The sequence below is a fragment of the Lepidochelys olivacea genome, assembly GCF_965140295.1.
Source record: "Lepidochelys olivacea isolate rLepOli2 genome assembly, chromosome: 11".
Taxonomy (NCBI): domain Eukaryota; kingdom Metazoa; phylum Chordata; order Testudines; family Cheloniidae; genus Lepidochelys; species Lepidochelys olivacea.
The window spans coordinates 72,712,536-72,784,478 of record NC_140421.1 but is presented as its reverse complement, the minus strand read 5'-3'; the positions used below and the strand labels follow the sequence as shown (position 1 = coordinate 72,784,478).

At 47.7% G+C, this 71,943-nt stretch overlaps 1 protein-coding gene and 1 long non-coding RNA gene across 2 annotated transcripts; both read left to right on the top strand.

Annotated features, from left to right (window-relative positions):
• The first annotated feature begins 32,857 nt into the window (after window positions 1-32,857).
• Window positions 32,858-36,889, top strand: ARL4C (ARF like GTPase 4C). Its single transcript, XM_084642947.1, has one exon. The coding sequence runs from the start codon at window positions 33,409-33,411 to the stop codon at window positions 33,985-33,987; it is 579 nt and encodes a 192-aa protein (XP_084499073.1). The 5' UTR covers window positions 32,858-33,408; the 3' UTR covers window positions 33,988-36,889.
• A 4,158-nt stretch (window positions 36,890-41,047) lies between these two features.
• Window positions 41,048-70,662, top strand: LOC311528645. The gene is made up of 4 exons (XR_014713654.1): window positions 41,048-41,131; window positions 41,844-41,896; window positions 65,059-65,228; window positions 70,513-70,662. It is a non-coding gene; the product is annotated as an uncharacterized lncRNA (long non-coding RNA).
• The last annotated feature ends 1,281 nt before the right edge of the window (window positions 70,663-71,943 follow it).

Genomic DNA, 71,943 nt, shown 5'->3' with positions numbered 1-71,943 from the left:
CCTTTTCTTTTTGCGAATACAGGCTAACACGGCTGTTACTCTGAAACCTGTCATTAATCTCTATGTGGTCACTAGAGGGGGGCAGAGCACCACACCCAAGAGTTCTGTGGGTTACACTAGCACCTGCCTCTTGTTCTCCAGCTTCTCCCCAACAAGGGCTAGTTAAATCGATGACTAAAAGCTCCCTGCAATGTCCCATTGGCCCAGGCAGCCGGCGTTCAGAGCTGGCACTCCCTTTGCAAGCAGGGAGAGTCAGCCATGTAAGATGACAAGCCTGGCTGCCTGAAGAACAGCCCAGCCATGGATCCTACCTATCGCACTAGGTGAAAAATCTACCTACAATCCTTTAGGACAGCGGCCTCACTCCTTGGCATAAACACTGGCATAAATACTGCCAAATTAAATGTAAAAATATAATAAGAAAAGCCAAAAAGGAGTTTGAAGAATAGCTAGCCAAAAACTCAAACGGTAATAACAAAATGTTTTTTAAGTACATCAGGAAGTCTGCTACATAACCAGTGGGGCCCCTGGACGATCGAGATACAAAAGGAGCACTTAAAGAAGATAAAGTCATTGCGGAATAACTAAATGAATTCTTTGTTCAGTCTTCACGGCTGAGGATGTTAGGGAGATTCCCAAACCTGAGCTGTCTTTTGCAGGTGACAAATCTGAGGAATTGTCACAGATTGAACTGTCGCTAGAGGAGGTTCTGGAATTAATTGATAAACTTAACAGTAACAAGTCACGGGGACCAGATGGCATTCACCCAAGAGTTCTGAAAGAACTCAAATGTGAAATTGCAGAACTATTAACTATGGTTTGTAACCTGTCCTTTAAATCAGCTACTGTACCCAATGACTGGAAGGTAGCTAATGTAACGCCAATATTTAAGAAGGGCTCTAGAGGTGATCCTGGAAATTACAGACCGGTAAGTCTAACGTCCGAATCGGGCAAATTAGTTGAGACAATAGTAAATAACAAAATTGTCAGACACATAGAAGAACATAAATTGTTGGGCAAAAGTCACCATGGTTTCTGTAAAGGGAGATCGTGTCTTACTAATCTATTAGAGTTCTTTGAGGGGGTCAACAAACATGTGGACAAGGGGGATCCAGTGGACATAGTGTACTTAGATTTAGCAGAAAGCCTTTGACAAGGTCCCTTACCAAAGGCTCTTAACGTAAATTAAGTTGTCATGGGATAAGAGGGAAGATCCTTTCATGGACTGAGAACTGGTTAAAAGACAGGGAACAAAGGGTAGGAATAAATGGTAAATTTTCAGAATCGAGAGGGGTAACTAGTGGTGTTCCCCAAGGGTCAGTCCTAGGACCAATCCTATTCAACTTATTCATAAATTATCTGGAGAAAGGGGTAAACAGAGAGGTGGCAAAGTTTGCAGATGATACTAAACTGCTCAAGATAGTTAAGACCAAAGCAGACTGTGAAGAACTTCAAAAGATCTCACAAAACTAAGTGATTGAGCAACAAAATGGCAAATGAAATTTAATGTGGATACATGTAAAGTAATGCACATAGGGTTATTTTTTCCAAACTATACATACAATATGATGGGGGCTAATTTAGCTACAACTAATCAGGAGAAAGATCTTGGAGTCATCGTGGATAGTTCTCTGAAGACGTCCACGTAGTGTGCAGCAGCAGTCAAAAAAGCAAATGGGATGTTAGGAATCATTAAAAAAGGGATAGAGAATAAGATGGAGGAATATCTTATTGCCCTTATATAAATCCATGGTACGCCCACATCCTGAATACTGCGTACAGATGTGGTCCCCTCATCTCAACAAAGATATACTGGCATTAGAAAAGGTTCAGAAAAGGGCAACTAAAATGATTAGGGGTTTGGAACGGGTCCCATATGAGGAGAGATTAAAGAGGCTAGGACTTTTCAGCTTGGAAAAGAGGAGACTAAGGGGGGATACGATAGAGGTATATAAAATCATGAGTGGTGTGGAGAAAGTGAATAAGGAAAAGTTATTTACTTGTTCCCATAATATAAGAACTAGGGGCCACCAAATGAAATTAATGGATGGCAGGTTTAAAACAAATAAAAGGAAGTTCTTCACTCAGTGCACAGTCAACCTGTGGAACTCCTTGCCTGACAGGCCTTAAAAGAGAACTGGATAAATTCATGGAGGTTAAGTCCATTAATGGCTATTAGCCAGGATGGGTAAGGAATGGTGTTCCTAGCTTCTGTTTGTCAGAGGGTGGAGATGGATGGAAGGAGAGAGATCATTAGATCATTACCTGTTAGGTTCACTCGCTCTGGGGCACCTGGCATTGGCCATTGTTGGTAGACAGGATACTGGGCTGGATGGACCTTTGGTCTGACCCAGTATGGCCGTTCTTGGGTCCTGGCTATTGTCTTGAAGGTCCAGCTCAGCACTTCCTTCTCTCACATGTGACAGGGAGCAGGGATCTTACAGCCAGCTTCAGTGGCGCCTCTCTCTGGGTCACCCAAGGGATCCCATGCAGCCCAGCTAGCCAGTCACCACTTCTGGCTAGCTCAAGCTAACAATGGAAATGGGCCTCTGGGTATATTTCAGCATTGCCACCTCCAGGCAATCAAAATTCATGAGTCAGAACTCAACAACAACAACAACAATAAAAATAAAAATACAAGATTGGTTTAAAAATAATGAAATTAAAAAATATCAGACATTGGCCTCTTTTTATTTGCCTTCAGGTTTCTAAGCCTTTTGGATTCACTCGCTTCATATTTTCAAGCTTTTCTCCACAACCATGAGAGCAAGAGACTTACTTATTTCTTTAAAAGAAAGCCAAAATTCTCCCCTAATCACCTGACTTCAGAAGCTTGGGCTTTAAGAACACCACCAAATATTGTGAGACTTATGCTAACATTGTGAATATGGGTGCTCTGATTGGTCCGCTGCCCAAATCTTGTATTGAATCCCAGTGCCTTCTGGGAAAAATCAAGGCAGCTACCCCAACCTGCATTGACATGGGATAGAGCATAGAATGGAGGCCAGAATCTGCAGGCATGCTCGGCCTGTACAAGCATAGCCAAGTTTCCAAAGAGCTTAGCTCTTTTAGAGCCTTAATTAACAGGCTAGATTTTCAGAAGAATGCAACTCATTTGGTGTGGAGCCCTCTTTTCTGCTCAGATAGTGAAAGAGTGCTGGGCACTTGAAAATCTAGCCCTGAGCTCTTTTGAAGATCTGCCCCCATGTGTTTATGGGATATCTTTGATAGGTCTTTTAACCTGTTCTAACCCTTACACCTTCTTGACTATCATCAAACAAGGTACTCTCCTTGGAAGTGTTGCTCCTGGGAGTGACAGCTCACTGTAACATAATCCTCTGTGGTACCATCTGATATAACACAGAGAGGCCACATGACCCAGCAAAGAGAGTGCTACCTCAGCTTGTGGGAGATGTAGGATCAATGCCCTCCTCTATGAGAATTCCTGTGTCACCTTGGGCAAGTCACTTAACCTCTCCGTGCTTCAGCCCATCTGTAAAATGGGACTAATCACAATGCCCTGCCTCCGATGGGTGTTATGGTGGTAAATACGTTAAAGATTATCAGGTGCTCAGATACTACAGGAATAGCACCAGACAAGTGCCATAGAAAGCTGATTTTGTGACCTTTCTGCCCACACACCCTGCTGTCAATGACAGACTGGCATGCACAAAGATTTGCAGATTGCTCCATATCCTTTGAAAAACTGTCCCTAAGCGACCAGAGTTAGGGCACTGTGAAAATTCCTCCCTTAAACGCTAAGAGTTTCACGAGGGAGAATTCCTAGAACTTTTTACCTTAAGCTTGTACACATAGGTTTTAATTTCTGAAGCCCAGGCACTGAGGCCGGCAGTTGGGACACTCACGTTGGCAGCTGGCTGCTAGTTATTCCAGTTTGACGAAGGTGAGTACTAATTTGACATATCATATGTGGCACTGGGCATCTAACATAGGTGCCCCAATTTGCACATCTGGCTCCTCATCATTGTGCAGTCAACTCCGGCAGTAGGTTGCAGCAAGACTCATTGCAGAATGACAACTTTCACTTTGGTAAATTACGTGAACAAAGGCAGAGCTTTGTTCTTTTGTCTGTGCCTGCTCAAGTCAAGCAAATGCTTTGTTCTTCCCATGGAATTTCATGAGCTGAGGAGAAAAAAAAAAAAAAAAAGTGTCAGACCCAGTGAGAGCAGCAATGGAAACAGAATACCAAAAAATGAAGCTCTTCTGAACAACCCAACCTAGCACATCAAAAATCTTGTGTCCTCTTGCCTTTCAGTGTTATCTGTGATGGGCTTCTGGGTTTTGCTTTGCCTCAATGTCTTGGCAAAGCCAAATTATTTCACAGCGTTTGCCAACATTTTTCTTCCGCAAAATATCTCCTTTTGCCACTGAATCTCTGTATTTTTGGAGGAATTTTTCATTTCCACACAGCTGCAGCTCTGACTCAGTCTTTGGATCAACTGAAAGGTGGCCTGACCAATGGAAGGCCTTGATTTGGTTTCAAGGCATCGGAAATTATTAAATAGGGCTGAGATGTGAGATGAGCAAAGTATACGTCTGGCATCTATATACTGCAGTGAGGCGTGCATTAGGAAGGCCATAACTTAGATATCTGCTTCTCATTATATGAGCAGGGTTTGGGATATCCTGAGGTTCCAGGTGGATTAATAATATTTATATCATGGTAGAAAGGCCCCAGCCGAGATAATGGCTCCATTGTGCTAGGTGCTATGCATACATATAGCTAAGAGATAGTCCCTACCCCAAAGCTATGGAGAGAACAGAATGTCATTATCTTCTGATGACAGATGGGGTATAAAGGCACAGATTTTTAAAGGGATATAGGTGTTGCTGCACTCAGCATCGCAAGGCCTAAGTGAACCTAAGTTAGGTCAAGGGCCAGCGACCATAGTATTTAATAAGGTTTTTCATGTCCACCCTTCCCTCCTTCTGCCAATGGTGCATGTCCTCACCAGAAGCACTTGCACTGACTTAAGTGGGGCAGTATGGTGGAAAGACCCACACCAGGGTCACAGCCAGAGCTGTCAGCCCTGTACTGGGCTCTCAACTGGTGCCCCCGCCCTGGGGCTGTCAGCCAACAGGTGCAGTAAGTAATGTAGCGTTGTCACAGACACCGCATCGTGCTAACTACATCGACCTAGGCACTACATTGACCAGGGCTTTGTTATTGTGAGCACTAGAGCTCCTCTTTCCCCATGGTTTGTGAGTGCAGGCATTGCTTAAAAAGCTCCACAGGCATATTGTGTGGCTGCTTTTTCCAGGCTCTTTAATGAGCTCATTGATATGGGGCTCCTATTTAAAGTATTCCAAAAAGCGAGAAAACAAAGCACAAACATCAATTTTTTTGTTTGTTTTGAGGAGATAATGGATATTACTCTGCTTTTTGTGTGTGTGAGAAAATGTCAAAGCTCTTGGGTTTGTTCTGTGAAACTTTTCCCACACAGCTCTGTTAAATGTCCAGTGGCTGTCATGGACAAAGGGCTCCTAGAAGGCACCGTCAGCACCATAATTTCTTATGGAGAAGAAGAGGTGACTGGGGGCTGTGGATATGGCTTAGACAAAGGGAACTCTTTGGTGACACAGGCCCACATTCTGGCCTGCAGTGGGGAAAAGGTGGGAAAGGGCCCTGGAAACACTCATATTGAGAGAAAGTGAAAAGAGTGAGACATTTGTATTAGAGAAGATGAAGAGGGGCCATGAGGAAAAAGTACAGATTAATGAGTAGGATAGAGAAGGGAGATGGAGCACTCCTGTTTTCCCTCTATCCTAATTCAAGAACAAACAAAAAGGGGGGGAATTTCTTTACGGGATTTCTTTGCTCCACCAAGAATGTGGCTCTTAGAACTGCAACTGCCAATGCTGGGGGATGCTGCTAAGGTGGATCCACTGGAAGCTAAAGGAAGATTGTGAAAAGAGAGAGGGAACAACGAGATTACTGACAGCAGGTTGCTTTTCCATTGCACAAAAATCACATGTTTTACAAGGACCTTGTCTCCTTACCTGTCTGTAAACGGTCTTTCTCACTCTGGCACTGCCTAAACTAGCCTCCTGCATTAATGGAAACCCTTAACCATAGTTATAGCAGAAGGGCCAAGTGACAGAGACCCTGATTTACTAAAGCACTTAGAGTCAGACTTTCAAAAGGCATTTAGGTGCAACAGGCTGGATTCTGGTTCAAGAAAGCCTGTGTAGATCAGATATTCACACTAAGGACCATCACCAAAGAAAGTATAGAATGGCAAGCACCACTCTTCATTAATGTCATTGATTTTCAAGAGACATTTGACAGCCTGCACAGACATACATCGTGGAATATTCTTCAGTGCTATGGAATCCCAGCTAGAGTAATCAACATCATTAAGGTGATGTAAAGTGCTTTGTAAGGATGAAAAACCAGACAATAGAGTGGTGCACTGTGGACATTAGTACAAAATGGGGCTAAATTTTATCTCCACTGTTTGGCATCCCCATGGACTGGATAATTTATTAGCAACACAAACAATGAGCTTGGATAGAGGGGCAATACCTATGAAATCTAGACTTTGCTGATGATATTTCACCACTGAGCGACACCCACAAAAAAGTTACAAACAAAAGGCAGACAATATGGCAAAAATAGGAGGCCAAGTAGGACTCAAAATTAGTTATGCTAAAACAAACGTCCTTGAAACCCAGAGATCAAGCAGCAACATCACATTAGAAGGCAAAAATCTCAAGCAAGCAGAACTGTTCATCCACTGGGGCAGCACCATTTTGGCCAATGGAGACCACAAGAAGGAAATGAGCTCTATGATTGGCAAGGCATCCTCAGCATTTACTAAATTCAGCACCATATGGAAATCAAAACACCAGAACAAAACTGAGAATTTTCAATTTAAATGTAATCTTGGTGCTAACATACAATGGCAAGCACTGGAGATCTACTAAAATGTTAGACAGAAAACTGGGTGCCTTAAAAAAAAGAAGTGCCTAAAAAGGATTCTGGGCATCAGTTGGAAAGGCTTCATCATCAACGAAGAGATCTGAGAAATCACCAACTAACGCAGGGGTCAGCAACGTTTCAGAAGTGGTGTGCTGAGTCTTCATTTATTCACTTTAATTTAAGGGTTCACGTGCCAGTAATATATTTTAACGTTTTTTAGAAGGTCTGGCTCTATAAGTCTATATATTATATAACTAAACTATTGTCGTATGTAAAGTAAACAAGGTTTTCAAAATGTTTAAGAAGCTTTATTTAAAATTAAATTAAAATGCTGACCTTACGCCACCGGCCTGCTCAGCCCGCTGCTAGTCTGGGGTTCCATTCACCTAGCCCGGCAGCAGGCTGAGAGGGGCCTGCAGCCAGAACCCCAGCTGGCAATGGGCTGGCAGCCAGAACCCCAGACCAGCAGTGGGCTGAGTGGGGCTGGCGGCCGGGACCCCAGACCGGCAGTGGGCTGAGCGGCTCAGCCCGCTACTGCTCAGCGGTTCCGTCCGCCGGCTCCTGCCAGCCAGGGTCCCGGCTGCTGGCCCTGCTCAGCCCACTGCCGGTCTGGGATCCCGGCCCTGCCCACATAGAGTGGGTACCTACCTTCTCCCTGGTTCTAGCCCATTCTCTTCCTCTCTCTCTCTGCACTGAGCTGAGGGTGGGAGTGCACTGAGCACAGGGCTGGGGGTGAAGGAGCAGGCTGGGGGTTGGGGTGTAGGTTCTGGCCAGGAGCTAAAATGAGGGAGGGGGCTCAGGGTTGGGGCAGGAGGTTTGGGTGTGGAGTGCTTACCTGGGTAGCTCCCGTTTGGTGCTCAGGGTGGGGGTGAGAATGTGGGGGGTGCAAGAGTCAGGCATGGGGTGTGGGGGGGCTGGGTATGTGTGGGGGTGCAGGAGTGAGGGCAGGGGGCTGGGGGTGTATGAGGAGGGTGCAGGAGTCAGGGCATGGGGTGTGGCAGGGCTGGGTATGTTTGGGGGTGCTGGAGTCAAGGCTGGGGTCATGGGGGGTGCTAGGGTCAGGGCAAAGGGCTGGGAGTGTGTGTGTGGGGGGGGGGCGGGGGGTGGTGTAGGGGTCAGGGCACAGGGTGTGGGCTAGGGTCAAGAGGGTGCCCCCAGCCCCGAGCGGTTCATGGCAGGGGGTTGGAGGGGATATGCCCTGATTCCATACGCATTCCCCAAGGCCCCGTCCCCACCTCATCTCTGCCTCCTCCCCAGAGCAGCAAGCTCGCTGTGGCTCCACTTCTCCCCCTCCCTCGCAAGGGCCATCAGCTGATCGGCAGCAGGGAGGGAGAGGAGGAGGGGCAGGATCCCAGCATGGTGGGGGAAGGGGAACTTGCCTGCCCTGCTGCAGCAGCCGGCAGGACCAAGCTTCTTCACCCTGCCCCCATGGGGGGCGGAGAAGAGCAGGCCGGGGTAGGCAGGATTTTTAATGGCTTGCTGCTGCCTGTTGGGGTCCCGGCCTGGGTTCGGCAGCGGGCTGAGTGGGGCCGGCGGCTGGGACCCAGCTGGCAGCAGCGTGCCATTAAAAATCGGCTTGCGTGCCGTCTTTGGCATGTGTGCCATAGGTTGCCAACCCCTGAACTAATAGCTTTTTTCTACCACAATGAGAAGGAAGCGCTGGTGCTTTGGATATTTTGGACATGTGCTCTGGATGACAACACACAAACTTCCCAAATGAAGCTGTCAAGTGGAAACCAACTGATGTGAGGAAACAAGGGCACCCAAGAGAAATCTTAAGAACCCTTAGCAGGAAAGGCAGAATAGTTGATCTCAACTCCATAGAGCAAATGGAAGCAGCAGCAAATGAGAGGAATGGAAGAGACTGCTCTCCACCTTGCGCACCAACATGGGAAAGATGTTTAAAAAAAATGCAGAGGTGCCTAGCGGGCTTTTCAAATGCTAGGTTAGGTAAACACAGGTTAGGTGCCTAACTCCAATGGGAGTTGAAATCAATGGAAGTTCGGTGTGCAACCTGCCAGGCACTCTTGGAAATTTCACTAGGTGACTAACTCTATTTTTAGGCACCTAAATACCTTTGAAAAACTGTCCCTTAAGCACATGCTTAACTTGAAGCATGTAAATAATCCTATTGGCTACACTGAAAATGAAGTATTGTGCTCAGACACTATGCAGAGAAAGGATGCAATTGTTGATGAGCTTAATGTGAAGTATATTCTTAATTGCTTTGCTGAATCGGGACCTGAATGGACATGGAGCACAAAATCTCCTCTTTCACGGGACCCCACCAAGCCAAGTTTAAAGCACTTTGGCCAGGCGATGTGTTAAGGAGTCTCACCATGGCCTAGGGAAATAGGTCAAGTTTGAAAACATCTTAGCTGATTGTGACTAATGGCCAGACACAGAACTTGGGTAAGTCTTTCTGACGTAGGGTCACAACTGAGGTGACAGAGAGGTGGCAGTCTCCTAGGATAGCTTCAAGTGTGATGGCTTCTTTTTCAAAGAGCTTGGCCAGTACACAATGTTTAGGAAAGGGCCCAGGCCTGGATTACATCCATATAGAGTTCTTACTTCACATAGGCCCAAAAGCTGGGAGTTTTTGGTTCCTCAACCAATGTTTCCAGGACAACTGCATCTCAAAAATCTGGTGCATGGCAAAGGTTGTATCATTCCAAAACCAGGAAAGCTACTGGAAGATCCTAAGAGCTACTGCCTCATCTCTTTCATTTGTGTCACATACACAATTCTGATGCGCATCAATGAGGTTCTTGAACTACAAATGGCCTTTGTTCAGGCTGGCTTCAGATGAGGACAGCTTACCCAAGATTAAGTCATCCACCTAACACAAGACATTGAAGATACCATAGAGAAGGGCAAGAAAGTTGGTGCTATTCTGGTGGGTTTGTCAGCTGCATATGACAACCGTCTGGCATGTGGGGCTGAGCATCAAGTTGTTGCAGGTGATTCTTTGGAAATCCATGGTGCTGTTCATTATGGAAATGATAGAAAATCAGATCTTCACCTTGCAAGCCGAAGACAAAGTCAGCCAATTTAGGTGTCTGTGTAATCCCACAAGGATTCAGTCTAGAGCCTCTTCTTTTCAACCTATATACTTATGACTTAAATACTAAGGCCAATAGGTTCTTATTGTGACAAACTGGGAATTGTATTAATGTTTTGTATGAATAATGCGTGTGCCTTGGTTTCCCCTATGTGTTGCACAAGTATCTAGGTGGTGGGACAAGGGTGTGTGATCATTAAAGAGACCCCTATAGGGAGGTGTGACTACTGTCTTGCTGCCTGGGCCCAGACAATGGCTGGACACTCTGTATCCTGGCAAGAGCCAGCCAAAGGAGTCAGAGGACAAAGAGAGAGGTGGAGGCAAGCTGACCAGTTTGCCCATGAAAGAGACAAAGGATGGAGGAGGGCAACTGCGCGTGGGCTACTGGAAGCTGGTCAGTCTCCTGTTTTGGGACTCGGAGCGGGGGAGGGGGTCAGGGCTCTGGATCCCTCCCAAGATGGGCTTTGCTGAATGTTCCTACTGTCTGTGCTCAGAACTGTTCTATGTTGTGTTCCAGATGACTAATAAACCCTTCTGTTTTACAATGCTGGTTGAGAGTCACTGCTGACTTCAAAGTTGGGGGTGCATGGCCTTCTGGCTATGCCAACTCTTCTGCCAATACAAGCTGCATGTACACGAGGAGGGTTAGTGGGTATAGCTGTCCTGCCAACCTTTTCTAGTGTTGACATGTCCAAGAGATCAGACTTCCAAGACATATTAGCACCTATTAAATTCATTCAGAATGTCATTTGGCAGGATATTATCAATTCGATTCAGAGGAGCAAGCCACAAGATATAGGGCAGTCACGATTACAGCTCTTTCTTGTTAATGTTGTGATGTTTCTCTTTTTAATTTGGAAAGAAAAGCAAGCAGAAGAGTGAGGCGAGTAAGAAACAAAGGAAAACGGGGTGCCTGTGAAAGAGAGTGAGAGATCATGTAGCTACTGACAAACCTATTTATGTCAAAGGCACATAACTCACCACACACTGATACAGGGTCTGAAAGCTGCTTCTCCAACACTTATTTCCTGCATGACAAAATGCTAAGCGAATGCAGATTAAGTGTCACCATTAAGGATAATTTGTGACCACATGGGGCTGGAAATAAAAATCCTTTGTATGGCTTCATCCACTGCTATTGGGTGTGTGTTTTCCGTTCATCTGCGTTCCCCTAGGAAAATGAAAAATACTTTTAAGCACAAGACTAGTTGGGGGGAGAAAATAATTGCTATGTCTGAAAACAGTTACTATGGTAGCAGTGCTCTTCTCGCTTCTCTAGTGAAGAGTTGGGGACCAGTGTTCCTTTTGTCAGACGGACACCGGCACACATTTAAATGCTAATGTTTGTGTTAACTGTGTCTGCCTAACCTTGAAGCATCGGTGGCTGGGAGGGGGGAAGAAATAGCTTCCGAAAAAATTGGGCTCTCTCCTTAAATTTCCATCTGGACAGGTTTGGTGAACTCTGTATCTCAGCTGAGTTTAAAGGTTACTCCTGTGCTTGCTAGTCAGTGTGGTCTTAAGGACTTGTTTATGGATCACTGACCATTTGTGCTGTGTAACTGACAAGCAGAACATTTTTTAATATCTGTTCCTTCCAGCTCATCTGATGTAGTGCCGTTTCTTAGAACAGCCCCTGAAATCTCTCTTATCAAATCAATTTAAACAATGGGAAAGATTCTGCCTTCAGTTATTTAGCTGTTAAAATATTTCTCTTACCTACTTACCAAATGAAGTCTTCTTCTCCAAGTTTTAAAGCAGAGCAAAGCTGTTTGGGCATTTTAGTGTGAAAGAAGAGGGTGTGAACAAGATGAGCATATTATTATGATCCATATTTCAGTAGTGGTTTAGGAGATAGAGCACTGCATTATGACTCAGAAGATTTCTATTTCCATGTCTACCACTGGCCTGCTAGGTGATCTTGGGCAAATCCCTTCTTCCGGTACCTCAGTTTCCCCCATATGCAATATGGGGATAATGATAAAGACCTCCATTGTAAAGTGCTTTGAGATCTACTGATGAAAAGAGCTAGGTAAGTGGATATCAGGGCCCCATTGTTCTTGGCACCGCTGTGTTGATGTGGGTTACACTTGCTATGTGCTGGAGAATAGCAGAGTACCAGTCAGGAGTTAAAGTGGGGGAGAATGCCCCTGCCCCATCTCTGCTAAAAGCATAGAAAGCTCCTTGACTTGATTAAGCAATGCTCCCCATCCCCTCAGCTGCTGCAGTGAGACCTCCCGCTCCTGTCTCTGCCATCCTTTCTTTAACCACTGCTCCTACCTTTGTGTTTTTCTCAGTTCACCAGAGGGTAGAAGAGGCCACTACAAGGTAATGGAAACTCCGGGCGCCTCTCAGGAACAAGCCTGGGATGTACTGTCTCTGTGAGCACGGAAGGGCAGAGAGGGATTGAAAGAGGAGAGACACTGCAGCATTGAGCACCTCTACTAACCTCCAGCACAGGCGGCATCTGCTCCCAGCTCTTCCCACCTCCATAAACACACACAACTACCATTAGCAGTAATGAGATTTATGAGTTGTTTCCATTGCGGAGGGCTAGTCTGTCATGGTCCATCCCTCCTGCTGCCATTCTAACATCACACCTGACCCTCAGCCTTTGCCTCGCAGGTGGTAAGCCCAAGAGACAGGTCCACATCACCTTTTTGGGCTGGGCCCAGCCAGGTTACATGGGGGGCCCAACCACCAGATGCTCGCCTGACACCACCCACAGGGGTAGGTCCCAGTACCGCTAGTCCAGGTGAGAAAGGAGACCAAAGGGTGTGTTCCAACTGTAGGGGGATCACACTCCTCAGCCTCCCCAGCAAAGCCTATGTCAGGATGCTGGAAAGGAGATTATGTCCGTTAGCTGAACCTCAGATTCAGGAGGAACAATGCCGATTCTGTCCCAGCTGTGGAACAACAGAACAGCTCTTTGCTCTCTCGCACATACTTGAGGGGTCATGAGAGTTTGCTAATCTGGTCCACCTTTGTTTTGTAGACCTGGAGAAGGCACATGACCACGTTTCCCAAGACTTGTGGGAAGTGCTGCGGGAGTATGAGATGCCGGTGCCGCTAGTGTGTGCTATCTGGTCCCCGTATTCTCAGAGTGAGAGTTGCATTCGGATTCTTGGCATTAAGTCGAGTTTGTTCAAGGTGGGCCTTGTGTGTCTTGTCCCCACTCCTGTTTGTGATTTTCATGGACAAGGATACCAAGGTGCAGCCGAGCTGTGGAGTGTATCCAGTATATCCAGTGACTTGGAGGTGGCATCTCTGCTGTTTGCAGATGAGGAGGTCCGTCTTGCTTCTTCAGACTGCAATCTCTGACATGCACTCGAACGTTTCACTGTTGAATGTGAAGCGGCTTGTATGAGAATCAGCACCTCCAAATCAGAGTTCATGATCCTCTCCTGGAAGGAAGGTGACTGCTCTCTACAGGTGAGGGGGAGCAGCTGCCCTTAGTGGACAAGTTCAAGTATCTAGGGGTCTTGTTCATGAGTGATGGCAAGCAGGAGCGTGAGATCAATCAGTGGATTGGTGTGATGGTGGCAGTGATCTAGGCACTGTACCAATCCATGGTGGTGAAGCGGGAGCGGAGTTCTTGGGCAAAGTTCTCAGTTTACAGGTCACTCTACGTCCCCATCCTCACCTATGGTCATGAACTTTGGGTAATGACTGAAAGGACAAGACAACAGGTACAAGCAGTGGAAATGAGGTTTCTCTGCAGGGTGGCTGGGCTTACTCACTGAGATAGGGTGAGGAGCTTGGCTTTTTGGGAGGGCCTCAGAGTAGAACCACTACTCCTCCAGATTGAGAGGCGCCAGATGAGGTGATTTGAGCACCTGATAAGGATGCCCCCTTGGAACTCTACTGTGTACGTCCCACTGTGTGTAGGCCCTGAGGCTGACCCAGAACATGCTGGAGGGATTATATCTCCCAGCTGGTGTGGGAGCACTGGAGAATCCCCCAGGAGGAGCTGGAACCTGTTGCAGCGGAAAAGAAGGTCTGGTCTACTCTCCATGCTGCCACTGCAACCCTCACCAGGAAAAGTAGCATAAAGGAAAAGAAAAAAGAAAGAAGAGATTTATGACCATGGAACGAGGGAAAAATAAACCCTCAAGACATCATAAAACAAAAACAGCAATGGATATGCAGCTCTCATTCAAGCCACTGGGCCGTGTCCTCACTTGGAACCCTGCGAGTACATTAACTCCAGCCACCCAAAGTGGGAGAGTGCTATGGTAACACTGAAAAGGGTGGCCAAAAAGAAACACCAAGGCCCCTTAGCACTGCTAGGATAATAATAGAAATGTAGGATTGGAAGGGACCTCAACAGGTCATCTAGCCCAGCCCCCTGCACTGAGGCAGGATTAAGTATTGTTTAGACAATCCCTGACAGGTGTTTGTCTAAATTTATCATCATCCTCTTTATACCAACCTTTTATGTACCTGAAGACTTCTCTCTCCCCACTCCCTGCCCTCAGTCTCTTCTTCTCCAGACTAAACAAGCCCAATTTTTTCAGTCTTTTCTTATAGGTCATGTTTTCTAGACCTTTAATCATTTTTGTTGATCCCCTCTGAACTTTTTGCAGTTTATCCACATCTTTCCTCAAAGTGTGGTGCCCAGAACTGGACACAGTACTCCAGTTGATGCCTTATTGGTGCTGAGTAGAGCGGAAAAATTACTTCTTGTGTCTTGCTTACAACACTCCTGCTAATACATCCCAGAATGATCTTCACTTTTTTGCAACAGTACTACTTTGTTGGCTCATGTTTAGTCTGTTATTCACTATGACCCCCAGATCCTTTTCTTCAGTACTTTTCCTTAGGCAATCATTTCCCATTTTGTTTTTGTACAATTTATTATTCCTTCCTAAGAGTAGGACAAATGCAAAATACTTATTGAAGTTCATCCTATTGTTTTGAGACCATTTCTCCATTTTGTCAAAATCATTTTGAATTCTAATCCTGTCCTGTCAAGGGGCCATGGTGTCAATGAGAATAATATCCAGCTCTTATATAATATGTCTTATCAGTATCTCTCAAAGCAGCACAGGGGCTTTAATGTATTTCTCTTCACAATACCCCGGTGAGTCAGGGGTATCATATCCATTTTACAGATGAGAAGGTAACACACCGAGAGGCTAAGTTCAGTAGAAATTAGGAGCCTAAATATCTTTTAAGATTGGGACCAAGTAACCTGCTCAAGTTCACATGGGAAGTTTGTGGTGGATCAGGGAATTGAACCTGGCTGTCTTGGGTCCTAGGCTAGTGCCCTGGCCTTCCCTCTCTATCAGGCCTTTTGTATGTCAGCAAGGGAAAAGAAACTACAAGTGCCAGTCAGGAAAGTGAGCAAAAGAGAGTTTAGAGGCAAGAAACTATCAGCTGAAATTCAAGTCACTAGACCTGATAAAGACAAAAAGCCAGATTGTTTTCTCTCTCTCGGGCTCTGAGAACTAGTTCTAATTAAATAGAAACAACCACTGCTGCCCTAGGGACCCAAAAGCAATCAGAGCTGCTTTGGAATAATTTTGTCCACATGGTGACATCTAATTATCTTTCCTCTCTCTGCACACATTCCTTCTCTTCTGCAGATCAGCAGCAACTAAACAAGGCATCTGAGAACATGCATTTTCCCCCAGTCTCTTTCTCCCCACCAAGAGATATGGGCAAGCTGGAATAGGGAAATCCGCACTACTTTGTAGCGTATGCCTTCCAGTCCCGGGTTTCTTGAGTTCATGATGACCCAAATGAGATTAAATTAAAGGGTCACAAATAAAACAGGGGATGGGAGAATTTTTAAACAGACACTTTCACTATGAAAAAAACCAAGGAGTACTTCTCCACTTAGTCTCTAAGGTGCCACAAGTACTCCCCGTTTTTTTTGCTGATACAGACTAACACAGCTACCACTCTAAAACTTTCACTATGAGTATGTCTACACATGGAAGTGCCAGCAGAGTAACCCAAATTGATTAGCAATAAACCAATGCATCCTCCCTCCAATTATGCATGTTCACACCATTGTGTTCTGCTGTAAGAGGCGCCATACTTGAGCCATGCATCCGCTCCGCATGGCTAGAAGTTGCACTGATGTTAGTTAATTGCATTAGGTGGTAATGCCCCAGGCAAACTGCATTCAGGGAAATGTTGCTATTGTATCGTGGGATATCTCCTGGAGGCCAGAAAAATGATAGGACCAGGGGTCAAACTCCCACCATTTCTTGCAGTGTATCCCAAAATTCCCTTGATCCCAAACTGCTCCATGAACCCAGAAACAACAACAAACAGGAGTACAGTATAAGATAGTCCAGGATCCACTTTTCTATTTGAGAGCCCCTGGGATGGGACCCACTGCAGCAGCCTGGAAGAGGTTTGGAGCTATTCAAGTATCTTGGAAAGGAGACCCTGGAGATGGAATCTGGGTGACCTGAAGAACAGAAATTCTTACAAGTTCACAGTAAAAAAGAGACATTAACAGAAACCCCTTCTCTCATGGGTGCATTTATAGAGCAGAGATATTCAAGATAGTAACTGAAGTGAGACACACCAGATTACTGCCGGGCCGGGCAGGGGAGAGAAAAAAATTGAGCCAATGGGAGTTTCCATCAAATTCAGTGGGCTTTGGATCAGGCTGCTAGGTGCCATCAGCTGAGATGGGTGAACAGTGCAGCAGTTTGTAAGCTCCAGGGAAGGCACTACATGTTTGCTGTTTGTACAGCCCCCAGAAAAATGGGCTCTTGATTTACAGCTGGTGCCCCCGATGCAATTGTAATTTAAATAAATCATCATAATGCTGGGAATAGTGGTTTGAATTTGTAAATGAGCTGACTTCAGCCTGAGCACTCAGCACTTCAGGGTAGGTCTACATAGCGTTCAGAAAATTCTGGTGGTCAGGACTAGAATTCAAAACGATCTTGACAAATTAGAGAATTGATGTGAAATCAACAAGAGGAAATTCAATAAAGACAAGTGCAAAACACTTCATGTAGGAAGTAAAGAAATCAAATGAACAACTACAAAAGGGGGATGCATGGCTAGGCTGTAATATGGCTGAAAAGGATCTGGGGGTTATAATGGATCACAAATTTAATGTGTGTCAACAATGTGATGCAGTTGTGACAAAGGCAAATATTGTTCTGGGGTGTATTGTCTGGAATGTTGGATGTAAGACACGGGAGGATACTGTCCTGCTCTATTCAGCACCGGGTGAGGCCTCAGCTGGAGAACTGTGTCCAATTCTAGGCACCAGACGTTAGGAAAGATGTGGATAAATTGGAGAGAGTCCAGAGGAGAGCAACAAAACTGGTAGAGATTTACAAAAATCTGACCTCTGAGGAAAGGTTTAAAAAAAAAAATTGAGCATGTTTAGTCTTGAGACAACTGAGGGAAGGACATAATAACAGCCATTATAACAGTTTTCACCTATGTTAGAGAGGATTGTGATCAACTGTTCTCCATGCCCACTGCAGGTAGGACAAGATGTACTAAGCCTAATTTGCAGAAAGGAAGATTTAGAGTAGGTAGAAAGATTTTCCTAATAACTCTAAGGGTAGTTAAGCTCTGTAGTAGGGAGGCTGTGGAATCTCCTTCACTGGAGGTTTTTAAGAACTAATTAGACAAACACCTGTTAAGGATGGTCTAGGTTTACGGAGGAGTCCTTCCTCAGTGAAGGTGGCTGGACTTGACTTCTGGAGATTCCTTCCAGCCCTACATGTCTATCAATGAATTTTGGTGTGAATTATAAACATTGAAGAATAAATGTGAGGGAATCACATTCTTTGTGATTCTTCCACAAGCTGAAAACAAGGCTAAGTTAAATCAGAAAAGTGATTCACAGACCTGAGGAAGAGCTCTGTGTTAGCTTGTCTAACACCAACACAAGTTGGTCCAGTAAGAGATATTACCTCACTCACCTTGTCTCTCTAATATCCTAGGACCAACATGACTACAACACTGCACAAATAAATACTCAGTTATTCGATTAGATCTGAGCACCAGCAGTTTTGAAATTTAGGGAGATAAGGCGTATGAAACCAAGGAATGTTTTCACACCATGTAACATTTAGTTTGCTTATGAAATTACCTTTGGGTGCATTGTATGGAGGGATTGAACTGAGATCGTTAGATCTAAATACATGGATTTTTCAGCTGTGCTGAAGCTTAATAGACACAAACCTCTTTACATGGGCTGGCCACTACAGGGGGTCCCTGAGTAACATGAATGACACTTGCTTGGGTATGATCTTTAGGCAGCGGCTACATCTAAGAATAATTTTTGATCAGAGCGTAAAACAAAATAGATTTTACTGATAATACTCTGTTGCCAATACATTATATTTGGTGTTTTTCCTCAAAGCTCCAGCCCCTGGAGTCAAGTGATTAAACATGAAACTCTCCACTTTTCATTTAGACAAGAAAATACACTTCTAACTTTCAAAGTTGCAGAAAAAAGCTTGAAACAGGACACCAGTGCACTCTAATAATGGTCCAAAAACTAGAAGGCAAATTCAAACCCCTCCACAAATGTATTATATTTTTAGATCTAATTATTTCCTAAACAATCTTGTGTTATTTTGAACTTATATCATGATTTTTGAATGCTTGGGGTTAGTTATAATACAGTGCTCAGCACCTAAAGAATATTGCATCACAGTGGACAACAAGTATTTCTTCAAGATCTTGCTCCTACACAAATCAGATACACAGAACTCAGGACTATTTGGAATAGCATCAGCTGGTGAATTCCATCAGTGTTACACCAGTGTCACTTCCAATAGCCTAAACGCAAGTTTTGTTGAGCTAAGGCTGCTTTTCTTTTTCATGATGGCATGTGTTAGCAGGTAATCCTATCTCCAAGCAAACCAGCAACACATACTCCGTATGAAATATGAATATGAGAAATGATAAAGGTCTAAGCTTAGTAACAGTCTGCAGTGAGGGTTGTTAACAGGTCTCAGTTTAAAAACAGTAGCTGTGTTCAGCAGCAAAATTATTTCTCCAGGGCTTTATATTCTTGCTGTCACGGACAGTTGATATGTATTTAGCAAATGCAGGAAAGAAGAGCTATAAAATCAGATTAAGACTAACCATTGCACTGTTTTTGGCTCAGGAATTATACCAGAAACAAACACAGGGTCAAACATAACAAGGCTTTCCCCATAGCATACAGTGCAACTCACTTCATTCTGTCCCCATTTTGGGATCAAAGACAAGATGCATACGCTGAGCACCTTTGACTGAGGGGCACATTGGGAATCCCAGAGGATCTTCAGTGCAAATAAATATGAAAATCATGAGCTTTTGTTTTCCAGCTTCATAAGTGCTGCTGCTGTCAGGCAGCCATCTTGTCAGTGTGGAACAGCAATGAACTCCTACAAGAATCAATGGTGTTAAAAATAGTGATCATTGACCATGGAAAGAGGAGTTCAGTTCAGATAAGATGGCTCCAACATCTTCCCAATTGTTATCCAAACTCAGAGAACAGATTAAAGCCGCACAGGTTCTGCTTTCTTCCCCCAGATCCATTTCTACCCTTTGCAGATCCACTCAGGCCTAGTCTACATTAGAGAAGGTTTGCCAATGAAGCTAATCCCTCCACATATAGGCACAACTTATACTGGCAAAAACCAACCAACCCCTACATCCGTAGATTAGCATTTATCAGTTCCCTGAATAAAATAAGCTATGTCAAGAGAAGCACTTAATGCTAGTGTAACTTAGGCTATGCTGGGGTTTTCACCAGTATAGAAATTGTGTGTGTGTGTGTGTGGGGGGGGGTTGAGAAGAGGGGAAAAAAAATCACTCCTCCACTCAACAATACTACACTGGCTAAGGCTTTCAATGTAGACCTTAACACTCCCTCTCTCCCCTTCTGAGACCTGACCTCAAACAGGAACTCCCAGACCACTTGGCAAACTCCAGTGGTCCTTGTTACCCCATCTCTAAACCCACTCCACAACTACCCTTCCAGGCTCCCTTATTTCCCACAATCCTTGCTGTTCCCAGTATTGCCAAGCCCTCGCTTTCAAAAAGTGACTAGTCAGGACTTCAAACATCACAAAATCGGTTTAAAAAGCATGAGATTTTTTGTAATATATAAGTTGAAGTGTTTTTATGTTGGGGCGGGGGTGTCTTTCTCATATTTGAGTCGATAGAGATCACATTTTCCACCTTTTCTCTGCAACCAAGAAGGATAGAAAGTTCCTTTTTTTTTTATTAGTGACAGCTGAGAGGCACATGTAATCATGTGACACCAGGAGCTGAGCCTTTAAGAAAAGCCTCCAAGTGTCACAAGACTTGTGATAACATCACGAGCCACAATGGGAAGTCAGATGTCTGCAAATGTTAGTGCTTGGGAAGAGGACTGGACTGGCAGCCCTGGACAATGACACTTTCTTGCCAGTCAGACCACTGGTAATGTCTTTCAGCCCTGACTAGGTAGGACCTCCCCTCAGGAGGGATTTTCCTCCTGTCTGCTGAGGGTGTCCACAGAGGTGTCAGCTGCTAGGGTGGTGGTTTGATTACATGGAACCTGCTTGCTAGGTACTAGACTGATGGCTTAGGCTAGTCCATTTCCACTAACATTTCCAGCAACTACTCTTCCACTGCCTACTGTCAGGTGGCAATCACATCTCTCAGGCTTTCATGCATTACCTCTCCATTTGATCTTCTCATCCTTGTGGTAAAAGCTGTCTTCTCTATAGCCACTTTGCTCCCAGTTTTGATACAAGCAGGCCAGTAAATGAAGTTACTTACTGCCACTATGAACACTCTGCCTTAGTGTTGGCTTCTGGTCAGTGAGGGGACTGATCCAAAAACCTCCATTCAGCCTCCCCGAACTACTGGGACATGTGGAGCCAGATCACGAGGTCTCTTCTCTTTCCCAGGAGTAATGAGGACATTGAGGTAATCCATCACTGGCTCAGGCCCAAAGGCCAATGGGGCCCATGCCCAGGGGCCCCGACCAATTTGAGGGTCTCCCCGCAGGATCGCCAGAACTCCGCCTCTGCCCTCTCTCCTCCTCTCCCCGCCGCCGCCTCTCAACGGCCTACTGCCCTGCTCCTCCTCTTCCCTCTGAGGCCCTGCCTCCAGGCCAGGCAAGAAGCTGGAGCTCAGCCATAGTAGGGTGAGTATATCCCCCTGCCACCCGGAGCTGGCTGAGCTGCTCACCCAAACCCCTCTCCTCACCCACCCGCTAAGCATGGACCTGGCCCTCCCCCCTCCCCAGGGCCAGCCTAAGGGAGAACAGTGCCCTGGGCAAACTTGTATTTTGTTGCCCCCTACACCACCACCCCCATGGGCAGGGCACCCCTGCATTTCCCCTGGTCCCCAGCCTCCCCATTCCCTCTTCACCCCTAATCCCTGCACTGTGTCCCCTCCTCCTGCACTGTACCACCTTCATCCCTAATCCCTGCACCCCCTGCTGTGCACACATGGGGAGACTGACCGGGGTGCACGGAGCAGCTGGCATTGCCGCTCGCTCTCCCCTCAAACACTGCTCCTCCTCACGCACCCCAGGGAGTGGTGAGGGGCGGAGCAAAGAGTGATGTCAGGCTCCCTGCATCCAGGTCACTTTCCCCACCTGGACTACATAAGGGGAGGGAAGAGAGCAGCAGCTCCTGATGCTTGCCTCACAGTCCAGCCCAGATGGGAAAGTGACCTAGATGCACAGAGCGCTTGGTGTTGCTCCTCCCCCTCACAGCCCTAGGGGGGCCCAGAGGAATGTGCGGGGGAGGGAGGAGGGAGTGTGCCACAGCTTGCTCCTGCCGTGTTCCTCCACGGGAGGAATCTGCCTCACCAGCGCTCCCCTGCCAGTCAGGAGCGGTTTCTCACTCTACACCAGCAGCCCACACCTCTGCACTGCCACATGGCATCTCTGGGAAGTCACCCAGGCGGCCCACCCATCACACTGGGCCTGCCTCCATCCCCACCCCTGCAATGACCTGGCCCAAGCCGCTCCTCCTGAGCCCCATGGCTCACCTCCCAGCCCCTTTATCACAGAAGTGGGCATTTGTCCCGTTTGCTCTTGCCAGCGGATGATCGACCGGCAAGAGCAAACAGGACAAATGTCCCAACTTCTTTTGCGAAATTGGGCGCCAGGGGCAGGGTTTAAAAAGGGGGCTGTCCTGGCCAAATGGGACAGATGGTCACCCCTAGCAGCTGTGGGGAGCCCTAGACCCTCCGCCTGCCCTGGGCGAGGTGCCGGGGTGCCCATGTGCCCGGGGTGCCCAGGTGGAGGGTCCAGGGCTCCCCACAGCAGTCCAGGTTCATTGGGAAGCTCTTACCACCACCCAGCTTCTGGCCAGGCGGGGGTGGGGGGGCATGGGGGAAGGGGAGGAACAGGGAGTGGGGCCCTGTGGCAGGGTGTGTGGGGGCCCCCCAAATGTTTTGTGTGCAGGGCCCCCATATAGTAAGTCTTAATCTGCCTCTGGTCAGAGCTGCCTCATTAGCCAGGCCTGCTATCCCAAACTACTTTGGGACTACTTTGGGACTTCCTGCTTTCTGTGACAGTGTCTCCTGCAGAAATCAGGGATTTAGCTGCTTAACGAGTGTGTCTTCTGCCTATATCTGGGTTTCAACCCCTGCGTAGAAGGTGCAACTGCCTCCTGTCAGGAGGATTTTAAATTCAGATAATCACCTTTCTGTGATGCATCTTGTCACCAATGAACATCCAGGAGCGCGGGTTTCCTCGTCTCTACGAATACTGCAAACGGAAGGGCTGGTAGCAACCCTCTGTGGTTACACCTTCAGGCCCTTCCAAACCGGTCCTATCCAGTACTCCAAGGACCTGGATTAAATCACAACTGGGAAATGCAGTCTCAGAAGAGTCTATGCATGGGGCCCACTGAAAAAAGCAGCTGACACATACTGTATTAGCTCTGGCCTGCTGGTGCAGAGAGGCCTTCAGCAAGTATCCTGACTGCATCACTGCCCCTGAGAGTCTTGGGTCCTGCAAGGGGTGAAAAGAAACTGGACTCCATTCCCCCAGGTATAAAGTCAGATTGCCTTGGGGGCAGGTTGTACCTTTGGGCACAGGCCTGAGCAAAGGGTAGTGTGAGAGCCACACCATATCCCAGGAATAGCCCCAGCAGACACGTCCCTGATGCACAAGTCCCTCCCCTTGGTCCGGAAGGAGAGTAGATTTGATGCTGGTCCATAGCTGGCTAAGCAAAACTGCTCCACCCATTTCCCACCTACCTTGTCTGGGGGGAGAGGGGCAGTTTCTGCTCACTTTGTGCCCAGACCCTAAGGCTTGGTCTACACTAGAGCTTACTTTGGCATAACTTAGGTCACTCAGGGGTGTGAATAATCTACACCCCGAGCGATATAAATTACACCAGCCTAAGTGCTGGGGTGAACAAGCTAGGTCAGTGGGAGATCTTGCATGAGAACTGTCTCTGGACAGATTAGTAATGGATCAAAATCACATTTGTTGATCTCTTGGGGCCAAATCTGGTTCCCATTGAGATCAAAAGAAGTTTTGCTATTCAGTTCAATGGGAACAGACTTTGACATTTGGAGAGGAAAGAACAAAAACCACTCAAGCAAGGGCTATGTTGCTTATACTACAGGTATCAAATGCTGCTGATGCATGTGAGAAAGTCAGCAGACATCTGATCTTTGTCCATTGCAAGGGAGAAATCAGCAATCAATGAGGCTAGAACAGTCTCTGTACCATATCCAACTCATAAGTCCATCTGCAAAGCATCAAGGAAATATGAAGGCTCCAGATTACCTTCAAGTCCTCAGTCCCTTGGTTAGAATGCTCCCATTAGTATATGTTCATAATCAGGAGCAAACTTGTAATAAACATAACTAATCTTCATCACTTCAGATACCAAGATGAATATACATTCACAGAAATAGCATAATCATAAGTGCCAGCTATTTCACCTACATGACTGTTCCCAACAGAAATTCTGAAAAAACAAACAATACATCACATACCTGAGACCCTCTGCGCCCCACTGGAGTTTTGTTATCTGTGATCATAGAATCTCAGGAGGTCATCTAGTTCAACCCCCTGCTCAAAGCAGGGCCAATTCCCAACTAAATCATGCCAGCTAGGGCTGTCAAGCCTGACCTTAAAAACCTCTAAGGAAGGAGATTCCACCACCTCCCTAGGTAACACATTCCAATGCTTCACCACCCTCCTAGCAAAAACGTTTTTCCTAATACCCAACCTAAGCCTCCCCCACTGCAACTTGAGACCATTCCTTCTTGTTCTGTCATCTGGTACCACTGAGAACAGTCTAGATCCATCCTCTTTGGAACCCCCTTTCAGGATAGCTGCTTTCAACTACAAATCCCCCCTCAGTCTTCTCTTCCGCAGACTAAACAATCCCAATTCCCTCAGCCTCTCCTCATAAGTCATGTATCCCAGTTCCCTAATCACTTTTGTTGCCCTCCACTGGACGCTTTCCAATTTTTCCACATCTTTCTTGTGGTGTGGGGCCCAAAACAGGACACAGTACTCCAGATGAAGCCTCAATGTCAAATAGAGGGGAACGATCACGTCCCTCGATCTGCTGACAATACTCCTACTTATACAGCCCAAAATGCCATTAGCCTTCTTGGCAACAAGGGCACACTGTTGACTCATATCCAGCTTCTCATCCACTAACCCCTAGGTCCTTTTCTGCAGAACTGCTGCCGAGCCATTCGGCCCTTAGTCTGTAGTCGTGCATGGGATTCTTCCATCCTAAGAGCAGGACTCTGCACTTGTCCTTGTTGAACCGCATCAGATTTCTTTTGGCCCAATCCTCTAATTTGTCTAGGTCCCTCTGTATCCTATCCCTACCCTCCAGCATATCTACAACTCCTCCATGTTTAGTGTCATCTGCAAACTTGCTGAGGGTGCAGTCCACACCATCCTCCAGATCATTTATGAAGATATTGAACAAAACTGGCCCCAGGACCAACCTTGGGGCACTCCGCTTGATACTGGCTGCCAACTAGACATGGATCACTACCCATAGAATCTGATGATCTAGCCAGCTTTCTATCCACCTTATAGTCCATTCATCTAGCCCATACTACTTTAACTTGCTGGCAAGCATACTGTGGGAGACTGTATCAAAAGCTTTGCTAAAGTCAAGGAATAACACATTCACTGCTTTCCCCTCATCCACAGAGCCAGTTATCTCATCATAAAAGGAAATTAGATTAGTCAGGCATGACTTGCCCTTGGTGAATTCATGCTGACTGTTCCTGATCACTTTCCTCTCCTCTAAGAGCTTCAGAATTGATTCCTTGAGGCCCTGCTCCATGATTTTTCCAGGGACTGAGGTGAGGCTGACTGGCCTATAGTTCCACAGATCCTCCTTCTTCCCTTTTTTAAAGATGGGCACTACTTTTAGCCTTTTTCCAGCCGTCCGGGACCTCCCCTGATCGCCATGATTTTTCAAAGATAATGGCCAAAGGCTCTGCAATCACATCTGCCAACTCCTTTAGGACTCTCGGCTGCAGCACATCCGGCCCCATGGACTTGTGCTCGTCCAGCTTCTCTAAATAGTCTCGAACCAGGTCTTTCTCCAGCAGGCTGGTCGCCTCCTCCCCATGCTGTGCTGCCCAGTGCAGTAGTCTGGGAGCTGACCTTGTTCGTGAAGAGAGAGGCAAAAAAAGCAGTGAGTAAGTACATTAGCTTTTTCCACATCCTCTGTCACTCGGTTGCCTCCCTCATTCACACTTTCCTTGACTTTCTTCTTGTTGCTAACATACCTGAAGAAACCCTTGTTACTTTTAACATCTCTTGCTAGCTGCAACTCCATGTGTTATTTGGCCTTCCTGATTTCACTCCTGCATGCCCAAGCAATATTTTTTATACTCTTCCCTGGTCATTTGTCCAATCTTCCACTTCTTGTAAGCTTCTTTTTCGTGTTTAAGATCAGCAAGGATTTCACTGTTAAGCCAAGCTGGTCGCCTGCCATATTTACTATTCTTTCTACACTTCGGGATGGTTTGTCCCTGTAACCTCCATAAGGATTCTTTAAAATACAGCCAGCTCTCCTGGACTCCTTTCCCCCTCATGTTATTTTCCCAGGGGATCTTGCCCATCAGTTCCCTGAGGGAGTCAAAGTCTGTTTTTCTGAAGTCCAGGGTCCGTATTCTGCTGCTCTCCTTTCTTCCTTGTGTCAGGATCCATCTTCAGGCAACTCATACCTTTGAGAGCCTAAGTCCAACTAACTTTTAATAAAACGTAGGAGCCTAAGTCATGTAGCTGCTTTTGAAAATCTTGCCTGAACTACTTTGGGAGTTAGGCGCTGAAATGCCTCGGAGGATCTGGACCCTTGAGTCTGAAATGGTGCGCAGCCGAATACTTTCCCTTTGTGTGCTGCAGTATCACTTTGAAATAAAGCAAAAATCACCCCAAAATAAGTGTCCTTTTCCTAGCCATCGTGCACGGTGCATCACAGCAGCTTTCAAATCCACTCTTGTGCAGAACCAACCCTTCTTAGTTCCTCGTCACAGTCCTCTGCAAAAGACACACGACAAGAGGCCTCTGGGGCCCATGTGTCAGCTCTGGTTTATTCCACCCAGGCACAGCAGAGGGCGCTCTGGTGTAACAATGACAGCTATTGGGGGGGTGACTGGAAGGTAATTGAGCCGTTTGGGTTTGCAAGAATAAATGAATAACCCTCTGACTAGCCAAACAGATGTTGGGTCTTCCAAAACCTGCTTTTAAACAATAATAGAGATAGCACCTCTTCAATAAGACCAATAGTTACACTTGCTACCCCCATTACTGGAGTGCTGGGATCTTGCTACAGCTCTTTAGCATTTATTTTAGTTGGTGGTGCATTTCCTTTTGCAAAGCTTTTCAGTGAGAGGAGAAAAGTAAATACTAAGTGGGATGTCTTCCATGAGCCCCTACAGCAGGAATTCAAAATCAGTCTCTTGTTTATGTGAGCTAATTGAACACTGATCGGGTGTAGGATTTTAATAATCATTCAACCATTTGATAGAAGAAACACTACCAAAAGTCCTCTGCGAGGGTAAGTTGCCACAGTGCCTTCTTGTGAAGGAAGAGAATACAATAATCAGCAGTAATATTACAATAGCACATTGTAACAGGGTTCCCACTCGCTATGAGGGTACCTCCTTGTGTCTAGATCTGGGAAAGTAACCCTTGCAACATGGGGTGCCTCCTTCTGCACTCTGCAAGAATCTCTTCTTCTGGGAACTTATCCCTCTGGCCAGGTCCCCATTTAGTCCACCCCTTCCAGGACTAGGAAGTCTGACATGACCACTCTCCAAATGCCTTCCCCAGAGAGTGCTCAGCCCCAGCTCAGGCTCTGTGCCATTATACCAGGAGCTGGCAGGGGAACCCAGGTCCACCTGCTATACACTGGGTTCCTTCCCAGGGACCCTATAGCCTTCAGTCCAGGTCTGCTCAGTCCCCATTCCCTATTGCTCTGTCTCTGGGCTGGGTTCCTTCCTGCCCAGCCTCTCTCTTCCCTTGCCTTTTTCTGGGTTTACCACAGGATCAAATTCTGTTCCCTGTAGCTAGTTCACCCCCCTCTTTGCCTCTTACCAGACTCCTTACTCCAGGGCAGGATCCCAGGACTTACGAATCCCTTGGACTTAGTCCCTCCTTGTCCCTGACAGCCTTCTACAGAATGACCGTGACCCTCATTCCCCCCACAGCTTCCTGGCTTTATACTGCTGTCCCAGTCCTTCCCCAGCTGCGCTTCACTCTCAGTTAATCCTCCCTCTCACAGGTGAGCCAGGTAAGCTAACTGGCCTCTCAGGCTGCTGTTAGCTCTATCAGGGCTGGTGTGAGGTGGCCACTCCATCACATACACAAAGGCCCCAAATGAGAGAGGAGCTCCATTGTGCTAGGTGCTGTCCTGAAGAGCTTGCAATCTAAGCAGGAAAAGGGTGTGAGAGGAAATGGGGGGGTGCGTGACTTGCCCAGTGGGTTAGTGGAAGAACTGGGACCAGAACTGAGTGCTCCTGAGTCCCAGTCCAGTGCCCCCACCCACAAGAGCACACTGCCTGTCCATGATACAGCTCTGCCACTGATAATCAGTTCTGTAGTTATTTTATTTCCCAACCAAAAATGGTAGCATCTTCATAACTTCTATTAGCTACTGTTACTTTTTTTTAAACAGCTGTTTCTTTTAATGATATCTTTATTACAACCTGGTAAACGACATGTGCTGAACTAAAAATCGGGGTCAAGTTCCCAGTCTGGATCACAGTGGATCAAAACTGTGTGGCTAGGAGACAACATAGTTTGAGCTGCTCTACATGTCAGGGTAGGATTGCAAATGCATGATGTGGCACCCTTTCTTCTGGGAGCTGAGCGTTTCTTCTCTCCAATGGCTTGGTGAGGAGGGGCTGGACAAGAGCGTTAGTGCCTCCTTTTATGTCATTGCACTATTGTCCAAAGAGCATGTCCCCTGTACATGAGATATGCTTTTTTATTGACTTTAAGAAATCAGATTTATTTTGTTAATAGAGTTGTGTGGAGCAGCCAGACATACAACAGCAGCTAGTTGTTTTGATGATTCCTGGTTTTTTTTAATGGTGTTTTACTTAGTGGATAGAAAACAATCCCTACAATTACTTTTGTCTGGCATGAATCTGTGTGTCATTTGCATATGATCATAGAAAGAAGGGATTTTTATATGTCCACTTAACTCCACTGATTTTAGTCAAGGTACATCAGTTTACAGCAGCTGAGGGATTGGCCCAGGGTTTCTAATGAACTAAGGTCTCATCTATCACTCAAGTGCTGGAAAATAATATTTAGCAGCTACCCTCTCATGAAACCATGAATGCAATAGCCATCAGGTCTATGAGCTGATAACCAAGGGGCTTCTGTCTATACATTTACCACCATCTCTAAACCTGCTGTGGTATCTGTCACCCATACTCCCAAATCAGAGCTAGGCCAGACTCTGATCTCAGCTGCATGAGTATGGTAAGGAACTGACATGTTAATTCCTGGCCTCAGTCACATGAGTTGTCTCAAGGTTCTGAAAGCAGACTGGGGTGATTATCCCAGAGAAGGGATTTGGGGCCAAGGAGGTGGCGGAACACTGCATTATGCCCTAGGGGTCAAAGAGGGAAAGCCCCTGATTCTTCAGGCACTCTGCTCCACACAGCTCCTAGCCAGTACCAAACTGCTTGGACTCCCCAGCACACGGCCATGAAGTGTGAACAGTAAAGATCATGCCAACATAGCCTGTGCCTGGTAATATCCCCCATGGCTGCAGGCTGTGCAGCATTGGCTGAGCTCTCCCTGCTCTCCTCTGATTCAGCTCTTGCATGGGACATGGTGACTCACAAAGACTCAGATTCTTAGCCACGGCTTGCTGTGCCTGTGCGTAAGGCTAGTCCTGGAGCCAGTTATAGGCACTAATTCAACAAGGTTCTCGAGGCATGTGACTTGCTCAGTAATCCCCAAGCTTTTGAAAGTCATGCTCCCTTACCCCTGTCTGTGACCCCCCTGAGCTGGGAGCAGGATGGAGGTGGGAGTGGAGCTGCAACCAGGCTCTGGTGGAGGCCGGCAGCTGGGCCTGTGGGCAGGCATGGCTCTGCTCCCGGCCTTGCCTTCAGCCTTGCCCTTGGGCTGGGAACAGAGCTGCGACCAGCGGCCGAGGTTGGGGGTTGTTGCGGAGCTAGGAGCAGAGCTGCACCAAGGCTGGGGACGGGGCCAGGCAGGGGGCTGGGAGCCAGGTGCGGGGCTGGGAGCCAGGGACATGGCTGGAGGTGGGACCTGAGCAGAGCTGGGGGTGGGGAAGGCCTGGCTGGCGCTTCCTCCCTGCCCCACCAGATGGTCCTCCATGCCCCCCTAGGGGGGCCCACCCCACACTTTGAGGACCTCTGGATTAGCCCCACTGACTTCACTATGTTAAGGACCCTGCTGAATGGGGACCATAGTGATAGAAAACGCTTTGCAGGCTGCTGGGGCTTGCTTGCCATCTGACAGGCCTGAGTATAAAAGAGATTCCTCTGGCTGGTGGTGGCTGGATCTGATATATTCAGCCCCTGGGGTGCTACAAATTCCTCAGCAATGGCCCTTGAGTCACTCTGGAAGGAGCCCTGACCAAGCCTACTCAGCCAACAGAAAGGTGGAGTTTAAAAGCATCAAAACGAAGGTCACACTTCTGCTCCCATTCATGTCAAAGGTGAAATTCCAGCTGACTCCAGTGAGAACAGGGACAAAGGGATGATCAAGCCTCCAAAATGTGTGTGCAAACAAATCCCAGGAAGACAGAACTCTTCAGGAACTACACATCTCATAGCCTAGTGAGAAATACTAATGTAACCCTTCTGCCCGTCAGAGTTGGCAGCAACAAGGGCCGGGTTCAGTATCTAGGGGATCCATTCCAATAACACAATGCAAACCGGCTCGAGCCCCCACGCAGTGACCTGGGACAAATATATACCACCCCCGCTGGGCGCCTCCAAGAGGCAATACTTCCCCTCTCGCAAGCACATAGTCTGAGTGTAGCAAAAAGCCTTTTAATAACAGAGAGAAACAATGTGGCATTATGTTGGGGAAACACCACCAACAGGATTCATAACACAACCCATGAGCAAAAAAACCCACCATGCAAATTGGGGCATGCCCCTTTCCCTTTGGTTCTTGAGTCCAGCAACCCCAAATCACCCAATGACCCAAAAGGCTCTGTCCCTGGTCAGGGCAGCCCCAGAGTTCGAAAGTTTATCTGCGGAGCTTTACCTCCCAATCTGGGTGGAGATGGGACGGGGGTAAGAGGCACCTTACATGATCTGAAGCTGACCGCCCCACAGCCCCATAGGCCTTCGCTTCGCTCCGCTCCGCCAGCCGCCCCACGAACTCCTTCGCTCAGCTCCACGGTCCACAAGCAGCTTCCACCATCCCACAAACTGCTCCGCATCCCACCAGCAGCTCCCGCCATCCTATGAACTGCTCCACCAGCCTGTCCACAAGGCACTCCAGCCGCCCCACAAACTGCTCCACACTATATCTTCAGGCTCCCCCACTACTTAACACAACGCTCAGTGATTTCAGCTCTTAGTCAGTTCAGCTCTTTGGTGAATTCAGCTTGTAGTAGGGGAGCCTCAGTGCTGGTGCACCATTAGCCCAAAGTGAGCTCAGCAGCCTGTAACTAGACTCCTAATAAAATCAAAATTAGCTCTGATATTCCACAGTGGAGACAGGAGGAAACACAATTAGCATGTAAGGCCCATACCACCAACTATTAACACTTATCCCCAGCCTCTCTCAATTCACAGAGTTTTGGAACCCATGACCCTTGCCTAGCGAGTGCCACTTAGTTGATGGTGAATCCCTCCATCATAACAAAAGGCCACGTACAGTTCCAAGCACAGTTTCCATAATCAGGGTAATAACAATTTATTCTTCCTGCCCCAATAACAGAGACACTGGGGATCCCACAGCAGCCAAAGTGACCATTTGGGCAGCTATGGCCTTATTCTAGGCGGGGTGGGTGTGCCTATGCAAATGAGATCAGCCCCTGAAGTTCTTTTCCACAACTTGCCACACCTCACCACCAGATGTCAGGGTGGAGCTCATCCTGACACTGCTTACACTAAGGAAAAGGGAACCTCCTTGTAATGCCTTTTGTTTAACTAACAAGCAAGGAGTTATAGGGGTTTTCCCAAGAAAAACTCCTATTGATTTTCTTCGGAGTTTGCCTGCATTGGGATGAATGTGTAAGACACCACTATGCAGCATTTTATAGGGCTTTATCGGGCCCTGCACAGATATTGACTAATTATTATTGTTCCCCTTTACAGACAGGGAAACTGAGGCAGAACAGTAAAGCAACTCAGCCAATGTCACAGGTCAGTTGCAGAGGCAGGATTAGAATTTGGGACCTCCAACCCTGCAGTAATTCCACCAGACCAGGCTGCCTTCCAGTTAAAGGTGAAGGGGCATGAACATCACACAGGGACAGGAATCTGGTGAATAAAAGCAATTCAGAAATAATTCAGAAGTAGGACAGTCTTAAGGGAGAGCTCAGATTGCACAGACATAGTGGCCATTAAGTGACAAGCCAATCAAAACACAGCAGAAAGCATCTGTGGCTATAAAAGATTGTTGTTTTTTTTTAGTAAAGAGCAGATGGGTTGAAAATGTATTTTAGAAAGGCAACAATCTAGGTTAATATCTTCTCCGGAGCAGTCCTGGAGTCTTTTTTTGTATTGGTCTTGCCTGTCTTCAGCAAAACCCTGTAACGTAAAACAGCCCCTTAGTGTGCTATATTATAAAGCAGCAGCACACTGGATAATCCGCATTCAGCCATGCTCAGACACACATGGTTAAAACAGAGCAAAGAAAGGACTGAAAGAAGTTGTAGAGGGGACACAGTTTGCTACAAGAAGGGGACAGGGCTCTCTGCTCACAGGGGGCTGGACTGTTGTCCCTATGGCAGATAGTTTGAACACGATGGTATTGACTGATAAGTCCCGATATTTGGGGCTTTTTCTTATATAGGCGCCTATTCCCCCGATATTTCATCCTTGCTGTCACAGAATCAGAGAATACCAGGGTTGGAAGGGACCTCAGGAGGTCATCTAGTCCAACCCCCTGCTCAAAGCAGGACCAATCGGCAACTAAATCAACTGTCTGGTCACTCTGGGCTCAATAGCTCCTCGCCGCGAGCGGCTTAGGGGGAAGGGTTTCCCGTTTCCCTGAGCAGCTTGTCGGTCGCCCGGATCCAGCCCCAGTGAGCCTGGGCGAGGAGGCGGGCCCCAGACATTCACGCCGAGGAGAAAGGGAGGAGCGATGGAGGCGGTGGCGGAGGAGGGGTGTGCCATTGCCCTTTAAAGGCGCCTCCCTCCCTGGCGCCGGGGTGTGCCGGAGGGGCGGGGTTTGATGGATTGAACTGCGGCTGCTTTTCCCAGCAGGCGCCGGCGCCTCAGAGCCCGGGGGGCAGCTGGAGCGAGCGGAGCGGATCGGCGCGGCGCTCTCGGGGGTCAGCGCCTCCTCAGGGACCGGGACCCCGGAATGAGCGGGGCGGGCGCCGCTCGGAGGACTTGATCTGGGGCTGCGGGTCTCCCAGCCGCCCCCACGGAGTGGGGGAAGGAGGGGACCCGACATCCTCGTCCAGCACAGCCCGGCCGGACCCAGCCCAGAGGCGGTTGCCGAGTGTTTGATGGCCCCGTCAGCTCCCAGCCGTGCAAGCGCGGACCCCGGGCTGATCGCGCCCTGGCTGCGCTGATTGCAGCTCCGGCCCCTTGGCTTCCCCTGTGCGGGACGCCGCGCCGCGCGGGGCGGCTGCTGAGAGCGTGCCCTGGGGGATTGCTGCAGCGCTAGAGCCCCGACGCGACGGGTATGGGCGCGCTGTAAAAAAAAAAAAAAAAAAAAAAAAAGCCGCCCCCGTTTTCGAAACCCCTCCCATAGCTTCGCCTAATTCTAGCTGCGCCGGCGGCGGAGGTGGTGGGGGCCATGGGGAACATCTCCTCCAACATCTCCGCTTTCCAGTCGCTGCACATCGTCATGCTGGGCTTGGACTCGGCCGGCAAGACCACCGTCCTCTACCGGCTCAAGTTCAACGAGTTCGTCAACACGGTGCCTACCATCGGCTTCAACACCGAGAAGATCCGGCTGAGCAACGGCACGGCCAAGGGCATCAGCTGCCACTTCTGGGACGTGGGCGGCCAGGAGAAGCTGCGGCCGCTCTGGAAGTCCTACAGCCGCTGCACCGACGGCATCATCTACGTGGTGGACTCGGTGGACGTGGACCGGCTGGAGGAGGCCAAGACCGAGCTGCACAAGGTGACCAAGTTTGCCGAGAACCAGGGCACTCCCTTGCTGGTCATCGCCAACAAGCAGGACCTGCCCAAGTCCCTGCCCGTGGCCGAGCTGGAGAAGCAGCTGGCGCTGCATGAGCTCGCCCCCTCCACCACCTACCACGTCCAGCCCGCCTGCGCCATCATCGGCGAGGGTCTCACCGAGGGCATGGACAAGCTCTATGAGATGATCCTCAAGCGCAGGAAGTCCCTCAAGCAGAGGAAGAAACGATAATCGCCAGGCCAAAACCCTGCTAGCCTGAAACATTGCCGGGCACGCCGGCCTCCCTAGGTGCCCCCAATGGGCGCCTGTGTCTAGATGAGCGCTCGGCTCCCCGTTGCCTTTCATTGGGTCGCCACTGCTGTTAACTTGCTGGCAGGACTAGGAGGTGGATGAGGCTGGCGTCAGGGTGAAGAGGCTGCTGTAACCCCTCCCAGGACGACCAGATCAGCTGGCATCTGAGCTTGGGAGGGAATTGCCTTTTCCTTTGAAATCAGAGGATTTGCGGTGGAGCTGGATGCAACAGGGCTGGCCCCTGTGAAACTGAGCTTGGATTTGCTCCTGCCTGTGGATCTTAAGGGGTGTGTATTTCGGGGGGGGATAAAGTTTCAGGAGGCATTGGGTGCTGAGGCATCTGTTTGTGGTTAGAAAGCTGCGGTAGGAAATCACAGGCAGATACATCTTGCTGAATGGCGGGTAGGTAAGGTGAGCCTCTTGGGAGAGCTGCTTTTCAGGTTGCACCAGACCCCCCCCCTCCCCCTCCCCCTTTGGATTCCGCCCATGTGCGGGTCATTATCACACACAAAATCAGACCAACAAAACTATGAAGCCCCGGAATGAAGGAATGATACACTACTGCTTGCAGTAGCTGTGTGCTTAATGGGAGTGCCCAGTTGTTTCAGCTGAGGGTGCCCATCCTCTTTTAAAAACAAAGTCTACCCAAGGACAGACCTGTATTGATCCACAGGAGATTTAAAGCTGTATGGCCAGCTCCATGGCTTGTAACCACCTGTTGACTGGTGCTGAGTTCTAAATTGTTTGCGAAAAGGGGTTCTGTGTGAATGTTGCCATGAAGGGTTCTCAAGCATCTTTTCATTTTCAAAGGTGTGTTTTGTTTTTTTTAACAGACTCTATCCTGTAGCAATGGTAAGCAGTAGGTCTTGCTACTTTATTGCTGTAGTCTACAGGTGAAGACCTGTTTGGATTATCTAATTTGGTTCAATCTGGTTGGTTGATTCAATTTGTGCACTCCATTTAAAAAAAAAGTCTCCTGACACTACTGGATGATAAGCCCCAACAGTTCACCTCAGCTGCAAATGGAAAAGCACAAGAGTTGCTAATTAAACTCTGGTATAAACATGGACTGTAAATCAAGCCAGTACTTTGACCAACAGACTACAAACATTAGGTAGCTAAACTAAACTTGCTCTGCCCAAAATGGCAAGAGTGCAAAATCTCTTAATGCAAAGGGATATTGGAATGCAGAGCACCTATTGAGTGGGAAGTGAAGTTTTAAGAACTTTTTGATACAACCAAAGGTTTTAAACAAATTCAAGGGTGAGAGTCCTAGCTGTAAAGCATGCAAGGGGAGATCCTGCTAGTGTAGTAAATGTATTACAACAGGCTCAGACATGTTTCCAGTCACTTCACTAGTGCAGGATCAAGCCCAGTGTTTTAGCAAGATCCTAGCTGGCCCTTCCCCATCAGTTGGTGTTTTAACATTAACTTCACTGAGCACAGGATTGGACCCTAAATATACATAAGCTGGCTGCTTCTTGGTCTCTCTCTCTCTCATAGAAACCCACCTCACAATGAGAAAATTCTGACTCCTAGAATTTCATAACAAGAAGAGAGTTTGGAAATCAGCTGCAATCAGTTTTTGGCATACTAATGTCCCACACCTGTGGTTCACTGGTCTTAACATGGTCATGTGGGAATTTCGGATGAGTGAAGTATTTTGGCTTTCTGCTTGAGTGCATTTCCCAAACCAAGAAAAAACCAGGGTGAATTTCAGGCAGCTGATTCTCCTTTTTCAGCAATGAACTTGGTACTTTCCCAGTAGCATTTTGTAGAATCCAATATTGAAACCAAATGGTATTTATATGCCTGCAAGAGTCCAGTTTACAGGAGTAGTGACTGCTTCACTAATCTAAGAAGTGGGCTGGTCCCATCATTTCAGGAGGGTCTGTACAGTTTTTCATTGGATTTTTTTGTTTTTTCTTTGCCGTCACATGAAACACTTTCTGAAGCACTTTGACACTTGGTAGTTCCACACTATTGAGAGAGAATATATTTATTTTGTGACACTGCAAAAGCCAAATGCTCCAACCTTTGTTTTGAATATTAAGTGTTTAGGGGTTAAATAAAAACGTTCTGATCAAAACCTGTCATGCTTTAAAAATAATGAACATATTAATTACAGGGTCTCCCCCGCCAAGACTTGATTCTTGATCCTGCAGACAACTTTACTGAGGCAAATAGTTCCATTGACTTAAATGGGACTTTTTGTGGAAGTAAGACCTGCAGTTGCAGGATTGACCCCTTACTGGACATTCAGTTAAACTGGCCCTAATTAAGCAAATTATTTAAGCATTGCCTAATTTGATCCCTATCCAGCAAAAGCACTGAAGCATGTGCTTAACTTTAGGCATGTGTTTAGGTACTGACCAGGGTCATGGTCACTAGTTGTACATGTATGCAGTAAGTTAAAATACTTCTCCAATTAGTAGGTAACAGGGTCACTGGTATTTCTATAGAATTTCAGGACTGTAATGACTACTCCTCAGTGCCATGGCAGAGTTGAGCTATGTTGTCTGCAACTGACCAGATAATGAGTCCTCTGAAACAATTATTACAGAAAAGCTTTACGCAGTCTGCTGTTCTAAAATCAGGTTGGATTTTCTCCAGGTTGTGTCTTCTCAACAATGTTTTTGGGGAAAAAAATTTTTTTTTTTTTCAGCAGATGTCATGAGATGCCAGTCACATTTCAGACTGTCTTCACAGTGTACCTAGAACTCAAGAAAAATGCCATGCTACCTAGTGTAACTTTTCCTTTTATCTCGTCATCCATCCTCTGTTCCTTCCATCTTTGCATTTTTTTTTTAAGAGGAAACATAATGCTGTGAACTGAAATAAATTATTTATACAATGAAGAATTTGACATAGTCTTTTTGTTCCTTCTATTAATAATTCAGTGTGTTTTCATCCATAGCTCTCAAAGCACTTTACAAAGGAGGTCAGTATTGTTATTCTCATTTTACAGATGAGGAAATAGAGTCACATAGAAGGGAAGTGACTTGCTTAAGGTCAACCAGTGGCAGAGCCAGGGAAAGAATTCAGGGCTCCGGAGTCCTAATGCAATGCACTAGCCACCAGGCTACACTGCCTCCAAGAGAAAGATAATCTTGTGGATAATCACAGGACTGGGATTCAGGACATCTAAGTTCAATTCCCAGTGCTGCTAAAAACTCCTTGTGCAAATTGGGCAAATAATATAATCTTTCTGCACCGCAAGTCCCCATAGGTAAAATGAAGATAACACCACTGTCTGTCCTGTCTACTTAGATTGTAAATTCGGCAGACAAGGGCCTGTCCTTCGCTATGCATTTGTACAGCATCTAGTGCAGGAGGACCTCTAGTCATGACTCATATAAATAATATTAAGGAAAAAATAATAGTTCTGACCTACAACACCACCTGAGGTCGGAGAGATCTGCGGTTGTTTGGCTCCTCTGAACATTGGCCAGGTGGTCTTGCTAACGATGATGAATTTAGAAACATAAGTACTTTTCAGAGTAACAGCCATGTTAGTCTGTATTTGCAAAAAGAAAAGGAGTACTTGTGGCACCTTAGAGACTAACCAATTTATTTGAGCATAAGCTTTCGTGAGCTACAGCATCCGATGAAGTGAGCTATAGCTCACGAAAGCTTATGCTCAAATAAATTGGTTAGTCTCTAAGGTGCCACAAGTACTCCTTTTCTTTTGTCAGTACTTTTGTTGCTGTTCACCTGTAAAATCAAGGGTGGCTCAGGGTGGGAGCTGTTGGTAAGTGAGACATGTGTAACATGATGTGAAGTCAGGGGACATGTTCCTGAAGGTGCAACTTGACATGCTGCGTGTCACATGTGGGGCTTTCCAAACATGATGTACTCCCCCCCACATGTGCCAAGATTTACACATGTGCTTAGCTTTACATAGCATGAGTAGCCCTGTTGAGTTAAAAGAGATTGTATGCACAGTGCATAAAGATAAGCACAGGCATAAGTCTTTGCAGGAGCAAGGCTATAGTCCTGTATGGTGGATAACACATGAATGTAAAGTACACTGGAGATGCTGTTAGTTACATATAGAGTCATGGAGGCAGGTCTGCCCTGCTAAAGACTTAGCTCTACACTATGCCAAGCCCTTTTAAAGTCAGTGTGGGGACTTCCTGCTATGAGGCAAATCCAGGTGCTGTAGGGGAGGTGGTTTTTGGCAGCATGGCCTGGGTGTTAAGTGCATTCTGGCACTTCCTAGCTGCCACAACAGCCCTTAGGGGCACTTCACAGCAGCCCTGAGGTTGGTCTAACTGCCTCATCTCATCAACCAGGTTCCAGATCAGTGCTTCAGGTAAATTATTTCAGCTGAACTATGGCACTTGTAGAGACTTCAGCTGAGATCAGGGCCCAGTCATGCTAGCCCGGCACAGACATCCTTTCTCCCAAACAGTTTAAGTCCAGATCTCAAAAGCATTTAGGTGCCTAATTCCCATTGATTTCAATACCGAGGAGGATTTGGGCTTTACATGCTAAATAGACAAAGAGGGGAAGGGGCAACAGGTGTACAGCAGTGAGCCCATGCACCTAAGGTCAAATAGCCAGTGACTGTATCCTGAGTCCCCTGACACCCAGGCCAGTGCTCTAGCTACTAAACCATGTTTCCTCTAGCCGCATCTCACAACTTAACAAAGACATCCCATTCACACAACTGTGCCTCAAGAAGCATGTTTTACTGCAGCATGTAACCGTGGTGGATTTCCTAACATAGATGAGGCTAGCTTGTGTTCTGATTCCCATGGGCAGGGCTGCAACTGTTACGAGTTTCACTGGGATATGGGGGAAGTTGGCTTTAAGCCATTGATTGAAAGGAGAAGAGATACTGAGCTGTGATTAAGTGGTTGTCCAGTCTAATTGCTATACTTGGTCCTGTTTGCCACAGCTAGCCCTTTAGAACAAAGGGGACTCCAAGCCATTCCCAGCCCCACCCTCTGGGACCTAAATATGCACTGACTATAAAATGTAAGCAAACTTAAAACTAAATGCGTAGACTGAAAATGCCATAAACAAACTAGTGAGCAGAGCTCAAGGGACAGGGCCTCAGCTGGTGTACATGGGCATTGTCTTCTGGGCAGCTCTGCCCATATACACCAGTGGCGGATCTGTAAAGAGTTGATGGGCCAGATTCCTTCCTGTTGTGGCTCCTGCACAGATTTTCATTGTGCCTTAGGAGTGGAGTTGCTGAACTTTAGGTGATGTTTTAGCTACCCTGGTCCCAGGCCATTGACCACTATAAAGATAAGGACCAAGACCGTGAATATGGCTTGCTATTCTATGGGAAGCCAGTGTGGAGAGCAGAGGCCAGGTTCTGTCTGTTGGGTGAGACACTTTCATTCCCTCTCCCTTTCTATCTTGTCTGTTTAGATTGGGAGCTCTTCAGGGCAGGGTCCATTTGTACAGCTCTTAGCATGATGGGACCCTTACTTCACTTGGGCCCTCTGAGTGCCACAGTAATACAAGCACAAAATGTTTGCTATTTTCTTTGCTGCACTGTTAGGTGTAGGGGAAAAAATCAAATAAGTGCAGGGTCAAAAAAGCACAAGAGTTGCGCTGTTGCTACCTGTGTGACCAGTGCTGACCAGTGCTAAGAATTGCCAGCTCTGGCCGGAGTATGTTTGTTGATGGAGTCTTTGATGGTCAGTCAAGTATGTTTCCTGTGTTTGACATTCCACATTCCAGGGGAGCAGCGGAGTGGTTTCTTACCAGAACACATGAAGACTCCATTTATAGTGTATAGGACTGTAGCTGAGCTCCAAACACACCTAGAGTTTGGAGGTGCCGTTTGACAAGGGTCTGAACTTTGGGAATGTTCTGATCTGGGGTTTTGGTTTGGTGCGTTATACAGCAATATGGGCAGGGCCACCCCTAGCTATTTTGGTGCCCTACGCAGCCCCCCCCTCCCCCGAGGGGGGCTGTGTGGGGCCCCAGGCCTCCACGGGGAGGAACGGGGGGGAGCTGGCCCCACGCCTCCCCGGGGGATCTGTGTGGGGCCCCAGGCCTCCGCGGGAGGGGTAGGGGGGCTGGCCACTTCCTGCGAGAAGTGGAGCGACCCAGCCCCAGCCGCGCAGCCGGCGAGTGCTGGGGGGCGGTTCCCCCCTCCCCCCAAGCCTGGGAGCCAGGGGAGCGGAGCAGGGGCAGGGTCACTGAGTGGCCAGCCACTGTCCCCCACGGAGGCCTGGGGCCAGCTCCCCCTGGACCCGGCTGCTCCACTCCCCTGGCTCCCAGGCTTGGGGGGAGGGGGGAACCGCCCCCCAGCACTCGCCGGCCGCGTGGCTGGGAGCCAGGGGAGCGGGGCCGGCTGGGGCCGCTCCAGAAACTTACCACGCGGTGAGTGCAGGGTCGGGCCTGGCTGCAATCTTCGGGGGAGTGGGGCTGGGCTGGGGAGGAGTAGGGTCGGGGATCTGCGGAAGAGCCGGAGCAGGGGCTGGAGCAGCTGCCTGCTTTACATACGGGTAAGGACGGCACTGAATATGGGTCAGCCACAAAAGCTTGCTCAGTGTCTGGATCCAGGCATCCCCTATGTTTGATGGTGCACAGGTCCCAGATCTGGGTTTGGGTTGATCTCTACTCCTAACTTTTCAGTCAGACCCAGATTCTCAACAGATATTTTGGTGCCTAAATCCTTCTGTGGATCTAGGCCTTACTGCCTTAAAAGCTACACTTTCCTAACTTATCATGTATCTTATCCTGGTGCTGATAGCAAATGTATTTTATTCTGCACAGCTCCGACAACATGCTAGGTGCTTTCTAATGCAAAATATGGGATGGTACCTGCCCTGAAAAGCTCAGATCTAAAAAAAATACATGTGCCTTTTTAAATCATGTTCCTCCTCCTCTCTCCCCCCCACCCCAAATGTTTGATGGGCAAAAGTTCTGAGGCACACAAATGAAGTAAGAAAGGAGGTTGGTGTAGGGCAGAGGTGAGGGAGCAGCTGTGCCTTTCCATTTCCTGAAATAGTTTGTTCCCATTATTTTTAAAGTCTGACAGATGCTGAGAGGGAGTTTCAAAGGCACCCATCACTGGCTGTGATGCCAGTGACATTGGTCTACAATGGAAGCAGAGGTAGGCCACTAGTAATACAAATAATATTAATCCCCAGCTCTTATACAGCATTTTTCATCTGTAGATCACACAGCATTTTACAAAGGAAGTTGGTATCATTGTCCCCATTTTACAGATGGGGAAACTGAGGCACGGGAAGGGAAGTGACTTGGCCAAGGTCACCCAGCAAGCCAGTGGCAGAGCTGGGAATAGAACCCATGTGTCCCAAGTCACATTCCATGCTCTAGCCCCTGTTTTTGCAAATCCAATTTACAATTTGATATAGACTATGGTTTCATGCACAAAATTGTGGCAGCTGAGTTGGTCTCCTTGTGCCAAGAGGCCCCCTTCCAGCTCTCCAAGAGACAGACCCTTGTCTGCCTTGTATATGCATTCAGCAGAGGTGTCTCTGGAGCAAACAGAATGCCCTCGTTCATCCCGCTTTCTTGGTAAGCTAAATCTCTCTGCATTATTTCAAATGGGATTTGTTCCCAAGAAAGTAGCCCACTTAAATGGATTATCCCAACTAATACTGTGCCCATGAATCCAAACCCTCGATGTGAAGTAAGTGGCTGCAGAGAGGGCTTTATCTTCACATGGCAAGGTGTCCAGTGATGCATTGGCTGTAAACTCACACCTGTAGGAAAATCTGTCTCTAAATGATGGTCCTTAAATTGCAAAATCTCCTGATGACTTGAATTTGGACCCTATTTATTCTGTTTTTTACTGACAGATGGATGAGTTGGATTCTGGATATTTTTCACTATGGATTACATCATAATTACAGTGAGCATTATTTATTTATTTATTTATTTCCGTAGCACCCAAAATCCTTAATCGTGGATCAAAGCCCCATTACACGAGGCACTTTACACACATAACAAAAGGGAGAGTCTTTGGCCCCTCACAGCAAAGTCAAGTACCTGCTCTTTTAAGGCTGTGAGTCGTCACTAGAGAACACCACATAAAGAGATTCCCACACCTGAGCCGTTCTTTTTAGGGGACAAATCTGAGGAACTGACCCAGACTGAGGTGTCAATAGAGGAGGTTTTGGAGCAAATTGATAAACAGTAATAAGTCACCAGGACCAGATGGGATTCACCCATGAGTTCTACTGGCACTCAAATATGCCACTGCAGAACTACTAACTGTGGTATGTAACCTATCACTTAAATCAGCTCTATCTGCACCAGATAACTGTGAACTTGGAACAATTGACCCGAGGTACTGAGAGACTTATGCAGGCACTACTTTAACAGCTGTAAAACGTGACAATAACACACCACTGAGGCAATGAGACCACTGCCTATCATGCTAACCGGCATTGCCCCATTGTTTTCTTGTGCTCCCCAGTCTGTGTGTATCCCTCTGTTGGTTCTTGTCTTATATTTAGAAAGTAAGCTCCATGGGGCAGGCACCGCCTTTTTGTTCTGTATTTGTACAGTGTCACGGAGTCCCCGGGGCGATGCTCTGGAACTGCTCCCTACAAAGCCAGTCAGGACTCTGGGGAAGTCTCCTTTCTGTGAGCAGACTGTCTTCAGGACACACAGCTCACACGGCTTCCACCTTCCTGGGTCTGACCTCGGAGCATTCAGCATCCTCTGCCCCTCCGTGCACTTCCCACAGCGAGTCCATCCAGGCGGGGTCCTGGGGAAGCCAGAGGGTCCTGCACCCCAACTTCGCAGACAGACGTGACTCTCAGCCAGCCAGTAAAACAGAAGTTTATTAGACGACAGGAACATGGTCTAAAACAGAGTTTGCAGGTGCAGAGAACAGGACCCTTCAGCTGGGTCCATTTCGGGGGGCAGTGAGCCAGACAACCACGTCTGCACTTCACTCCATGTCCCAGGCAGCCCCAAACTGAAACTCCCTCCAGTCCCTCCTCCTCTGGGCTTTCCCCTTTCCTGGGCCAGGAGGTCACCTGATTCCTTTGTTCTCCAACCCTTTAGCTCTCACCTTGCAGGGGGGAAGGGCCCAGGCCATCAGTTGCCAGGAAACAGGGTGTTGGCCATTCTCTGTGTCTAGACCCCTGCACACACCTGCCCTCTAGGGCTCTGCAGTGATCATACACCCTTACCCCACCACCTAGATACTTAAGAACTGCATAGGGGAAACTGAGGCACCCCCACACTATTCAGAGGAAACATTAAAACAGTCCCACTTCGTCACATCCAGCGCTTAGCACACAAGGAAACTGGGCCATGACCAGTTCTTCTAGGCTCTACCATAGTACACATAATTAATAATGAGAGAATATCGAGAGATTATCACAGTGAATGACCCCAGGCAGTTCTGCCTTCTGGTCATGGGACATGGCTCCTTAGCTGCGTTCTGTGGGGGAGGACTGCAGCAGTGAAGTTAATCAGTAACTTTTTTAAAATAAAAAGACTCCATAGGTCCCTCCCGCTACAGCCCACTCTTACAAAGGGGCGTGTTTACTTTACTCTGGTCAGCACTCATGAGTAAACTTTCCCTGAAAGCACCAAGAACTGTGTTTAAATAAAGCCAGGTCTGGCCTAGACCTGCAAATGCCCAGGGATTCTGAGTCAAGGCTGAGACTGTTCTTATTCCACCCTATTGTGTGTCAATAGCAACATGTCTATGCCTGGAGAACCCTGTAGTGCCCAGCAAGGAGTACGTGTCCACATTCTCCCTCAAGCCAGGGCCCAGGAACCCACACCGAGTTCCCTTTGTGGAACTGCCTGGTAATGCCCCCCTCAGGGGGAAGGGCTGGGGTCTGAGTCAGAAGAAGGGGCAAGGATGTGGCCTCCAAACCCACAGCTCTTGGGCAGCTGAGGGAGGAGAGAGGTCCAGTTGTGTGTATACAGCAGAGCCCACACCCAGGGCCTGATCTGCAAAGCTCCATGGGTCCCATACTTTTGGTGACATGGTTCCTCTGGAGCCATCCTACTATGCAAGCCCCAGCCAACCTGCCCTACTCCTCCAGTCAGTTCACAGTACTGCCAAACCTGCCCTGCCATACCATCTCGCCCCAGGGCAGGCTCCAGCTACTGCCAAATCTGGCAGCATTCCCCCAGGTTAGGTAGCGGCGTGTGCAGTGTAGACTGACACCATCGTGACCCTTGTTCCTATGACCAACCCCATGTGCTCTCCCCTCAGGTGGTGGAGTCCCAATGCTGTGAAATGGGGCTTCCATGAACTCCTATGGATGGGGGGAGAAAGTTGCACAGGTGCCACTCCGCTCGTATTTGCTGCCCCCCCCATGAAACTTGGGAGCCAAGGACTCTAAATGTGGGGAAGCAACAAACTAACCTCATCGTAGAGTCTGGCTGGTTATCTGAGTCACCTCTTGGGTCAGCATGGAGTTGGGAGTCTCCCTGGAACACTCCTTCCCTTCCCACGATACTTCCTTCCAATCAGGCCAGACATACAGCTGTTGCTGTCCCAGAGGTCACCCGGCCCTGAAACATCACAGGCAACCAACAAGCTAAACTGTCTGTTTACCTTATTTGTCTAAATAAGATAAGTAAATAGGTCTGTCGGCTAAGGGGACAGAATGTCTGAGCCAGCACAGATAAGAGAGAGACCATCCAGGGAACCATTGAACTAGCATAACAATGGGTAAGATAAGTTAGGACTGTACAGATGAGGTAAGGAGTAGGTCGAGCTTGGACAATGCATGGACAGAGCAGGCTGCACAGGGATTGGTTCCTGCAAAGTAACCAAGCCAATCCAAAAATGTGTGATGTAATTTATAGGAAATGCAATGAGATATGTAAATATACATAAAGGGAGAGGGTTTCTGTGGGACTTTGGAGCTGCAATGTACACTGTTGTGTGCCAAATAAAGGAACTTGAGTGACAGTCTGGAGGCAAACTGAGTTTTTTGGATCCCAGAGAACTGAATGAAATGTCCTTCCAGAATTGGACAAGGTGTTCTAGATACGCTGAGCGAAAAAGGTCTTGGAGGTGATTCCAACATAAATAACTGTCTGCAGCTCGAAACATGGTTTGGTTCAGTTTCAAGTCCAGCCCTGTGCAGAGATGCATGAGTGGCTCTTATCTTATCCAAACTGGTTTGACCATCTCAAAACTAAATCTGCCAGTTTCCGTTTCTGAGAGACACAATACATGCAGGTCAACATGGTTAATTATAAATCCAATGGAGACGCTCCACCATCCACATTTGCATGAGAGGATCATAGTCTTTTTAAAAAGCAGAACGTTATCAGTGAGCCAATGAGAACTCCACTGCTCAGATGAACCTGTATGGTTGGATTTCATGGGAGACCCATGTTATTGTGACTAGTACATTGCTATTGTAGAAGGTGTTATTGACTGCCATTGAAGCATGTCTTTGATCTTTAGGCAGTCTCGGACCTCATTAAACCTGATGGGTAGGCTACCCACCCTTCATTCAGACTAAATGGAAGAAGCAATTAAGCTCCTTTATGGAGTAAGAAAGCTGAAGACAGTGGAAGCCAATACCCAAGGCATTAAACCATATTGCAAGGTCTGGAGAGAGGCTAGGTCATCAGGGCTGAGGGGTTCCCTGGGGATTGGATGCAAGCACAGGGGCTGGGCATGGATTGGTTACAGTTGTGCATGTGTAACTCTGTGTGCCAGAGAAGAAAGGCAAGTGAAAGGAACCAGAAATCAGGGAGAAAGCGAGCAGGCATAGGAGCAGCAGTGTGAATAGGGCCCTGGGAGGAAGCCAAGAGACAACTGCTTTTGGGCAGAGAACCTGCTGAGAAGGCAAGGTTGGATTTTTGAACAAGGAACCTGCTAGCTGTTTGTTCCTCCTGAGTTCAGGGAAACAGGACTGTGTGTACAGTCTGTCAATAAACAGGATTGAACCAAAGAAACACCTAACTCCATTGTCAATTTCTCCTCCTAACGGAAACAACCCAACAAGGCCCCAGATATTGGCTCATTGCTGGGGCCAAAGGGCAACACCACCATGGAAATCAGAGCTGGATGCCTGACCACGTCGGAGAAGTACCCACAAACATCTGCAAAGATACCTCATTGTCTTTCCAAATCCCTGGTTAAAATCCTATTTCTGCCACAATGCCTACACAAATCTTGGTAACAACTCGGCAGCTGGTGTGCTGAGACCACAGCCTATCATGCTGACCAGCATTGTTTCCTAGTGCTCTCCCATCTGTGATCTCCTGTAAACTCTGGGACAGGGACTGTCTCTGTGTAAGTACAGCATTAGAACAATGGTGCGACCACAATACAGATAAGCTGGTCATTAGCTCTACTGTTTGCCAAGACAAAAGCCAGGATCAGGAAACCTGCTGAAACCATGGGGAAGTTCAGGCTCAGAGATGACTCTAGTGTCTCCTGATCTTCAGAACCAAGTCCCCCTCCCCATCTCCCAAAGAGGAAACAAATGCTCTGCCTTTCTCAAAACCTAAGACAGGCAAAACCAAAGTGTGGCCCTTCCAGGGTTCATAAACGTGACTCTCCCATGCTGCTAATGTGTCCTGGCATAGTACCCAGGGCTGCTGCTGAATGCCGGTTGTGCTCCTCATAGCAGGTAGCTAATAGAGTAATAGCCGAGGCTGCTGTGTCATCACCTGCTTCCATGGTGCCTCTTATTGTCGGAGGTGAAAAGGATCCACAGAGAATCCCACCACTAAACTGTGATGTCTCATCCAGTGCAGGCTAAGAACCACAGCAAGAGGCACAGCTGAGGATAAACGGTGCACAGCAAGAGAAGTGGCTGGGGCATAGCTGCAGCCTGCATCTCCAGTCTGAAAAAGCAGTAGGGCTGATATGTCAGAGGAGTTTGTGCCCACCCCCTCCCTACGAAGACACAAGGAGTTGTTCCTAAGCAGCCAGGGCATGCAGGGAGCCCTGCCAAGTGTCTGTATCGAACCAATGGGTATTTGTTTTTAAGCCAGAAGTATAAATCTAATCATAAAGAAAAAGAAGCATCTGTCCTTTCCTGCTCAGAGAATTTCAGCCCCTCCCTCCAAGATTTCCAAGACACCACCTGCACTATGGGGTTGAAGTCTCATGGCAGAAGACCAAGGTCCAGAACTTTGGAGTGGGGCATCAGAAACCTCAGTACAGGTGGGGTTGAGTTCTGTAAGCACTGACAGTTCATCCACCTACGCGGCAGGCAGAGTTCAAAGGGCCAGAGCAAACCGGATGTTCTTCAGCGAACAGGTCTTGCAGCCTCCTGCATGAAGTCCACATCTCACTTACGGACACAAAACATCTTTGCACTAAGACAAAGTTCAGGGTTGGGGGAACGGATAGCTCAGTGGTTTGAGCATTGGCCTGCTAAACCCAGGGTTGTGAATTCAATCCTTGAGGGGGCCATTTAGGGAGCTGGGGCAAAAATTGGAGATTGGTCCGGCCTTCAGCAGGGGGTTGGACTAGATGACCTCCTGAGGTCCCTTCCAACCCTGATATTCTATGATTCTATCCATCAGACCTTTTTGCAACGTGTATTGCTACGTGGTTCAGAAACTTGGCTCCTCTTACAGCCAGATCTGGAACAGCAGGAGGCATTCCGTATGCACTGTCAGCACCAAATCCTGGGCATAAAGTGGTTTGTCTTTGTGCAAAATGTCACAATCTCACAGAGATCTAGCCTCCCTTCCATTGCTTGTTACGTTGAAAAGTGGTGTTGCATGCTCTTTGGCTATGTTGCCAGGATGGACAAAAACACCCCTGCAGACCATGCTCTCAAATGCTCCATCAACGCGTGAAGGGCTGTGTGACGTTGCACTCTATATGATTTTATAAAAATATGCTAATGAGTGTGAATATAATGACAGGTTTCAGAGTAGCAGCCGTGTTAGTCTGTATCCACAAAAAGAACAGGAGTACTTGTGGCACCTTAGAGACTAACAAATTTATTAGAGCATAAGCTTTCATGGGCTACAGCCCACTTCATCGCATGCATAGAATGGAACATATATATATACATATATACGTACATACAGATAAGTTGGAAATTACCATACAAACTGTGAGAGGCTAATTAGTTAAGATGCGTTATTATCAGCAGGAGAAAAAAACTTTTGTAGTGATAATCAAGATGGCCCATTTAGACAGTTGACAAGAAGGTGTGAGGATATTTAAGGAAATAGATTCAATATGTGTAATGACCCAGCCACTCCCAGTCTCTCTTCAAACCCAAGTTAATGGTATCTAGTTTGCATATTAATTCAAGCTCAGCAGTTTCTCCTTGGAGTCTGTTTTTGAAGCTTTTCTGTTGCAAAATTGCCACCCTTAAATCTTTTACTGAGTGACCACAGAGGTTGAAGTGTTCTCCTACCAGTTTTTGAATGTTATGATTCCTGATGTCAGATTTGTGTCCATTTATTCTTTTGCATAGAGACTGTCTGGTTTGGCCAATGTACATGGCAGAGGGGCATTGCTGGCACATGATGGAATATATCACATTGGTGGATGTGCAGGTGAACGAGCCCCTGATGGCGTGGCTAATGTGATTAGGTCCTATGATAGTGTCACCTGAATAAATATGTGGACAGAGTTGGCATTGGGCTTTGTTGCAAGGTTAGGTTCCTGAGTAGTGTTTTTGTTGTGTGGTGTGTGGTTGCTGGTGAGTATTTGCTTCAGGTTGGGGGGCTGTCTGTAAGCAAGGACTCGTCTGTGTCCCAAGATCTGTGAGAGTGAGGGATCATTTTTCAGGATAGGTTTTAAATCTCTGATGATGCACTGGAGAGGTTTTAGTTGGGGGCTGAAGGTGACAGCTAGTGGCATTCTGTTATTTTCTTTGTTGGGCCTGTCCTGTAGTAGGTGACTTCTCGGTACTCTTCCGGCTCTGTCAGTCTGTTTTTTCACTTCAGCAGGTGGGTATTGTAGTTTTAAGAATGCTTGACAGAGATCTTGTAGGTTTTTGTCTCTGTCTGAGGGATTAGAGCAAATGCGGTTGTATCTTAGAGCTTGGCTGTAGACAATGGATTGTGTGGTGTGTCCTGGATGGAAGCTGGAGGCAAGTAGGTAAGAATAGCGGTCAGTAGGTTTCTGGTATAGGGTGGTGTTTATGTGACCATCGCTTATTAGCACCGCAGTGTCTAGGAAATGGACCACTTTTGAGGATTGGTCTAGGCTGAGGTTGATGATGGGATGGAAATTGTGGAAATCATGGTGGAATTCCTCAAGGGCTTCTTTTCCATGGGTCCAGATGATGAGGATGTCATCAATGTAGCGCAAGTAGAGAAGGGGTGTTAGGGGACAAGAGCTAAGGAAGTGTTGTTCTAAGTCAGCCATAAAAATGTTAGTAAACTGAAATATGCTTCATGCAAAAGGTCTCTTTAAGGTACCATCACAAAGCTTATAATCTACTGAGTATGGTCATCCTATTTGTATAACTGTATCACTCATGTATCTGAAACTAGAAATACGAAATATAACTCTGAGGTCCTATTGTAGTTATGCAAAGTGTGGGCCATTAGTGGTGGCTTGGAATCTTAATGGTTTCCATTAACTAGGACAATTACCTGTAGATGGCTTTTTTACTTGTAAGGGCTTGGCTACATTTGCGAGTTAGAGCGTATTAAAGGAGCCCCGGGCACACAAGCTCACCACCCATCCACACTGGCAAGGCATGTAGAGTGCTCTGACTCTGCGGCTAGAGCGCTCCTGGTACTCCACCTCAGCGAGTGGAATAATGTTTGCTACGCCCCCGCTGGAGCGCTGCCTGTCTGTTAATGCGCTCTGATCTGCCTCCAGAAGTGTCCCACAATGCCGGTCCAAGCCACTCTGGTCATCATTTTCAACGCTACTGCCCTGCCCTCAGGTGACCAACCATCACACCCGCCCTTTAAATTCTCTGGGAATTTTGGGAATCCCCTTCTTGTTTGCTCTTCCAGGCGTGGAGTGCTCTCAGCGAATCTTTCTAGGTGACCATTCTTCCACGTGCCAGGCGATCCCCAATATGGAGCAGTGGTGAGGTGCTGGACCTCATCAGTGTTTGTGGGGAGGAAGCTGTCCAGTCCCAGCTGCGCTCCAGCTGTAGGAATTACGATACCTTAGGGCAGATACCAAGGGACATGATGGAAAGGGGCCATGACCGGGACGCACTGCAGTGCAGGGCTAAAGTGAAGGAGCTGCGGAATGCCTACTGCAAAGCCCGCGAGGCAAACTGCCACTCCGGTGCTGCCCTTGCGACCTGCCGTTTCTACAAAGAGCTGGACGCGATACTTGGGGGCAACCCCACTTCCACTCCGAGTACCATCATGGATACTTCAGAGCCCAGTGCAACAAGTCAGGAGGAGGAGGAAAGTGGCAGTAAGGGTGCTGAGGAGGAGGGAGATGCCCCGGCATCCCTAGATGCATGCAGCCAGGAGCTGTTCTCAAGCCAGGAGGAAGGCAGCCAGTCGCGGCAGCCTGTGCTTGGGGAAGGACAAACACCGGAGGAGGTTCCTGGTAAGCAGCTTTTATTTTGGGAAGGAAGTTATTCAGTGTGGGCTCTTGGGGCGAGGAGGGTTAGGGCTGTATGCATGCCTAGATGTGGAATAGGGCATTGATTGTACTCTCTCACATCGTAGTAATTGGCCTCAGTGATCTCTTCAAAGGTCTCATCCAGAACTTGGGCAATCCGCTTGCACAGGTTTCCTGGGAGAGCCACTGTGGTCCTTGTCCCAGTCAGGCTAACTTGTCCGCGCCACTGTGCCATGAGGGGCGGGGGGACCATTGCTCCACACAGGCAAGCTGCATATGGGCCAGGGCAGAAGCTGCATTGCAGTAAAAGACCCTCCCTTGCTTCCAGGTCACCCTCAGCAGCGAGATATCTTCCAGGATGAACTCCTGTAGAAAATGTGGGGAGACTGTTCAGTATAGGGGCCCTCTGCCACTGTTGGCTCTCCCCAAGGCACAGAAACCCAGAGGACAGTACAGCTGTGAAACAATCAGTCACGCTTGACTCTGTGCTTACTCACTATTTTGGGGCTCCTGTGGGTTATGGGCGCTCGCTTTGGGACGGGCAAATTATGCTATTGTGTAGACTGTGCTTGCCCTTAAGTATGGGGGAATCACTGCTCTGTCTGGTGTGACCAATGCTGTCTCTGTTAAGTGTTGCATTTTGCCTTTACAGATGCAACCTAGAGATCTCAGCCGTCTGTGTTATCACCGGCCGAAAGACTCCAAGGAATCATAAAGAGGCCACGTAGAAGCAAAGAAGACATGTTGCATGAAGTAATGCAGCATTCCAGTAATGAAAATGGAAAAGTGCAGGAGTGGCGGGACAGGGAAAGGAGGATCCACCAGCAGAATGAGGAGCGCCGGCACAAAAGCATGGTGCTTCGGCAGCAACGCACGGATCGGCTGATAAGCATAATGGAGCACCAAGCGGACTCGATCCAGGCGCTCGTAGCCATGCAGGCGGAGCGCTACCGCGCCCAACCCGCCGCCCTTGTCCCAAAACTCTTTCCCTTGTGCCCCCATGTCACCTCCAACCCACTTTCCCCAACATCCGAGTTCTTACCACCACCAGCTGACTTCAACACCTGTAGCTTCACCAACCAGCCCTGAAAACTACGACCCTTACCCTCTGCACTCAACCCCCATCACCATGCAGTATAGCCATCCTGAAGTGTAGCACTCATTGCACAGCACACCAGACAGGAAGGCTGAGTATGATAACAGGACATATGCAAATCTGTGATTATACTGTTTCCCACCCCATACCCTTTCCCTTTCTGTTTCCCAAGCAGTTGTGTTTCTTTTCAATAAATGAATTTTATTTTCAATAAATGGATTTTTTGGCTTTGAAAACATTCTTTATTATTTATTGCATAAAGTAAAAGATACCTTAGCCCAGGAAAGAAACAGGCACTGCAAGTCAGTATATCACACGTAATAAACACAGATTCCTACTAACATTGGAACCACTTTACTTCACTCCTGTGCAGGGCACCAGACATTATTGGTGGCTTTCGGCCTCAAATTGCTCCCTCAAGGCATCCCTAATCCTTGCAGCCCCGCGCTTGGCCCCTCTAATAGCTCTGGTCTCTGTCTGTTCAAATTCAGCCTCCAGGTGTTGAACCTCCAAGTTCCATGCCTGAGTGAATTGTTCACCCTTCCCTTCATAAATGTTATGGAGGGTACAGCACACGGATATAACTGCGGGGATGATGTCATTGGCTAGGTCCAGCTTCCCATACAGAGAGCACCAGCGGCCCTTTAAATGGCCAAAAGCACACTCCACAGTCATTCTGCACTGGCTCAGCCTGTTGTTGAACTGCTCCTTGCTTCTGTCAAGGCTCCCTGTGTAGGGTTTCATGAGCCATGGCATTAAAGGGTAAGCGGGGTCTCCAAGGATCAGAATGGGCATTTCGACTTCCCCTACGGTGATCCTCTGGTCTGGGAAAATAGTCCCGGCTTGCAGCTTCCTGAACAGGCCAGTGTTCTGAAAGATGTGTGCGCCATGCACCTTTCCGGACCAGCCTGTGTTAATGTCAATGAAACGCCTAGAGTGATCCAGAAGCACCTGGAGAACCATAGAGAAATACCCCTTCTGATTAACGTACTCGGAGGCTAGGTGGGCTGGTGCCAGAATCGGAATATGTGTGCCATCTAGTGCCCCTCCGCAGTTAGGGAAACCCCATTGTGCAAAGCCATCCACAATGTAATGCACGTTACCCAGAATCACGGTTCTTCTGAGCAGGATGTGATTAATGGCCCTGCAAACTTGCATCAGCACGATTCCAATGGTCGACTTTCTCACTCCAAACTGGTTAGCAACCGATCGGTAGCTGTCTGGAGTTGCCAGCTTCCAGACTGCAATAGCCACCTGCTTCTCCACTGTCAGGGCAGCTCTCAATCTCGTGTCCTTGCGCTGCAGGGTTGGGGGCGAGCTTCTCACACAGTCCATTGAAAGTGGCTTTTCTCATTCGAAAGTTCTGCAGCCACTGCTCGTCATCCCAGACTTGCATGATGATGTGATCCCACCACTCACTGCTTGTTTCCCGAGTCCAAAAATGGCGTTCCACGGTGGTGAGAATGTCTGTGAATGCCACAAGCAAACTTGTGTCATATGCGTTACTCGAGTCGATATCGTCGGAGCCCTCACTGTCACTTTGGATCATAAGGAATAACTCGACTTCCAAACGTGATGTGCTGGCGAGACTCGTCAGCATACTCCTCAGCAGTTCAGGCTCCCTTCCTGCAGACCGAAAGGGAAGGCAGAGCACGCAGTGCAAAAAACATTGAAAGATGGTGCCAAATGTGGACGGAAGCACAGGGATTGCTGGGATGCGAACCGATGCATCACGGGGCGTTGGGACATGACCCAGAATGCCCCTCACCCTCTACCCCCTTCCCACAAGCCACAGCGCCAGAATAGGAAGAGGTGCTCTGTGGGATAGCTGCCCATAATGCACTGCTTTCAATGCCTCTGCAAGTGCCGCAAATGTGGCCACCATGTGGCCACCATGTGTCCATGTGGACAGACTTCAGCGCTTCTCTACTGTGCTCTCTGAAGGCTGGTTTAACTCAAAGCACTCTACATCTGCAAGTATAGACATGCCCTAAGTCTTCCTGTATAACTGTGGGCTGGCAAGTGGGTAATGAAGTTGTAAAGTGATGTGATCATGTCACCTGAACTGGAATCCATCTTTAACCTGGTGCTTTTCCATTGAGGAGGAGGGGTGGGAACCCAGAGGGACAAAGGATTCCCGCCTTGTGCAAAAGATCTATAAGTGGGTGGAACAGAACAAAGGGAGCAGCCATCATGAGAAATCCCCTAGCTACCACCTGAGCTGGAACAAGGGCTGTACCAGGGGAAAGGATTGTCCCCAGACTAAGAAGGTGTCCAGTCTGTGAAAGAAACTTATTGAAACATCTCTGAGGGTGAGATTTTATCTGTATTCAGTTTTATTACTGTACTAGACTTAGACTTGCATGTTTTCTTTTATTTTGCTTGGTAATTCACTTTGTTCTGTCTGTTACTACTTGGAACCACTTAAATCCTACTTTCTGTATTTAATAAAATCACTTTTTACTTATTAATTAACCCAGAGTATGTATAAATACCTGGGGGGGGGAACAGCTGTACATATCTCTCTATTAGTGTTATAGAGGACGAACAATTTATGAGTTTACCCTGTATAAGGTATATACAGGGTAAAACGGATTTATTTGGGGTTTGGACCCCACTGGGAGTTGGGCATCTGAGTGTTAAAGACAGGAACACTTCTTAAGCTGCTTTCAGTTAAGTCTACAGCTTTGGGGCACGTGATTTAGACGCTGGGTCTGTGTTGGAGCAGACTGGCATGTCTGGCTCAACAAGACAGGGTGCTGGATTCCCAAGCTGGCAGGGAAAGCAGGGGCAGAAGTAGTCTTAACACATCAGTTGGCAGCCCCAAGGGGGTTTCTGTGATCCAAACCGTCAGAGGCTGCATGTCCTGACCTTACCTAGCTTCATCTGTGGGGCCTCCCAGAGATTCATGAGTTTTCAGGACTGAGTCAACTCTGGGAACTTCACAACACATGCCTGGTGGGACGCCATCAACCATGGGCACTCTGGATGGCACAACAGTCCTTAGTAGAGTATCCATGTTGGACAATGACTTTTGTTCTGGCATTTTCTAGCTTTTCAGTGTTTGACTTTGCAACCAACATTCCTTTAATGATTTGGGGGCGGGGGAAAGATGTAATACATACTATGTTGTATGTTATACCACACACAAAGAAACTCCATACTCCATGCACAGGCTACCAGCCACAGCTTCAAGGCTTGAGGAAAGTGAATGACCAAAATGTCAATGGAAATCCTTAATGCCAAGGGCCTGTTGCACTAGTTAATGTTTAAATAACCTCTGTAAGTTCTCTCCTTTTGCAGCCTCTGCCACTTCATAACAAGGGGCCTCTTTCGATTATTTGAAAGAGTTGGCAACCTTCCCATCCTTTTAGTTTTGTTAACAAGCAGGCTAATATGAACCAAAGGCGGTGGTGGCTGCATTTAAAGGTGCAACTGCTGGAGTTTAGTGGCATGTTCTGAGTATTGAACTTGCTCAAAATTTCATTGAACCCTAGTACAGAGCATTATCTTCACCAGCAAAGCTCTGAAGCCCAGGGTTATTTACGTCAAAGCAAGACTCAGTTACTGGTTTTTTAGTCCTCTGTCAGAGTTGTAGCCTCTGTTACACAGGATCAGTGAAATAACTTTGCTCTCCTAGTCTGGCACCGGGTGGGCAGTGAGCTATGACCGGTGGTGGCAGAAACAGCCTGGCATCTGCTAAAATGCCAAAGTCACGGAAGCCGTTGTGCCCAATCTGCTGCATGTTTCTGTTAGAAGCTGCAGAAGCTCACATCATGGCTTTGGTTTGCCAGGATGCTATGCTCACTTATTTCCTGTGCAGTACGTTTCCCGTGGTTATGTTTTACACTAGGGCACAGCGTGGGTGTGATAGTGTTACTGACACCACAGCCCTGCACAGAGGGGAATGTGGAGCTGCCCTAATCCCAGCAACAGTAAAGGGAGATGGTACAATAGGCAGGTACAATGTCTCCCAGTGCACATTCAGTCGTTCTATCTTTGGAAGCCTGCTCTGGGGGCCGGGGGAGATGGGGAGGGTGGATCAGATTAAGCAGCCCTTGCTTAGTGCTTTGCAACTGCTATTTTGTGTAACAAGGAAGGGAAGCATCTGGCTTTCCTTCCCACTGAGGGGCTTGCACACAATTTGGCTAAAGTAACCACACATCCTGGTTTTTCACAATGTCATGCTGCTGGAGTGAGTCACGACTGTGCCAACCTCAGGGCAGACTGTCAAGAAGCAGGACAGAGACCCCAAACTGGTTGTGCATTCTACAATTAGATTTCACCAGCCCGGTAACAAATGTGAAGTCCTAAAGCACTATAGCAATCAAAGACAATCCCCAGTCTATCTTGTCACACAGGCAAGGTGGACTTAGTGATAGTTGGTTGTCATACACCAAAGCTCAGAAAATATTCAGGTTGCTCCCTGTCCCAAGAGACCAGTCATTTACCCTAGCTCAATTTGTACCTCAGATCCCACAGCAAAGACAACTCTTATAGCGAATCCTGGAATAAACCCTCTAAAGATTTATTAACTAGGAAAAAGAAATGAGAATGTTATTACAAGGTTAAAGCAAACAAACATATATACACAATTGAGTTACAGTCTGTGGTTTCCAAAAGCTGCAGTAATCTTTCAGCTTGGAATGTCTTTTTGGGCGAACCCAGGTTGACCCTGGGGATCTCGGCTTCTGTTTCATAGCTCCAGCAATGCAGAGGAGCAAGGGTTTGGTGTGATGAACAGTGGTTGGAGTGAAGAGGAGTTGAATAGGTCTAGGTGCAATCACCACTGTTCTTATACTCACCATGAATGTTACTGACACTTTGTCAGTGTTCTGTGATAAGCTCATTCAGGAAACTGAGGCTTGGATCTTCAAAGGTAGTTAGGCACTTAACTCCGCCTGATGCTTTTGAAGATCTGGAGAAAACCCTCCACTCTGAGAAACAGGCCTGTGTTGCAGTTGAACTAGATGCTGACAGTAGTGACTCCAGCACACACCAACAAAACAAATGGATGCTGGGCTTTGCTTTAAATGTATTGTGACCCTGTACCACATTGCTATACGAAGACTGCAGTAATACATTTCAAAAGATAGGAAAAAAATTGACCAGAATCAGACAGAAATTGCTTCCTGACTGTGTTACCCCTGGGCTGTCTGTGAAAGTCTCAGTTTGAGCAGCAGTCTTTGTTTATTGGCAGCTCACTAGATCTATTCTGTCACTGAGTTTCTGACCAGCCTTGTTAGACATGACTTGATTGAGATTTGATTATATCCCAGTGTTGGGCCAAAGAAACCTTGAAGCAATGCACAATCCTGATGCTTCTGACAGGGAAATTGTTCTGCAAGACAGGTTAGACCACTGGAGGTGGGGGGACATTTTGGAGGGTTGGATGCTTTCCTGCACCACTCATAAGAAGGGGGTCTGAAGAATGCCTATCAATTAATCTACAAAACCTTGCAGTAGCTGGCTTGGTTCAGAAGAGAATGGAGCCAAGGTCATGGATGTGATCTGGCTGGGAGAGCCCAGTCCAGCTCCCCGTATTCACAGCACAAATCCCACCATGCCAACCAGTGCAAAGAATAGCGAAGGGCTGACACTCAGCTGAGGCACCAAGGACTGAATGGGTCTTAGAGAATGAATTATCCAACCGGAGCAATGGGCTGCCAATGCTCCTGGCTCCCACTAAAGGTGCCTTCTCCTCTCTCACACACTTCAACAGGAGCAAGATGCAATCTTGCCCTTATGGCATGACCGTCAAAGTGTGTGGCTGTGCAGGTGTGCACCAGGCACCACCATATCTCCAAGTCTGGGGAGTTTTTGCACAGCACAGAGGGCACTGCTCAAACATTTGTGGCTCCCTCAAACCACACATGGCACGACTGAAGAGCACTCTGCTGAACAGAGAACCCCACACAGGACCAACGAGCAATTTGTAATGCTGTGGAAATCCTCCCACCTATAGAGAAAACACAGGCCAATGCCCAGACTAGCAGAGGAGAGGCTGCAAACTCATTGGTTGGTGGCTTGTTTATGGGCTTATAGATGCAGGAAAGTTGGTACAAAGAGTTCTGCACCTGAGGAGCAAAAGGAGACTGGCATGATGTGGTTCTTGCACATCATTCACGGCAATGTTTGTTCTCAGGTTGCATTCGGGTCACTTCTGTCCATCTTGCTGAACACAGCCAGCTATGGCAGGTTGTGGAGGACGCAACGCTGTTACCCAGAATGGTCTCTGCATGGCGCTTACCACTCAAGGTAGAGTTTGCTAAGCAAGGGGATCCCTGGGTAGCATCATGCAGAGCAGAAATCCGGGTGCAAAGGAAAGATCCCTGAGCCTCTGGCACTACCTACATTGGCAAGTTGTGACCCACCTGGAGTCCTGCCTCCACCAACTTTCTCCCCTTGCTTGTGGTTCCTCCTTCCCCACCCTCATTTTTCTCATCCCTCCTCTTCCTGTCCCTTCCTCAGAGACTTTGCTGACATTCTTCCTGTCCCATCACCCCTGATCCATTCTGAAGCGTGCATGTTTCACGAGCTCAGTTCTTGTCCCCGACCATCCCCTCACTGCTGAGCCAGTAACCGCCGGGTGAGTCAGCTGCATGACAGACGCTGAGATCTCCAAGGCATTCCCTAGGCATGCTGGGCACCTCCACCCAGCCGACATAACTCAGGCTGTCCATAGCACCCGGCAGCACGGGAACAGGCAGGAACGGCAAGCCCTAGCATTGATGCTAAGAGTAGGCAGGTGCCCCTGGATGGGGTGGGAAGGGAAGTGCCTTGGCTGTCATCCACACTCTTAATGCAAATGCCACAGCTCTGCTCCACATTGATTATGCTCTTCAGAGCTAGACAGTGCCACAGGCCCCCTCTGAATCCCGGGGGAGTAGGGGAGGCTTCCGGTCAGTGGGGGTTGGCATACCTGCTGCACCAACCTGGAAGAGGATACTGTATAAACCCCCCCTCTGTGCCCAGCCAGCTCTGCTGGTCCATGGAGAGGAGAGGGAGGGAGAACTGCAGCTCCATCATTTACCTGACCACTGCCAGGCATCGAATACCTGCTAGATCACAAGGAGCAGGGACTGTCCTCCTCATGGGGCTGCTGGCCAGTTCCTGGCACCCTGCCTCTACGTGCCCAGGCAGTGGATGCGCAGACTGTGCCCCTTCAGGATCATGTGTATCTAACCCACCATCCAGCACATCCATGTATTGTCTCCGCACCCCGTGCCCAGTCAAAAGGATCCGAGTCCATTACTGCTCAGAGCTGCAGGACACACTCAGCTACCAGGGGACTCACGCTTTTAGCTCTTGTTCAGTTCCTGGCAACGAACCAGATGGCTCTCTTCCCACAGGACATGTCCCATTTGGCATGGTGACTTTGGCTAACAGGATATTTGTCTGGCTGGTGAGCACTGGCCTTGGGGTGGTGCCTGTGCCTTTCTCAGTGCAGGCGAGAAAGCATGGTTGAGTTGCTGTGCATTTCCCAAAGGCCATTCACCAGAGGGAGCAAACTCAGTGTGCTGGCTCAGCTCATTAGCCCAGAAACAGGCCAGAACCTGGAGAAAGGTCAAAGGTGGTTTTAAGCTGCATGTCTCCCTCAGACTGCCTCCTGGACGGGCAACACAGAATGTTTGCTTAAGTTTTATTCCTGACTTTGGGCCTGCTGGAGTGAATTAGCACTGCTCCATTAGAGTCAGCTGAGGATCCGACCCCATATCTCCCTTTGCTGCCCACTTTCCTTTCGCAATCCCTGGGGTAAGATGGAAAGAATTTGTTTAGGTTGCAGTGGGATAAAACAGTTACAGGGTGATTCATAATTTATGCACTCCCCAGCCTTGTGGAGGGATAAACGTCCATCCATTGCAAGCTTCTGTGAAGCCTAATTATAGCAAAGCAATTAGGGAAGTAAAGCTGTGTATTAATTCTTAATGTCAGCTTTTTGCCCACCTGTTTTGTGTCTGTCCCCTGAGTGTGATGAGAGAAAAGTCTGCCTCGATCGCAATCATGGGACCTTGACATGACAACCTGATGTGTAGAAAGAATAGTAAATATGGCAGGCGGCCAGCTTGGCTTAACAGTGAAATCCTTGCTGATCTTAAACACAAAAAAGAAGCTTACAAGAAGTGGAAGATTGGACCTGGGAGACCAGGGATGAGTATAAAAATATTGTTCGGGCATGCAGGAGTGAAATCAGGAAGGCCAAATCACACCTGGAGTTGCAGCTAGCAAGAGATGTTAAGAGTAACAAGAAGGGTTTCTTCAGGTATGTTGGCAACAAGAAGAAAGTCAAGGAAAGTGTGGGCCCCTTACTGAATGAGGGAAGCTACCTAGTGACAGAGGATGTGGAAAAAGCTAATGTACTCACTGCTTTTTTTGCCTCTGTCTTCACGAACAAGGTCAGCTCCCAGACTACTACACTGGGCAGCACAGCATGGGGAGGAGGTGACCAGCCCTCTGTGGAGAAAGAAGTGGTTTGGGACTATTTAGAAAAGTTGGATGTGCACAAGTCCATGGGCCCGGATGCATTGCATCCGAGAGTGCTAAAGGAGTTGGCGGATGTGATTGCAGAGCCATTGTCCATTATTTTTAAAAACTCATGGTGATCCAGGGAGGTCCCGGATGACTGGAAAAAGGCTAATGTAGTGCCCATCTTTTAAAAAGGGAAGAAGAAGGATCCTGGGAACTACAGGCCAGTCAGCCTCACCACAGTCCCTGGAAAAATCATGGAGCAGGTCCTCAAGGAATCAATTCTGAAGCACTTAGAGGAGAGGAAAGTGATAAGGAACAGTCAGCATAGATTCACCAAGGGCAAGTCGTGCCTGACTAATCTAATTGCCTTCTATGATGAGATAACTGGTTCTGTGGATGAAGGGAAAGCAGTGGACGTGTTGTTCCTTGACTTTAGCAAAGCTTTTGACACTGTGTCCCACAGTATTCTTGTCAGCAAGTTAAAGAAGTATGTGCTGGATGAATGCACTATAAGGTGGGTAGAAAATTGGCTAGATTCTCGGGTTCAATGGGTAGTGATCAATGGCTCCATGTCTAGTTGGCAGTCAGTATCAAGCAGAGTGCCCCAAGGGTCGGTCCTGGTGCTGGTTTTGTTCAATATCTTCATAAATGATCTCGAGGATGGTGTGGATTGCACCCTCAGCAAGTTTGCAGATGACACTAAACTGGGAGGAGTGGTAGATACGCTGGAGGGTAGGGATAGGATACAGAGGGACCTAGACAAATTGGAGGATTGGGCCAAAAGAAATCTGATGAGGTTCAACAAGGACAAGTGCAGAGTCCTGCACTTAGGACGGAAGAATCCAATGCACCGCTACAGACTAGGGACCGAATGGCTAGGCAGCAGTTCTGCAGAAAAGGACCTAGGGGTTATGGTGGACGAGAAGCTTGATATGAGTCAACAGTGTGCCCTTGTAGCCAAGAAGGCATTTTGGCATGTATAAGTAGGGGCATTGCCAGCAGATTGAGGGACATGATTGTTCCCCTCTATTTGACACTGGTGAGGCCTCTTTTGGAGTACTGTGTCTGGTTTTGGGCCCCACACTTCAAGAAGGATGTGGAAAAATTGGAAAGAGTCCAGCGGAGGGCAACAAAAATGATTAGGGGACTGGAACACATGACTTGTGAGGAGAGGCTGAGGGAACTGGGATTGTTTAGTCTGCGGAAGAGAAGACTGAGGGGGAATTTGATAGCTGCTTTCAACTACCTGAAAGGGGGTTCCAAAGAGGATGGATCTAGACTGTTCTCAGTGGTAGCGGATGACAGGGCAAGGAGTAATGGTCTCAAGTTGCAGTGGGGGAGATTTAGGTTGGATATTAGGAAAAACTTTTTCACTAGGAGGGTGGTGAAACACTGGAATGCGTTGTCTAGGGAGGTGGTGGAATCTCCTTCCTTAGAAGTTTTTAAGGTCAGGCTTGACAAAGCCCTGGCTGGGATGATTTAATTGGGGATGGGTCCTGCTTTGAGCAGGGGGTTGGACTAGATGATCTCCTGAGGTCCCTTCCAACCCTGATATTCTATGATTCTATGAAGTGTGCAGGAGGCCGTGGTGCTGCTTTGGGAGACCTCTGAGAAATTGCTGGACAACTGTCTTGCGAAATGCAAACCCTTCTGGAATGTTAGCCCTGGGGCCGGAGTGTTTATGAAGCTGTGCTGCACCACTAATGGTGGATTTGTCACAGTATTTAGCTTAGGGGCTAAATCACGGCTTCGCCACAAGTCCTGCATAAGGGGCAGGGCCGGTTCTAGGCACCAGCAAACCAAGCACGTGCTTGGGGCGGCACATTTTCAGGGGTGGCACCATTCTGGCCATCCTTTTCTTTTTTTTTTTTTTTTTGCTTTGGGCGGCAAAAGCCTAGAGCCAGCCCTGGCAGCAGCAGCCCGTCGTGCGCAGGGGGTGCCCTGGGGCCACTGCGGTTCGCGCCATGTGGCAGCAGCACCCGCACCTTGTGGCTCTGAGCGGGCGACACTAGGGCTGGGGGCCGTCCAGCGGGGCACACGGAGCTGCCTGCAGGTTCCACAGGGCAGCCGCCCCCCAGCGCCGCAGCCGGGGCTGGGCGAAGCGGCCCGAGCTGCCCAGGGACTGTGGCAGGGCAGCCAGAAGCAGCAGCAGCAGCGCGACCATAGAGGACGGGGCGCTTCCTCTGGGGCTGCCCTGCCCCGGCTCCTCAGCCCCCTGCTGGGGCGGTCCCACAGCTCTGCCCTCCCGTGTCCCGGCCAGTCCTGGAGGCGGGAGCCCTGGCTGGAGGGACCCTGGGCTGAGGCGCGGCCCGGGAGCCCCATTGCTTTCCCCAATCCTGCCAGCGCCAGACTGGCTGGAGGTGAGGGGGGAGCGGGCAGAGTCAGCACTGGTGGAGGGAAGCCCAGGGCTGGGGTGGCAGGGGGTGTGGGTGGGGTGGTGGGGAGAGCCCAGCACTGGAGTGGTAGGGGGCGCGGGTGGGGTGGAGTTGGGTGGGGGGGAGAGCCCAGCGCTGGGCGGCAGAGGGTGCGGGTGGGGGAGGGCATTGGTGCGGGGAGTGAGAGCCCAGGGCTGGGGTTGGGGGCAGCCAAAATTTTTTTTGCTTGGGGCTGCAAAAAACCTAGAGCCGGCCCTGATAAGGGGCTGCACAGAAATGCACCCGAGGAGCATAGGACCAACCAGAATGTGACTCCGAGAGCTACAATCTGGTCTCCACTCCCTGCCATGCTCTGGTGAGGAACATCATCAACCTGGACCCTGCACAGCTTACTTCCCGCTCGGTGTTGGGTCAGCCCCACGCTGTCTGCTCCCTCCCATGCTCCTCCCACGATACCACCTATAAGCACAAGGAAGTGAGGGGACTTGTTACACAGTTGCTGCCCTGCATGGGCATGCAGCAAGTGTCACAGGCTGGCTCTTAGGCTGTCTACTCTGCAGCTGGTGTGCAATGTCCAGCTCGGCTAGACGTACATGCGCTAGCGAGCGACACATAAGGTAGCCGTGGCTGCACAGGCTAGCTTGCCTAGTACAAGTCTGCCAGGGACCCTCAGCATGTAGGCAACCTGCATGTCTTAGACTACCCTGCTATTTTTAGCACGCTAGCTTTCAAAGCTAGCACATCTCCCCACAGTGGAAACCACACCTCCAGCTGCAGTGTCAATGTACCCTTCCTGAAATGTGGTTTCCTCCCCTTTCGCTAGCTTGTTATTTAGTGTAGGGTTTGCTCATGATGAGAGCTGGGCTTCTGGCACTAATTTATTTATAGTTAATAAACAATGCAATTAGTTTATGTGTATGGGGAGTTTGGGGGATTGTGGATTAAATCAACCTAGTCCCCGCATATATAAAATATCACGCCAAGCTTGTAAGCAGAGAGTTTGGCCAGGAAGGACAGAAGGTCAGATTTAATGTCCCTGGAATGTAGTGTCCTTCTGCGCTGTTCTGATTGACAACCTGAGGCCACAGAGACATTCTGGCAGCGGTATATGTGCTCCTCACATGCCATCCTTTCAATGAATATTTTACATCCTGGATGTTCGCTATAGATGCTTGCTTTCAAGTGCATAAGGGATGTTAGAGAGGGGACTGAATGGAGCAGGTCTGCTCCGCTTGGAGCATTGTGTTGCAATTATTCATAAGCCTCTTGAGACACTGAGACCGGGTCTTCATCAGGAAAGAAAAGGCTTCTTTTCACCAGATTGCTATGGGGCCAAATCCCATCTCTGGATCCCTGGGTGTTTTAAGCTCCCCTGGGTCTCCTCCTTGGCACATTCCTGGGCTCCTCTCTGCTTCCCCTTCATGGAAATTGATCTCCTCAGGCCTGTCTGGCCTGAGCCCCCAGGACTAGTGCTGACCTCCAGGATACGCCCTCAGCTTAAACACACACTCTTCCAGAGTCCCACTGCAGCTGTGAGCCTCCCGGGTCACGATGTACCTCTCTCCAGGGGCACGTGGTAGGTGCAGCATCTAACACACCCAGACACTCTGCAAAGGGTTCTAACACTGTTGCTCTTCTACTTTCCAGATGAAGCACAAGAGCGTACAGAGCAGTTATAAGACACTGAGCACCCTGACCCCATTGCCTTTCACTAGCTCACCCGTCCCTTGGCGTTCCTAGTGAGGTTCCCCAGCCCCACCAGGTCCTACATTCAGCATCTCTCAGCTGTAGCTGGTGAAAAATGGCTCAGGAAGAGAGGACCAAAGAGATCACCCTCCAGCCTCTCTCTCAGGAGACCTCATGGTCAGCCTCCTCAGGTGACTAGAAACTCCTACCAGGTGATTTCATTGCCAGGTGACCTCTCCCCTGACCAACCCAGTGCTCCTGGTTGAGAGCCAGTAACGTGTTTAGAGTTATCCCCTTTCAATGGGAGAGCACTTTATGTCAATTGGAATTGCAATTGGAATTGCAGTCCAAAGCAGAGGCCAAGAGACCATAGAGAAGACAAAGGGTTACACACTGAAAATGGAGTCTGTATAGTTATAGGCAGAGCTTTCATAATCTCACACTGGATTCATGAATTGTACAGATTCCCCAAATTGCCAAAGAGGGCTAGGCAGGCCTGAGGGGACGGCGTGGTGTCCCCTGTGTGCACATCCAGAGAAGTGTGCGGGGAGTCAATAAGAGTTCTCCTTGTAGCAGCTGTTGGGGGCATGCTCAGAGAGCCAAGGCTCTAACAAGCAAGGAGAGCACGTGACTGTGGGTGACAGCTCTGCTCCTCTGGCACCATGGAACTCCCTGCAATAAGGGTAAAGCTGGCCTGTGCAGGAGAGAGAGTCTTCTCAGGGGCTGGTACCAGACGGTCGAACAAACTCTCCCAGGAACTAAAGACCATCCCAAACCTCACCACCTTCTACTCAAGGTGCCCTGCTCCAGCTGGCTTTCTTGGCTATAAACACAGAGCAGCACGGTGACAAACAAAAAAGATTAAAATGATTTTTTTTAAATGCCTGCGTAACCAAAACACTGCATCACACCCACCGTTCTCTCCCTAGGGAGAGAACAAACCACACGTGACAGATGTGAGATGGGTCATTTAACACACTACTGGAAAGTGCTCAGATGCTACACTGATGAAGGTGGTCTATGATCCTACCTAGAACAGAATCGACACACCAGCAGAGAAATTGAATGACTTCACCACAACCTTCAGATGTGATCTTGGGTAAGTCCCTAACTGAACCCAGCTCAATCCTTAAACACAATACCATCTCCCCACTCTGTCTTTTCTGTTTAAATAGTCTGTAAATGCACAGCTGAAAGTATCAAATACCCATATATCATCCCTTCCCCTCCTTGATGGGCCATCTTCCCCTATGGTAGCCACAACACCCTGATATCATTAGCTCAGAAACCTCCATCTGTTACCAGGCTAATGGAACCGAAATGATACATGAAATAAATCCAAATTCCCCCACTTTCTGTCTCACTGTAGTTTCACCAGGAAATATGCAGAAATTGTTGGTTTCCAAAGAACTTAAATTGTTCACTTAAGACAAGAGGGTACTTGCAAAGAATGTTAATGACTTGTGTACAGGTATAATGAAAAAAGCTTGTCTTACTTTCCCCCTTCCTGTTCCTTTTTAACAGTACAGAAACCCAGACTCAAATGCCAACTTTATTCATGTAAAGGCTACTGCATCTCACTCTCAAGAAACCTGATTGTGGCTGCATAAATCTGATGGCCTGACACATCTTTCTATAAGGGATTGCACAGGCAAATATATAGCATATGAAAGAGTGTCAGGATTGAAGAATAGCTTCAATAAACAGATCTAAAATAAGAAATGGCAGGAAACTTTCAATGACAGAAAAAGCTCTGGGAGCTTTGAGCTGCAGGTCGTGACTTTGATGGACAGATTGCATTCTCAATCCAGTGGGATGGTCTGCAGTCCTTGAATAGCATGGGGTAGGGGGCATATAGGTGATTGAAGATCTACAACTCAATGCCACATTGTAGCCAGGGGAGAAATAAAGTTGAAATAGAAGGGGAGAGGTGAGTATCAGTCTGGAGTGGAGACTCTATCACATTCCAGTGTGCTCCCGTTGGTGTGTAGACCTAAAAGCCAAAGCAGAGCACCACTTTGAGACTCAAGACCATTATTATGAAAAAGCAAATAGGTACCTGCACCAGATCAGCTCCCATCTAGAAACACATTCCAGAGACGCACTGTGTGTGTTAGACCAGCACACCTGGCTTCTGTTCATGACGCACATACAAACAAAGCATCTCTATCTTCTTCCATGGTAACAGTTCTGTAGGACCAAAGAATGCTGTCAAGCTGACTAGGAAACCCTCTGTCACAACATAGGCTAGTGGAGAAGGCACTGAGCAGCGGGAGACCTGAGTTCTGGTCTCAGCTCTGTCGGTGACCTGGGGCACGCACTTCCCTTCTTGTCTGTGTAGGCCTTGTCTTCTCTGATAACACTCAAGGTGCTAATTTAAAACACTATAGTTATCCCAGTATAATCACCCATGTGGACCCTCTGATTCTGGTATAAAAGTACCTTTTTCAGTTGAGCTCATTGTGACGGGTTCAGTCACAGAGATCCCCTGAAGACTGTCACCTGAAATTACCTCTGAGCCCATTTTCCCTGCCAGCTTGGGACTCCAGAACCCTGCCTTGTTCAGCCAGACACGCAAGCCTGCTGCAACACAGACCCAGGCTTTGGGCCACGCCCCCAAAGCTGTAGGCTTTAATTAAAACAGCTCAGCAGGTTACCTGTCTCCAGCACCCAGACACCCAATTCCCAATGGGATCCAAACCCCAAATAAATCCATTTTACTCTGTATAAAGCTTATACAGGGTAAATTCGTAAATTGTTCACCCTCTATATCACTGATAGAGAGATATGCATAGCTGTTTGCTCCCCCAGGTGTTAATCACTTACTCTGGGTTTATTAAAAAACAAAAGTGATTTCATTAAGTATAAAAAGTTTAAGATTTAAGTGGTTTCAAGTAATAACAGACAAAGCAAAGTAAGTCACCAAGCAAAATAACTCAAAAACATGCAAGTCTAAGCCTACTACATTAAAAAACTGATTACAGGTAATATCTCACCTTCCGAGATGTTCCAATAAGTGTCTTTCACAGACTAGACTCCTTCCTAGTCTGTGCCCAATCCTTTTCCCTGGTACAGTCCTTGTTAGTTCCAGCAGACATCTCAGGTGGTAAGCAGGGGTTTTCTCATGACTGGCTTCCCCCTTTGTCCTGCTCCACCCCCTTCTATAGCTTTGGCACAAGGAGGGAATCTTCTGTCTCTCTGGGTCCCCACCCCTCCTTCTAAATGGAAAAGTACCAGATTTAAGATGGATTTCATTATCAGGTGACATGGTCACATGTCACTGTAAGACCCCCTAGTCTGCATTTCCCATGGGCTGGCCCACACGTACACAGGAAGGCTTTCAAGTAACTAAGGCCATTTACAACTGATTGTTTCTAGAGCACCCTGAATGGCCTCCACTTAATATGTTTACATCAGTAATACAAGTTTATATCTTATTCCCCTAACTCCAGATATAGAAATAATACATGCAAACAAATAGGACGAACACATAGAATACAAGCATTCTAATGATACCATACAAGGGCTATTTAGCGTAAATCACATTCCAGTTATGTCATATTCATAAGCATATTTCCATAAAGGATATGGAATGCAACATCACACTCATTTACAGTGGGGATTATACCAGTAGAACTATAGATCTGTTTACATTCACACTTTAGGTCATACCGAAAAACCTCTCCTTAGTAGACAAGGCCTTACGTTGTAAGTTCCACACAGCAGGGACTGTCTCTTACTGGGACCTTGCCTAAACTAGGATAAGAGGTGTGTTGTTAGAATGCTCTATCTAACACAGTTGAAAATAATCTAGTGTAGACAAGGCAGGCTGCCTTTAACACATGCTAAATTGGCCAGGTTAAAGTGCTGGAGCTTGACCAGCGTAGCATGTCTACACTAGACTTTTCCAACAGGGTGGTCAGAATGGGTTAGCTAACACACTCTACCTCACTTTCACACTCTCAACCCTGTCTAGACAAGTCTGAAGTGTTTGCACTGTGTGTGTCTAGCACAAAGGGGCCTCAATCCTAACATCACTAAAGTGGGGGGTGGGGGAGGAGGAGGGGGTGTTAAATAAAGTTTTCAAATTAAGTGACTAGAACCAGTTGGCATTTTTTTGAATGTTGATATCAAAAAAATGCAAGTTGTGATAAAAAAAGGAAATGACAGTGACAGAACTGTCAAAAGTTTTCCCCAGGTGCTTTGGGGCCAGCTATATTGTTGAGCAAAGCCAGATAAAAAAATAAGATGACAGATTCCTGCTCAGGGTTATTGCTTGAGTGGCACTCGGGAGCTGGTTATCTCTGACCTGGGCAGTGTCTTCCCTTGTCCTCCTGCAAGGCTACATTTGTTTTTGTTTTTCTTCCTTGGAGCAGAAAGCAAACTCCAGAGCCACACTGTTTGCCTGCAGGAGCCTGTCCCTGCTATGGAGAATCACTCCCACAATGGTAAATTGCTCAATTCCTCACTGTCAACAGGAGGTTGGAGGCAGCTGCAGAGACATTAGTGCAATTACATTGGCATGCAACCAGGGCAAAGGAGAGGAGAATCAAGCTCAACCACTTAGGGTCAGGATAAAAAAAATAAAAGCCTCAAGAGAGCGATAAATGGTTTATAACCATCCAAAGCTCTTTTTTCATACAAGTGGTACTGTTGGACCCTCTCCTGCCCTTCCTCGTGTGACCCATTGACCACACACAAGAGCCTGCATGATCAGAACAGTGGCTCAAATCCTCAAAGGTATTTAAACACCTAACTCCCATTGAAATGAATGTGTTAGGGGTCTAAATACTGCTGAGGATCTGAACCACTATTCACACTCATGTATAATTTGTCCATCACTTCACTGCGCTCTCCATAGCTATGCTTAGGAAATCACATTGCCCACACAGAACAAATGCTGGACACATATGCAAACTAGAGTACAATCAGCAGATATGTTTGCTCTGTATAAATTATTTCAGTGAGTCCTCACTGTTAGAAGCAATTGCTCTGCCAAGTCCTGAGATCATTACTCAGTGTTTACTCAGTCCTTAGTCAGGCAGATCTCCCTCTGAAATTCTGCTTCTGCCAAATAGGTGCCCTTTGTTTATAGATTCTTGTTTATAGATTCTTGTGAACTCCTGTCTGAAAACCAGGCACAACTGGAATCACTGTGAACACACACACTCTCTACTGGATCACAAACATGCATACAAAATCTGGAGATTTTGATGTCCCCCACAGTACAAAGGAGAACAAAAACCTGCCACCTCAAACTACCCAGCTCCCTTCCCTTGATTAAAACAGAATCATGCAGTCATGCAGCAAGGCCTGTTAAACGCTGTCTCCCTCAGCCCAAGCCAGTAACACCATCAATGGACTCATCACTGATAGACCCACCACTGCGACCCTTCTGTTTGCTGTGAACTCCAGTGCCCCAGCTGATTACAGCAATGCCAGGAGAGGACGGTGATTTCCAAGGGAGCCAGGACCTGAACAGTGCAGGGCTTTGAGACATGATCTTAGCTCAGTAGGATTTTAAAAATGAGAATGCCCAGCATTACAATAGCAAGGAGTAAGTCAATCAATAAATACAAACCCCAAAGAATGTTGGAAGAGATATAAACCACATGCTTCAGGGCAAAAGCCAAGTCACAACGCTGGGGGTTAGGAACAAACTTTCCCTGGGGGGAGATTCTCACATAACTGCCTATTGCTGCATTTCCTATCTCTTCCTCTGAAGTAGCTAGGAAGGATGGGTCAGTGTTAGCCTCAGTGTTAGGAGACTAGGTTCAAATTCCCTGCTCTGCTACAGGACCCCTGTGCGACACTTCGGTTTGGTTGACACGTAAAATGCTTTACTGGAATAACGGTATCAGTAAAGAGCGAGAGTTTTACTGAAACAGCTGCGCCGGCAAAAGCCCTAGCGTAGACACAGTTTTACCAGGATAAGGTGCTTTCTACCAGTAAGGCTTGTTTCATTCTGCCCAACCGGAATGCGCTACATGGAATAAACCATTCATACCGGTACAATTGCTTCTGCACTTGGGGAGGAGATACGTGGCTGCTTTATCTATTGCTACAGTTAACGTGGCAAAACTTTGGAGTGTAGACAAGGTTGAATTCTTTCTGCGTCTCTGGTCTTCATCTGTAAAATGGGAATAATAGTCCTTCCCTACCTCATAGGGGCATTGTAAGGATAGAGTGATCATATCAGACACCATGGTAGTGGGGGCCACATAAGAACCTAAGAGATACTGGTTTAGATGTCTGAATCAATTGGACAGTTCTTTTGGCCATGAAATTGGAATTAATTTTGGAAATGTGCAATGGAAACTATGAAACACGAGCATTTTCTAATCATCCTGTTTCATGAAAGCCTTTTCTCTTCTCATCAACAGTTCCTAAGACTCCATGCTGACAGAGGAAATCCCATTATACAGGTCCGGCAGTGGGGTCTGATCCCAGCATGAGAGGGCATGTGTGAAAATCCAGGTCAGAACAGCTCGCTAGTCACAACCTGACCTGTAGGAAGCCTGCACTCTCTCAGAACTGGCTAAAAATATACCAGCTGTAAACAGAGCAGGGGAAAAAAAAGGTCTTAATAGAAAAAGAAAATAGTAAAAGATTGTTTTTCCTCAGCGTGCCCCACATTTAAAGGAACGCTCGGCTATAGTTAATCACTTCAGGATATCTGCTGATAAATAATTATGTTCAGTGAAAGGTCTGACAATACAATTTGTCATCAATCATCTCTCTATATCAGTCCCTTATAATGGGTTTGGGGCATCCAATAAACTGGCTGCCAGTCACAGGAAAGGCTGATGTTAAAAATAAATAAAACTATAAATCACCTGGTTTGATTTCTGCCCTTTCAGCTTGTGATAATAGTTCCATTTAGTGCTCTGGCTATAAACATTTTCACAAGAAAAATAATACTTTTTATCAAGTGGGCCGGGTTATTTATTTATGCTGATCTTTACTGTTCTCCAGTCAAAGAACTCTGTGCACTCTGAATGAGCTTGTAAAAATACACAGCCTCAACAATTATCCTAAGATCAGATATCCCTGCACCACTACAGATGTGACACCATGGTGTGCAAACCCTTCTGCAATTTGACTCCCAACTGACTTCCACCTACACCCAGCCCCAATTTATCTCCTGACCTCAGGAGAATCGAGGAGTCGTACTGTGCACCTAAAGTTAACAAAGTCAGGCTATTATGAACCAACATGAAGAGGAGTGATTTCCAAAGGCTAATGAGATGGCCTGATCCAGCTTTCATTGATATCAGTGGCTTAAGCACATGCTTAACTTTAAGCAAGGCCTGGTCTACACACGAAGTTGCACTGGTTTAATTAAAGGGGCAATGTTAAACCGATTGAATGGTGCATGTGAACACCTGTACATCATAGACAAGCTCTAAGTTCCATCAGTGGGACTGAAGCATGAGCTTAAAAAGTGCTTTGATGACCTAGTGCCTTCACACACACAGCTGTCTGCCAGGGTTTGCAGCACATGGGTGATAACATTCTTTTTCCTGCCTGCGACAAGAAATCATGCGAACCATTACTATCATACCTAATCTTGACTGACCTGACTTGACTAATTGATTGGTCATATGCGTAAAGATTGATCACAAGTAAGGATTTGTAAGGTCAGGCCTCTGTGTTTTGGGGCCAGTTAACCCCAGCAACGGATGGATCCTAAGAACAGTGGTAAAATATTATTTTCAATCTACACAGGAAAGGAAGAGATGTGTCATAACACTGATATCTTTAGCGGTGGCAAATGGCTATGCTCTAGGGTGACCAGATGTCCTGATTTTATA

Coding starts and splice junctions, on each gene's coding strand:
- ARL4C (XM_084642947.1), top strand. CDS start 33,409: ATGGGGAACATCTCCTCCAACATCTCCGCTTTCCAGTCGCTGCACATC.